The 72,089-nt window shown below is 40.4% G+C and overlaps 1 protein-coding gene across 2 annotated transcripts; it reads left to right on the top strand.

Moving 5' to 3' along the window:
• Positions 1-21,270: 21,270 nt before the first annotated feature.
• MORC4 (MORC family CW-type zinc finger 4) lies at positions 21,271-70,854 on the top strand. Of its 2 annotated transcripts, none has more exons than XM_065900718.1 (17): positions 21,271-21,372; positions 21,491-21,563; positions 27,571-27,703; positions 33,236-33,453; positions 34,207-34,354; positions 36,648-36,780; positions 37,115-37,243; positions 39,957-40,076; positions 41,485-41,585; positions 50,374-50,472; positions 54,165-54,293; positions 56,201-56,269; positions 56,670-56,721; positions 58,103-58,278; positions 69,089-69,782; positions 70,085-70,368; positions 70,701-70,854. In XM_065900718.1, the coding sequence occupies exons 1-17, from the start codon at positions 21,271-21,273 to the stop codon at positions 70,852-70,854; spliced, it is 2,814 nt and encodes a 937-aa protein (XP_065756790.1). The 2 variants fall into 2 exon arrangements, with proteins under 2 accessions (XP_065756790.1, XP_065756791.1); XM_065900719.1 differs by having other exon boundaries at positions 70,085-70,330; positions 70,701-70,781.
• The last annotated feature ends 1,235 nt before the right edge of the window (positions 70,855-72,089 follow it).

The following is a 72,089-nucleotide window of genomic DNA, read 5'->3' as shown; positions in this document are numbered from 1 at the left end:
TGAAACTATGTATTATAATATAAAGATTGGTTTACAACTAAAATGTATTATAATTTAAATAATTGTTTTTATAAATTGCTTCATATAAAAACTCATGCAGTAATGTAGAATTATATAGAGTTACTATTTCCATTTAAATTTTCTGAGTCATGTTTAAGAATGTAATTATTCTCTAATACTTTAAAAAATCAACATTAATATTTTGTGTTATGATCCTCAATGTGAATATATTTTCTGAATTTAAAAAATGATTTTAAGACTTAATAAAATAGAGAGGTAATAATACCTATATCTGTTTAAATAATTATGAATTGTAGGATGTAATACTAAAGATGCTTGGTGTAAAGTTGAAAGAAAAAGAATAAAAAGCCACCATACAAGCCCTGTGTGAATTCTATGTATTTTTGCCTAAATATAAACTACTTCAGCTTTTCTAAAGCTCAAAGTGAAATAATAAATAGCTAATGTATTTTGACTATTATCTTTTTTTTTTTTTTTTTTTTTTTTTTTTGCGGTATGCGGGCCTCTCACTGTTGTGGCCTCTCCCGTTGAGGAGCACAGGCTCCGGACGTGCAGGCTCAGCGGCCATGGCTCACAGGCCCAGCCGCTCCGCGGCATGTGGGATCCTCCCAGACCGGGGCACGAACCCGCGTCACCTGCATCGGCAGGCGGACTCCCAACCACTGTGCCACCAGGGAAGCCCTTGACTATTATCTTAATGATGTATTTTAATGACAGTAATGCTTTTCAAATTAATTTTTATACATTAAATAACATTACAATTTAAGTGTTGGATTAACTACATATATTGATAGTATAGTATATTGAAGTTAATAAAATAACATTACATATGAGAGAAAAAGCATAATAAATCAGGAGAAATTGAAAAGATTTCTTAAAAGAATAAGAAAAATACTACTATATTTCCCAATTCTGTTCACTCTTCAATGTCTTTGTTTCTTTCATACTGTTTTCTTCTCAAATCTTCAATACCTCCTCTCTCATCCTCAATCCCAGCTGGTGACCTTGCTTTCTACTTCATTAATAAAACAGAAACATTAAGAAGAGAACTGCTATTTAAAAGAATATTTATGAAGCTATCACCCATATAATGACCACCTTGGACAAGAAATAGAATCCCTTGGTAACCCCGACTCCCTCGCTTCTCCTGCCTCCCTGCCCCCCACCCCACTGGTGCCGTTCTTCCACCCATCCTAGAGGTAACTCCTATTCTGACCACCGTGATCATCATTTCTTTGCTTTTTTATACGTTTATCTTACATATAAGCATTTCTAAACAACACAGTTTTGTTTTACAGATGTTTGAACTTTATATACTTGCACTTGTCTGTATTATTTTGCGACTATCTTTTTTACTTCACATTGTTTGTGAGATTCATCCATGTTGTTTCAGATAGCTGCAGTTGGTACACTTTTATTGTTGTATAGTATATCATCATATGAATATATCACAATTTGTCCATTCTAACTTGATGGACATTCTGGCTGTTTCTAGTTTTTGGCTGTCACAAAACAGTGCTATCATGAATATTCTTATACATGTCTCCTAGTATACATGAGCACTTGAATTCTGTCTGATTGATTACAGGATTGTCAGATCAATGGTTTCCTGGGGCCAATGTAACTGTGAGTTTTAGTTTGTATACAGAAGGTGAGATAGTGAATTTTCCATCTGGCCTTAGGGATGGGAGTGGGCAGTGAGGACATCGGTGGGGAGGGGCAAGGTGAGGCTGCTATGATTCTTCCTTTCCCTCCACTCTGACCTACTCTTCACCATAGCACAGTCTTGATACCCTAAGGACCTTCTTAATGAACGAGAAGTAAAATGCATACTGGTTAAGAGCGTGGAACAGCTGAAGTTAGAAAACTTGAATACAATTCTCTCCTCCAACTTTTTCCAGCTGTGTGTGTGACCTCAAGCACAACTTAGTTAACTTAGGTCTCAGTTTTCTTATCTGTACATTGGAATAACATTAATTATTTAAAGAGAGTTGTTGTGGGATTGGATGTGTTGGGACCGGTAATATGCCCAGCACGGCCCCTGGTTAATGTACTATTTTTACCTCTAACTTGGACTAAACAGAATATAATGAACTCATCAAAAAGTATTTTTGAGATCTTTGACTTTTAAGAACTTGTCTTTGATTACTTTGAAGAGCGCAGATTGACTGAAAAGTCATTCTGTTTGCTGTCTGCACTAATTGAAAATGATTCCTCCTTTTTTCAAGGCTCGTCTGGCTAGCTGTGTTAACATGGGTGGACGTGCACCTATGGGCCATAGCTTGTAGGAGTCAGAGTAATGTTCAGTTGGTTGAATATGGATTCTTTGCACTATTGTTTCAGTTATCAATTGCTACATAACAAACAACCCCAAAATGTAGTGACAGAATGACCATTTATTTGCTCACCATGTTGAGGCTCAGAAATTCAGGCAGGGCTCAGGAGGCTGCCTCTACTCCACATGGTGTCAGCTGGGGCAGCTCAACTAAGGCTGGAGGACACAAGATGGCCCCACTCACATGCCTGGGATCTTGGTTCTGATTCTTGGGTGGCATGTCTTGGTTTTCTTTCATGTAGCTTCTCTTTCCAGTAGGATAGCTCCCCAAAGGGCAACAATGAAAATTACTACTGCCTTTTTAGGCCTAGTCTCAGAAATTCCGCATTCTATTTGTCAAATCCAGTCACAGAGCCAGCCTAGATTCAAGGACAAAGAAAATAGACTCTTGTTTGGTGGGAGGAGCAGCAAATTCAGAAATGTGCCTGCAGGACTGGAGGGATTATCATGGTCATCTTTGAAAACAATGTACCATAGATAGCTTGTGAGCCTTTGGACTCAGAATGCAATGGTCTTCATTAGAGCCGGATATGGCTATATCTGCATTTATTAGTCCCAGGTTACAAAGAAGCAGAATATCATCTTTTTTTTTTTTACATCTTTTTTGGAGTATAATTGCTTTACAATGGTGTGTTAGTTTCTGCTTTATAACAAAGTAAATCAGTTATACATATACATATGTTCCCATATCTCTTCCCTCTTGCGGCTCCCTCCCTCCCACCCTCCCTACCCCACCCCTCCAGGCAGTCACAAACCACCTAGCTGATCTCCCTCTGCTATGCGGCTGCTTTCCATTAGCTATCTACCTTACGTTTGGTAGTGTATATATGTCAATGCCTCTCTCTCGCTTTGTCACAGCTTACCCTTCCCCCTCCCCCTCCCCATATCCTCAAGTCCATTCTCTAGTAGGTCTGTGTCTTTATTCCTGTCTTACCCCTAGGTTCTTCATGACATTTTTTCCCTTAAATTCCATATATATTTGTTAGCATACGGTATTTGTCTTTCTCTTTCTGACTTACTTCACTCTGTATGACAGACTCTAGGTCTATCCACCTCATTACAAATAGCTCAATTTCGTTTCTTTCTATGGCTGAGTAATATTCCATTGTATATATGTGCCACATCTTCTTTATCCATTCATCCGATGATGGACACTTAGCAAGTTTGCTTTGGGCAAGGGTGTGTGGGAAAGATGAAAGAACCAACAAAAGAGACTGAAAAGGTGCCTGCCAGGAGGAAAGAAGAGAACAAAGGGGTGTGGAGGCCTGGAAGCTAAGTGAATAAACATTTTCGGGAGGAGGGGGCGATCAACTATAAGACAAACAGTGCTAAGGGGTTGAGTAAAATGAGTATTGTTTTTCTGGGAAGAACTATAAGAAACTGATAAAAAGTAGTCATCCTCAGGAAGAGGTGCTGGTGGAAGGGAAGGCTTCCAGTTTTCATAACCTACCTGGCTGTGTTTGAACTTTCTTACTATGTATATAAGTTACTTTTTTTTTCTGATACGAATTATCTGGGAGGTGACATTATGGACATTAAAAAAATCTTTTTAGGGCTTCCCTAAAAAGAGCTGGAAGGGCTCTTAAAGATCATCTAATCCAATTCCTTCATTTTACAAATGAGAAAATTCTGGCCAAGAGAGATTTAGTGTCTTGTTCAAATTTACACAGTTACTGGGGCTTCCCTGGTGGCGCAGTGGTTGAGAGTCTGCCTGCCGCTGCAGGGGACGGAAGTTCGTGCTCCGGTCCGGGCTGGGCCCGTGAGCCATTGCCACTGAGCCTGTGCATCCGGAGCCTGTGCTCCGCAACAGGAGAGGCCACAACAGTGAGAAGTCCATGTTTCGCAAAAAAAAAAAAAAAAATCTTTTTATAAAGGGCCCCTTATCACCAACAACTTTCCTCACCTTCCAACTAAAGTTAGAACTTAATGTTCCTTGAGTCCTTTGCTACTTTTTCTCTTGGGTGTCATATATAATCTAAAATGAGGCAGGCAGAAAATCTCTGACTTGGAAGTTCAATAATGTTTTCAGCTTTTAAATAAGGTTTTCAGGTCTCTGAAATAAAGTGAAACAGTAAAATCATCCACAGATGAACTGAGGGAAAGGGCTAATTGGGCTCTTCGAATGTATAGCTCTTGGAGCTACAATTATCCTCAGGTTGAAGTTGTTTTCCAGAGAGGGTGACTTTGCACCTCTGCTCAGCATCCCACTGAAGTGAAATGTGGTTTGAGCCCTCAGTGTCATATCCAGTTTCATTAGCATTAGGTTCCAATTCCCGGGGTGCTATTCTGTGAGAGCTCTGTAGACATTGGAAAGTGCTGCAGATGTGACTCTTGACCCTTCTGGGCCCTGGGCACTCTGCTATTTCTCCCCTTCTCCCCCATGTCCATCAGTGGAAGGTCCCAGGACAAGACCTGTTTCTGCACAAAAGGCTCTCACCAGCCTGTGACTTCCCCTTTTTCTATCCGCAGCTCCTGACCTCCAAATGTTCTGCTCCTTGGCTTCTGCCTCGCGCTCAGCACTGCCTCAGCTAGGCCTGCCTGCCACGCTGAGAATCCTCCCCCAGCCTCCACGCCAGTGCTTCCCCACCCACTCCGCAGCCCCGCTGACAGGGCTGCAGCCTAATCTAGCCCGGGATCCGCAGGGCCTGCAGCCCCTTGTCACCCTTCCACTCAGATCAGCCGAGGTGACCAGCTCTGATCAAGATACACATACATACACAAATATACACATTGACAAATACACACCATACAAACATATACACAAATACTAGCACACATGCATAGCACATGTATACATAGACACATACAGGCAAGCACATACAGGGGCACACACACAGGCAAACACAGAGACGTGCGCTTCATTTGGCGCTGTCCTCAGGCCCAGCACACATACATTCCTAAAAATACACATATATATACAGATGCACACACACAAACATATATACATATATATGCACACCTGTCCCCTGCATCGGCAGGCAGACTCTCAACCACTGCGCCACCAGCGAAGCCCTTTAAGTTGATTTTGAGTCTAGCAATAACACTGTGAAGTACGAAAGCTTGGCATTGTCATTCCCATTTTGCAGCTGAGACTCATATAGGTTAAGGAACTTTCTGAAGATTGTAACAACTAATATATGTAAGCTAGATCCTAATCCTCCATCTGTTCCAGTCGTTTTGTATATTTATTCCTTTGTTTATTTAGCATACATTTATGCTCCCTACCCATTTCCAGAGACTGTACCAGGTACTATGAAAACAAAAACTGAATAAGACACAGTCTTGACTTCGAAATAGCTGGCATTCTAGAGGGGAAGAAAAAGAGGGATATATACATAGAGAGAGAGGGGGATATATCATGATGTCAGATGCCAGATGCTGGGATAGATACTTGGACAAACTGGGTAGAATAACTGGTTCTACTAAGGGAGCCAGCATCGAAAGGAAGCCACGTGTCACAGACAACTCAAAGGCTATGCTTTGTCCATGCTTCTGGAACATCTGCTTTGTGTGTTCAGCAGATGATAGTGAGGCTAGTTGGCCTTTGAAAAATGAAGTCAGTCACATTCACCTACCTTTCCCTTCTGCAAGGTGTGAAAGGCAGTAGTAAGTAATCAAACTACACTTTCTAAGCCAATGTAATATCAATTCATCAATTATATAGGGACCAAAAGGATTCCTGTTTATCACAAATAGCTGAATTATTATAGGTGAGAAACTACATATTCAAAATGTGCCCCCTTCAAACTGCTTATGTCGTTTCCTAGCTATTGTAGAAAGTGAGTTACAGATGAGAAAATTCCAAATTAAACAAGATTAAATGTTACCTTTTGCATAGGGGTCTTATGGTTTTTCTTTTTGATTTTTACTTTTAATTATTAGATGTCTTTTAATATTCTCTATCTCTCCATTTCTCTCTTTCTGTATCTGTCTCTCTGTCTCTATCTCTGTCTTCTCTCCTTTATTATGGAAATTTTCAAACATACCCAAGAATAGAGAGAATAATATAACCCATACCTGTCATCTAGTTTCAAGAATTATCAACATTTCACTAATCCTGTTTCATCTATTTTTTCACACAGCCAAACTTCTTTTTCGGGAGTATTTTAAAGCAACTATAGTCTTATTTTTGAGAAGAGCTTGAAGAGGTGTGAAATTAGAATGAGAAAATCTATGTCCTTTCAAACCTCATGGGTCTTTAGTCCTAATTAAGTTGCCAGCATGATTTTTTAAAAACTGTTTTAGCGAAATCTCATTTATGGCATTAGCTTAGCTAGCAACACACGGCTCAACTGGACAAGGTGTCTTTTGGCCCTCCTCCCTTTGAAAGGGTTTTGCCAGAACAAACAGAATGGAAACGTTTGTTGTTGTTGTTGTTTTTGACTGAACACTTCAGATAAGAACAAAGCACAACGCAGAAACAGATACATAGGAGTTGTGGCTGAATACAAAGGATACCACTGTTGTCACTGTTAGGGAATTTCAGTATGTTTGGGTTTTAAGATAACACATTTGTCCTTTCTGTCATTGGAACTATGATTTCATTTATTTCCTTGTCCCCTATTTTCAGGAGAGCTGCCTCTCAGCTGATGGGCTTAAGATATCCTGGAAGTCTCTGTGATGACTACAAGGTGAAAAGTTCTAAGTACCTTACTGGAGTATAGCAGTTAGGCAACACCTTCATCAGCATTAGAAATGGGCAACGGTTTCAAATTCAGACATACCTAAAGGTAAAAGCTTCAATGTTACTTAAGCTAGCAAAATAATAAAAACAACTTAAATGTTGAATAAAAGGGGAATAGTAAAGTAGATCAGAACACATCTATATAAATGGAATCTTGTAAAAGTATGGTTTGTTGGAAATTGCTTATTTTATCACATTACATGATAAAAGCAGTATATGAAATTATATGCCCAGGATGGGCTCAAATACATGAAAAATTCACGGAATCAAAATTGGAAGGTAATATGCCAAAAGATTAACAGTGGTTACCTCTGGGTGGTAGGGTTATGAGTGATTCTTGTTTCTTTTTATACTTTTCTGTCTTTTTCAAATTTTCTACAGTAAGCATGTAATTACTTGTATAATCAGAAAAACATTTTTTCTGAATAAAAGGGACAAGCAAGTCTCAAAATCTCAGTGCCTAGAAGCAGATCAGCAATCTGTTTTGAATGTTTCCAAGGCAGTGAACCAGGCAAAAGTAAGAAGGATGATTTCAGAGTCCCTAGGGGGGAGACTTGTGTAGTTAGTTCCTTGGAAACCAGAAGTTTTAGCCACTCAAAACACATGTAAGTGTTTTTGGTGTGAATCAAAACCTTCCATTAGACATAATTGCAACAGCAGCTGTTACACAACCTGTATAAACTATTTTTGGTGTGAACCAAAATTTTAACAACATAGAAACTCTGTTAACCATTTCATGGTCACCTAGGTGTAAACCTCATCCACCACTGGCCAGGTTTAGCTGCCCTAATAGAAGGGAAATTCCTGATATTGTGGTGGAGCGTGAAGAGAACGCTTAGCTAAGAATTAAGACAACTCTTCTGAATGCTTCTTTTTCTTCTTCACAGTATTCTCTCAAAAGATAACAAGGTTGCGCTTCTCTGGTGGCGCAGTGGTTGGGAGTCCGCCTGCCAGTGCAGAGGACACGGGTTCGTGCCCCGCTCCGGGAGGATCCCGCATGCCGCGGAGCGGCTGGACCCGTGAGCCATGGCCGTTGAGCCTGCGCGTCCGGAGCCTGTGCTCGGCAACGGGAGAGGTCACAACGGTGAGAGGCCCGCGTACCACAAAAAAAAAAAAAAAAAAAAAAAAAAAAAGATAACAAGGCAATTTGAAATGGCTTTAATATTTACTGGATTTCTTAAAACGTTATAATTAGTTAATACCCATTGCAATAAGAATAAAAACGTATATAAAGACATAATTTCCTTATTTTTTCTAGTTCCTTCCACTTGGAAAAACGACATTAATCTGAGGTGTATCCTTATGCACTTTTCTCTATGCTCATATAGTATGTACACACACACAAATAGAGACTTACTTCTCCCCTTATTTTCTTTACAAACATGGAGTGATACTTTACATCCAAATGAATCTTTAAGGCAGGGAAAGTATGCTGTATAATATACTGCAAAGATGGTTACGTGTGAGAGTACAGAACCAAGAGTGAACCCTAATGTAAACCATGGACTTTGGGTGATGATGACGTATCAACATAGGTTCATCAACTATAACAAATGCACCACCCTGGTGGGGATGTTGATAATGGGGGAGATTGTGCATATGTGGGAAGAAGGCAGTATATGAGAAAAGTTTTTACCTTCTTCTCAATTTTCTGTGAAGTTAAAACCGCTCTAAAAAATAAAGTCTCAAAAATTAAAAAAAAAAATGAATCCAATCATAGACTCGCTTTGCTTGTCTTTAAAATACAGATTCCTGGGCCCCACCCTAAGCTTATTGAATGTGAGCTTTCAAAGAAGTTTAATGAGTTCTATAATCAGAAGAGTTTGATAAATGCTGCTCTATATATTATTCTGCAACTTGCTTTTATCTCTTAACAATACACCATGGTTACCCTTTCAGGTTAATAGCTATACATCAAAGTCATTATCTTTTGGTAGGTGTAGGGACAGATTAACAGATTCAGTTACAAAATGAAACTAAATTATTTGTTTTGCAAAAGACACTGTAAGCAAAGTTAAAAGGCAAAAGACAGACTAGGAGGAAATATCTGCAACACATGTAACAGAGAGTTAATATTCCTAATGTACGAAGAGGTCTTACAAACTGAGAAGTAAAGAAGTTTGAAAAGAAGGGCACTGTTGTAGTAGAAAGTGGACTCTGAGATGGTGTTAGTAAGCAGCACATTAATTAACCTTTGGATCAACACCTATGGAAGGGAGAAGAAGGAAGCAGGAGTGAGCAGAGCGAGTAGAGCTGTGTTGCAGGCCCAAAGATAGTCTCAACTAGAATGGCCCTTCAGAGTTATTCCTCAACACCTTCTTTCAAAGCCATCATGGGTGGGGCTGCAGTGTGGCCGTCATTCATTTTCGGCTTATACCCACACGCCATAGCAGTCCACCCATGAACCAAGTTCAGGCTTTATCCTTTTTTGTCAGCTGGTCAGCTGGTCACGAGGGATATTCCCATATGCCATAAGTGTGAGCGTAGGAAGAGATGCTAGTGAAATAGTGGTGGATGACATGGGAGTCTGGGCCACCTGCTGATATAGCTACTTGACTCCTCCGGTCCTACTTGTGCTGGATTTATCACTTCCTTATAAGAGCTTCCTGTTAGGCCCATTAGCCCTCAGGATTTGGTGGGTCAGACAGAACACAGCTCATGATGAGCAGCTGTGGCCACATGGTGTCCCATGGTGTCCCATGATCAGCTTGCTCTGCTCCTACCAGGACCCAGCAGCACACTGGGAGTTGTTTTTCAAAGGCATATAATTCTCTGAAGATGGCATGGCCTTTCTCCAAAACTCCAGGAGTCTGCACTGTGATTATCCCATGAGATTTGCCATCAATCCCACATGGCAGCTTTTCCCACCATTACGACCTTTAATACCATAGGGTACTCCGGTCACAGGGCCAAGTAAAAGGGCTGCTTGCACTCTAGTGTAGACTGCTGCAGAGCACTTCCTGCTTTGACCTCCACTCAAAGTTGCCAGTCTTCACATCATCCAGCATATGTGGCAGAGCAGTATTCCCAAGTGAGAAATATACTGCCTCCAGAACCTGAAGAGGCCAAGCAGATAGTACAGCTTTCTTCTTTGTGGTGAGAGGTGCAAAGTGTCATAATTTGTCCTTTACCTTGGATGGGATTACTCAGTGTGCCCCTAACCTTAGTGGACACCTAAGAAACGTATTGATGTGACAAGCCCCTGAATCATCATAACATTTATCTCCCGTGTTGTGACTGTCTATCACCAAGGCCACCAATGTGCAAGCCACTTTTTGCTCATCCAGACTGATTAACATGATTTCTTTATGCATCAGTGTGATGTTCTGTGAGGTATCCAGATCCCTTCGGGCTATATTACGACAAAGGGCAAGAGAGTCAACGTAGCCCTGTAACAAAATCACAGATGTACATTGTGGTCTGTCCCATGTGAATCTGAGCATTTTTTGATCCTCTTTTCTGAATAGTGTAGAAAAGAACACATTCAGAAAATTAATGGCAGCATACCATGTGACTGAGCCTGCGCTAATCTGCTTTAGCAAATATCCTACATCTAGCACAGTGGCAGAGGTTAGGACCACTGCTTGGTTGAATTTACCATAGCCTGTCATTTTCCAAGATCTATCTCTTTTTCCCTAAGGGTCAGATTGGTGAATTAAATATAGCTGTGACAGAGTCTAACACCTTTGCATGCTTGGATCATTAAGAATGACACTAACTTCCACACTTCCATGCCAAATACAACATTATTTTTCCCACTGTTCCATTATGGAAAATATTTCAAACTTACAAAAAGTTTAAAGTATGATACAGTTAACGCTCACGTAGACACCAACTAGATTCTAAATTTTACATTTTATTGTATTTGCTTTGTTGCATATTTATCCATTCTTCTATCCATGTATCAAGCCATTTAATTTTTGGATGCATTTCAACGTAAGCTGCAAACATCAGGACACATCTGCTGGAAAAATTCAGCATGCATAGCATTAGAGATCACTGTTTACAGTTCCTGTTTTAGGTAACATTTTCATACAGCGAAATGTACAAATCTTAAGTGTACCATTTGATGACTTTGACAAATGCATATAACCCTGTGTATCATACCATTTAAGTACCTCCCATCCGCAACACATACACACACACCTGGGACTAGCCCCACCTGAGTGAGCTAACAAGCTACTCATCTAGTCCTTTGCCCATAGGTTAGACAAGTGCCTTCTGCCCTCTGAACCCCACGTACTCAGGGACCACATCTCCTTGACTCACAGCTGACCAACTGGCACGCTGGCCAGCTGGCACCGTGAGCTCTCCATGGAGAGCCAGCTTCGGGTGCTAATGGCACACTCCTGCCTGGTCTGGAGAGCCGGCCCCCCGCCATAGGTGCCCCCTTCCTGCCCCTCCAGGTAGCTGCAGCTTCCCTCTCCTTTCCCCTGGGATGCTCTGGGATTCTTGTCGGGTTGGACCCAGGAGGCGTGAGGCCCAGGTTTGTCACGATGGGAAAATGGAAATCATGGAAATCACAATCACAGAGCACTCGTGTGCTCTGTGCTGATCGAGGTACCAGTCCTGGGGCAGGTCCGCTCAGGCCTCTGATAAGACCCTGGGAAGAGAAAGGAGGAGAAAGATTTCACTTAAAAGCCAACGAAGCCCAGAAAGGAGAGTGCCTTTCTGTAGGAAGGGCTTATGCCTGGCATTGAGCTGGAGGAAAGCGGCCACGCTCCCCATAACTGGGAAAAGGGATGGAGCTGCACAGACCTGGTGGGGGGGAGTCCTGGGGGCGCTGGGAGGGAGATCAGGAGGCCCATTTAGCACTTTGCTCCTGCCGCCTCCCTCGGACTGGCAGGTACAGTGGGGGAGTGCCGATTCCTCTCCCAGCAAGAACTCTGTGGAGCCATCACTGTGGGAAGGGAAGTCCTTTAGTCCTCTGTGCCACTTGCCCATAGGTCTGAGCCCCTGGCCCTAATTTGCCCTCTGGGCTTCTCCCTCAGAGCCCCTTCCCGTCCCTGGTCTCCTATCCAGGCCCTCAGTCAACCCTGCTGTCCTCCAGCCCCCTCCTTCCACGGTGAGGGCTCCACAGTTTAATTATGCTCCAGCACTGTGCCTGTTCCCCTGGCTATAAAATTGCCTAATTTAGCTCTCTAGATCTATTTAGATCTCTAATTGATATGACAGTTGGAGCGTATATCTCTCCCACCTCTGCCCTTTATTTTATTTATTTATTTTCTGAAATCTGTTTGCCTTTCTCAAGTCTTCACAACTGGAACTGAAATTAGAGCTGTAAAGCACATCATGCCAGTGGCTGCAATGAAACTAAATCTCTGTTCAAAAATGCTTATTCATATTGTATTCCAAATGTTCTATTTCATGTGCCAAAGCTTTTACCGCTAGCAACAAGCCATTGGAGAAATAAGTACTAAATGTAAATCGAGTTAGACCAGCCATGGGTCCTATTTGAAATGACTGGTCAGAACAGGTAAATTCAAAGAGTAAAGTGGAAAGGGAATTCCTTCTAATTAGGAAACAGGGTTTTGTATACCCTCTCTATCAATATGTTTTTGTCTCCCTTTTTATCTTCCGTGTAGTAAGGAAGAAAGAAGTAGCCAGAGAATGGGGCAGCTGAAAAAGCAAATGAAGTTAAACTAGTTTGCATTTGCAAAGTGTAGGCCAGTGGTTCTCAAACTTGAACCTGAATCAAAATCACCTATTGGTCTGGGGCAGGGCCTGAGAATTTCCATGCTAACATGTCCCCAGGTGGTACTAATGCTGTTGGTCTGGGGACCACACTTTGAGAACCACCACTGCTTTAGGGGCTATGCTGAGTAGGCTTAAAGGTCACGAGTCTCTGGTCCTGGGAAGACTTGCCCAGTGGCAGGGACTGCCCCGTGTGCCCTGGAGGAGGTTCTAGCTCAGCAGGCAGAGCTCAGCAACCCACTCCTGGGGAGCCTACAGTGGCCAAAGAGCACAGGTTACGCCCGGGACCTCCTGTCAAAGGCCTGGTCTCTTCTGGAGTCGTCTAACTCCTGCCAAGTCATGCCTCCCTCTTTCTGGGTGGCAGACAGATCTGTAGCACTGATAAGCCCGAGGGAACGTGGCCTCAGATGAGCCCCAGGCTGCAGAGCAGGCGTGGTTCTCAAACTGAGCGTGCATCAGAGTCTCCTGGGGCAGGGGTGCTTGGGAAAAGCCAGATTGCGGGGCCCACCCGCAGAGCTTCTGAATGTTAGGTCTAGGGTGGTGGTGGCTGAGAATGTGAGTTTCCAGCAAGTTCCCAGGTGATGCTGACTGATGCCTCTTGGCCAAGAGAATAAAAAGGCTTCTGTGTTCTTATGACTGAGGCAGAGAGGCTGCTGAGAAAGATGCAGACCAGGAGCAGCCTGAGCAGAGACTGGGTATTTACTTGGCACCAGACTAAAAATTCTGAGTGACTAGATTTTTCTTAAGGATTAGTGACAAAAGCACCAAATTATATACAGCATTTACTCATTCTAAATATATTTGAAACTAATCATTGGATGATGTTATTTACGTTCAGCTGTTTCAACAAAGGGACGAGGCTTTGCAGTAGGCCCTTTACATATGTTACCTCATTTGCTTCTCACAACAAACAAATGGAAAAAGACATCAAAACAAAAAGTCTTCATTTTTCCAGATGAAGAAACTGAGCCTCAAAGAGCTTGAGTGACCTGCCTAAGGTCACACAGCTGATAAGAGCGGGACCTGAGTTGAGGTCTGGCTCCAAAGCCCTTTCCGCTATACCCTGCTCACGAATGCATCCTTATTGAAAGAGCAGAGGAAGGAGGGAGAGTGTTTTCAGGGAAATCATGATAGAAACAAAATATCTGCCATGGAAAGTAAGCAATGAGGATGGAGGCTGAAGGGATAGGTCAGGACTAGATTGTGAAGGGCCTTGAAAGTCACCCAAGGAATTTGTACTTTATCATAGTCAATGAGGAGCTGCTGCAAACATTGTAGCAGGGGTGGGATGCTAAACTGGGTGTAGCCTAAGAGACCCGGTGAGGGGGAGTCCTGGGGGTAAGAGCAGAGGGGTGGAATCACAGAGCCCTGGAGCTGGAATGTGACAGATGAGAAAACTGGGCCCCAGAGCAGGGAAGTAACTTGCCGGAAGGATGCAGTGGGGCACCGCCCAGCTCCACCCCTACCCTTTCGTGCTGGAGCCCTCAGTCCCCAGCTGAAGGGCCTGTTGGTGATTGACAGCACACAGCCCAGCCCCTCACCGGGAATGACCCTCAGCTGAAGAGAGCCACCGTGCCCAAGGCTGTGCACCCATCCCAGGTGGCAGCCTGCATCTAGTGACTGGCCAACGCAGGGACATAAAGCCCTGGCTCCTTTACCACAACTTAGGACCTCTCTGAGGGGTCATGCCGGCTCCAGAGCTCCCCATGTTGTGTCTGCATCACAGTTCAACTTCCTCCTCTGCCCGCTCCTGCTTTCTTCACTCCCCACAGGTACTGAGCCTGACGGTGCTCCCCAAGAATCCTCCTGCCTGCGAAGCTCTGTGTCACACTCTATTTCCCTGGGAACACAGCCCGTGATGCTTTCCCAAGGCCACAGGCCAATTCAGTGGATTCGGGACAGGAGTCCATGTCTTCTGACTTTCGACATTTCTACCAAACCTGGCTGACCTCCCACACTGATTCCTCTTAGGCTCTCTCTCTATAACATCCATCCAGGGATTTGGGACAAGTGACCTTAGAGACTGGGTCAAAGGGTGCTAGGAGAAATGCCCCTCATGCGCCAGGAGTGCCCTGCACGGTAATGAGTACATGCGTGTGTCGAACAGTTAGAGCTGTTACAGGTTCATCCGCCAGGAGGAAATGCGAGGTGCCTTCCTGGCCCCTCCAGTCTCCTCCACTTGCCTGGGACAGTGGCTAGGGGAAGTCAGCCTGGACCAGGCTGAAATAGAAGAGATCATGTCAATGGCTCAGGGCTTGGAGCCCAAGGCCCTGGACCAGGTGAGGTTGGCCTTGAGGACTAAAGCTCTGCCCCAAGACACAGAGAGGCGTGCTAGGGATTTTCAGAGGGCCCACCACACCCTGCTAATGCATTTCCTGCTCTTCATTTTGCAGCAAGACCCAGGGGTTCACAACTGGCACCTATGCTGTGGCCACCGGCAGGATCTGCTCACTGGAGTCCTCCCTCACCATGTGTCAGCTGCCACTGCAGCCTGTTTGGTGGTGAAGTATGTGCAACCTCGCATTATGGCCTGTTTACAGCCCGGTGGAGCCACAGTGATGGAATTTGTACGGATTCCTTTGCTGCTTCTGCTTATCACTGTACAGTGGCAGCGAGGCCCAAAGGAGACCAAACCCTAGTCTTTCAACAGTTCCCTGGGCCCCTCCGGATCGCCCCTCTGTCTTGGGGAGCTGGAGAGGGGCTGAGAGGAGGCCTCTGACCCCAGTTAACAATCAGGAGGCCAAGTACTTGGGAAGACACAAAGCTTTTGTTTAAATATCAAATCGCCCAAGTAGTAAACAGGCCAATACTTAGCGCAGCGTTCACAATGCCCCACAGCAAGCGAGACAGATGGACCACAGGCCTTAAAAGAAGGCCAGGAAATGGGCATTTTTAGAAGTTCCAAGACTTGAGCCAAATAAGAGTGAGGGCCAAACAAGGCTTTCACAAGTGTTGTGCTGGGCTGAGAGGGAGAAATGGCAGTGGGTCACTGTGCAAGGAAGATTATGGATGCTCGGTCCAGACAGAAGGGTGCTGGTTAAAACCTCACCAGAAGGGACATTTATTTATTTATTTTTAACATCTTTATTGGAGTATAATTGCTTTACAATGGTGTGTTAGCTTCTGCTTTATAACAAAGTGAATCAGTTATACATATACATATGTCCCCATATCTCTTCCCTCTTGCGTCTCCCTCCCTCCCACCCTCCCTATCCCACCCCTGTAGGTGGTCACAAAGCACCGAGCTGATCTCCCTGTGCTGTGCGACTGCTTCTCACTAGCTCTCTGTTTTACATTTGGTAGTGTGTATATGTCCTTGCCACTCTCTCACTTTGTCCCAGCTTACCCTTCCCCCTCCCTGTGTCCTCAAGTCCATTCTCTAGTAGGTATGCATCTTTATTCCTGTCCTGCCCCTAGGTTCTTCATGACCATTATTTTTTTCGATTCCATATATATGTGTTAGCATACAGTACTTGTTTTTCTCTTTCTGACTTACTTCACTCTGTATGACAGACTCTAGGTCTATCCACCTGACTACAAATAACTCAATTTCGTTTCTTTTTATGGCTGAGTAATATTCCATTGTATATATGTGCCACATCTTCTTTATCCATTCGTCTGTCGATGGACACTTCGGTTGCTTCCATGTCCTGGCTACTGTAAATAGAGCTGCAGTGAACATTTTGGTACATGACTCTTTTTCAGTTATGGTTTTCGCAGGATATATACCCAGTAGTGGGATTGCTGGGTCGTATGGTAGTTCTCTCTGTAGTTTTTTAAGGAACTTCCATACTGTTCTCCATAGTGGCTGTATCAATTCACATTCCCACCAGCAGTGCAAGAGGGTTCCCTTTTCTCCACACCCTCTCCAGCATTTATTGTTTGTAGATTTTTTGATGAAGGCCACAGAATGGACACTTATTGTCCCTGCTCATTTATCCTTCCCCTATGATGCCACGTCCTATTTATGGTTTCCATAACTGCACTTCAGGCTCCTTGGGCTTCTCCACCAACCTCTCTGCCGACCTTGCACTCATTATGATAATTGCACCCACCTGACTTCTGATGGTTACACTCAGCCGTAGGGTCTCTGTCTTTTCAGAGCTCTACAATGACCACTGCCATAGTGAGCCTACTGTCATGGCCTCTCCTCTGGACAGGCCGAACCTACAGAGGAGAACCACCACTGAATTTCTTAGTGGTGCCGGTAGCCCTCTCAGCAGCATGCTTCTCAGAGCCGTGGTAAATGGTGTATCCTGTGCCTTTCTGTTTGCGTTTTGCAGTCTTTTCAGTATGTCCACTCCAATATGCTCACTTCGGAATCCTTTCATCCCTTATTCCACTATTTCCATAGCAATGCTGGCATTTCGACCTCACTTAGTGTGGACCATCATGTTTTCTATACGTGTAGGAGCTGTCCTAGTAGTGAGTTTGCACCAGCTCTTGTGGTCCTTGCCAGGGTATTAAATCCTATTTTCCGGGGGAGTGTTCCTACATTGATAAACTCTCCTCTTCCAACTTTATAGTCTAGCTCCCTTGATCAAGCGATCTCAGAATCCAATGTTATGTGTACTTTTCTAGGTCCTGCCGATCTATGCAGGCTAGGCCATGCAGCTCCTGGGGGCATAGTTACTTTCCTCCCCTATCAAGCCTAGCATGTTCATGCTATGCCTTAACCCTTGTTATAAGCCTAGTGGCCAAGAGGGGAAGTGAAGGTACATTTTGTCTTGTGGTGGAGAAGCTCTGCATCATCTCCAAGTAAGGGGTGGGGAGACTATTAGTAGGGAAGTCAGGCCAATTCTACAGGCTCAGAGGGTTCAGGGAAATCTGGGGATTCAAGATTTTGGTGGCCTCCATCTAGATATCCCCAAACTGTATGTCAGGGTCCTATGCTTTCCCAAGAAGCATCCTGACTTTGGCATAGCAAACCTGTCTCCATTGGGAATTTAATCTTCTTTGGAGCTCAATAACCACCAAATTCTATTGGTCTTATAGCTACTCTTTCACCCTGTTTCTCAAATACTTGATATATCACACCAGAGCATATGTTCCCCTTCTACCAGTATACCAACCCAATTCACCACCCGGTGAAAGTCTTAACAATAATAGGACTGCCACCTTGTGGCAGGGGGCTATCTGTGATCCACCTACCCCTCTGTGATGCGGTCCTCCTTGCCAACTGGGCAGTGAACGATCTAGCTCCCAAATCCCATCTAAGTGCTGACTTTCCCGGATAACACTCAGTTTCAAGTGTCGTAATCTGAGTTCCCCAGGAAGGCAACTCTATGACAGAATGTAGCATGCAAGAAGCCTATTAAGAGATGTCTTTTGGAATAACACCTGTGGAAGGAGCAGTCCTGGGCAGAGGGGAAAGTTGAGCTACACTGTAGGCCTAACCCCACAGAGAGATCTGGAGTTACAATGACCCTTCCGAATTATCCCAAGTTGAGCTGAGATGGTCAAGCCTCTGTAGCCTTTCTTTGGTCAGTCACTGCTGTGCGCTGCCCCAGAAAACTTTGTGACCTTGAGTGAGGCAACTCTCTGTACCTGCGGCAATCCCTGAAGGGGCTAACAGAGGCAGCTTTCCAACAGTGCTCTCTGCACCTCAGGCAAAAAGTCCTTTATTGAAATGGGAGATGGGCTGGCACATCACAGTATCCAACACAGGCACCAACTCTTTAAGAATTGTCAATTAAAAGTAAAGAATTAAGCATTTATCCTGCCCTTCCTATGTGAATTGTATTTCAGAGTAACCAAATAGCCATGGTTGATGAGGAGAAATTCTGTACAGAGGGATACAGTTAATAAATTACAAGAAATGATGAGATTAGTTTATCATTGTTTTGCAGCCCTAATAAAATATTTTTTTCAGGCAATGAACATCAATTGATGAAACTACAAAGTAAAAGATCGATGGGAAACTTTATAATGGACCGTTCAAGCTGCCTCTGCTTGAACCCACTCATCAATCTGAACACCACTGACTGTTAGACAGTCTGTACTTTCTGATGTGTTGCAATAGGAAGTACATAACACCATCTCTGAGCATTCCTGTTTTAAAAAACTTTGTACTGGAATCTACTGAAGGCTTTAGAGCCAACTTCTGGTTTATAGTTATGTCAACTTTATTCCTCTAATGAGAGGAGCAACCTAAGTAACAACAAAAATAAGTAAACAGACAAATGATTATGTAGGACATTCAACAGTACAAGGGACTTGATTTCTTCAACAACTCAATAGAATGAAGGAAAAAAAAGAGGGGAGACTGTTTTAGATTAAAGTAGATTTAAGACACATAACCAAGTACAATGTGTACCTCTTGTTTGGATCTAGATTTAAACAAACCAAATGTAAAAAGACATTTTTTGAGATAATTGAGGAAATCAGACTATGGCTGGGTATTAGAGAACATCAAAGAACTGTTATGAATTTTGTTTAGTGCAAAAGTGGCATTGTGGCTGAATATCTTAGAAATGTCCATATTTTTAGAGGACAATGAAGTATATAGGGTAAAATGACATGCTGTTTGAAATTTGCTCTAAAATACAGAAATAAAAAAATAAAAGAATCTATAAAGCAGATACAGAAAAGCTCTGATAGTTTTTTTTAATTTTTTAATTGAAATATAGTTGATTTACAATGTTGTGTTAGTTTCAGGTGTACAGCAAAGTGATTCAGTTTTTGAATTTGAGTAATAAGTACCTGGGAATTCATTTTATCATTCTTTGTACTTTTGGGTATTTAAAAAAATATTTAAGACGCCAAAAAAAAAAAGACAAATTCAAAGGACCCAATGGGGGAAATAATGCTCAAAGGATATAAATATACAATAAACATTTGAGAAAGTATTCAACTACACTGAAAGGGAAATGCAAATTAGAACAATAAGGAGATAGTATTTTTTTATATTTATTTATTTTTTGCTGTAGGCGGGCCTCTCACTGCTGTGGCCTCTCCCGTTGTGGAGCACAGGCTCTGGACGCGCAGGCTCAGCAGCCATGGCTCACGGGCCCAGCCGCTCCGCGGCATGTGGGATCTTCCCGGACCGGGGCACGAACCCGTGTCCCCTGCATTGGCAGGCAGACTCTCAACCACTGCGCCACCAGGGAAGCCCGAGATAGTATTTTTTATTCAAAAGATTGACAGAAAGTTGAAAGATCAAAGCCATGTAGTGCTATGAATGTGGCAAAATCGCTAACTGCTTCTGGGAGGGCGAGTTGCCTCCATCTTACAGTATTCGTTAAGAGTAAATCACACACATGCTATTAGACACAACAATATTCTGTAGAAATAATTGCACCAGAAATTCATGATCTGTACATGAGGATGTCTGAGGCAGCACTTTTTTCATTGGCCAAAAATAAATAAATGGAAAACAATATGAAATATCACAGAGGAATGGTCAAATAATGGTTCATCTGTACCAGGGAACATTATATTTAAAAAAAAATAAAAATCTCTTCTCTGTAATCAAAGTGTATGTTTAATAGTACAGAAACTAGAAAATACAAACAAGAAAAAAAAAAAGGGAAAATATTCATAATTCCAGACCTGGAGATATCATCTTGAAATGTATCATTTCAGGTGTTTCTCATTGTAGGGTGTGTGTGTGTGTGTGTGTGTGTGTGTGTGTGCGCGCGCGCACGCGCACATATGTATGTATAAATGTACTTGTTTTTCCAATAAAAAAGGTATCACGTTACACAATATGTGGTGACCTCCTGTTTCCTTAATTCCCTCATGAATATTTTCCACATGAATAAATTTTCATCCACAAATACGGCCTTTAAGAACTGCATAGTATTCCATTTTATGGAAACTGCATAACCTAACCCATTCCCTACTTTGGGGTATTTAAGTGCATTCCAATTTCTCCTTTATAAACAGCCTCCCTGCGCGCTTGCAAAGCTTTGAAGTTGATTTGCCAATTGCCTTCTGGAAAGTTCTGGCTGTTTCTGGAGGCATTTGAGGCAAAATAGTCCGAATGCTTGCCCATCACGCGAGCCTGCTATCTCCCCAGATAGCAAAACTATAGTCTTTAGAACTTGTAAGACTTGTCTTATCCTGCCCGTTAGTCATACCGCCGAACTGGGACTCTGTTCCAGAAATCCCTGCACCCTCTCCCTCCCCTCGCCTCATTCCCGCCCCTCCCCACGCGTCCGCCCCCTCCCCCCGCGCTTTCCCGCTCGGCGGCCTGGCCTATGGCAAACGCCAAGAATTAATTAGGGGCGGGGATCAAGGAGCGGCTGTCAGGAGGTCGCCATATTTCTGTACGGCCCCGCGGCCGGCCCAGCAGTCGCGGGTCGGGAGAGGTGCTGACAGGGCGGGGCCACCGCGCGGCGCTGCCGGCCTCACCCCTCCCGTCCCGGACAGGTGGCTGGAGCGTGCCCCGCCTCCGCCAGCTGCGGGTGGGAGCGAGCGAGGGCCAGTCCCGGACGGCCGCCGCCAGCTGCGAGCGGGAGCGAGCGAGGGCCAGTCCGGGACGGCCGGGCGAGGAGTCCGGCGGCGGCAAACGAGTATCGTGGCGGCCAAAAAAATGCTCCTGTACCGAGGGGCCCCCGCGGGCCCTGGCGCGCTGGGCAGCGCGCTGGCCCGGCCGGGCGGCGGCCCGCAGGCCTTTGGGATCCGCCTGAGTACGGTAGGTCGGGGGCCCGAGGGGGCGGACGCGCGCGCGGGTCCCGGGGCTGCGGGGGGCGCGTGGGGAGGGCCCGGCGGGCCGAGGCCTCACGCGGGACTGGACCTTCTCTCGCCCCCAGATGAGCCCCCGCTACCTACAGAGCAACTCCAGCAGCCACACGCGACCCTTCAGTGCCATCGCGGAGCTGCTAGGTGAGTGGCGAGGGCGGGCCTGGCCGGGTTCGCCCGAGGCAGCGGTGCCAACGTGGTGCCGCGGACGCGAGAGGAATGTGCGGAGCCGCGCGGGGCGGGCGGGGGCTGGGGTGGGGGCGTCGGGACCGGCCCCGGCTCCGTCGCCAGGGACGAGGTTCCGCGGATTAAGCTGAAGAAACAAGGTGTGTCCTAAGAGTTAGGACTCCAGTGTGGTTTTTCTCTCTGGCTCGTGATGTTCCGGGCACTTTAGGATAGCGTAGTTAATAATCAAAAGGAGATGCATAAAAATATCGGGCCCTGAGGCAGCTGGGCTCCACGGGGGCCGGCGACAGACGGAGGACGCCAAGCTAGCAAAGGGGCATGAAGAAAGGTCTGGAAGACGGAGTTATTTAACTTTTGGGACCAGAGAGTCTGGGAATGATGGGACATCTCTTAGGAGATGACACGAGTGCATTTGGCTCCCTGCGACTGCGGAGGGCTGGGTCCGCGGTCCACGAGCGCCCTCACACCGCTGGAATGAATACTGAGCACTTAACCTCTCGCTCCACCAATGTTTGCTTTTAAAGCGTTTTCAGTTGATCCCTTGAAGCCAAGTACACCAGCTTTTGCAGCAGTGTGCTAAATACTGTGTGGAAAGCAAAGAAGAAAAACATTCCTGGACAAAATGCAGCACATTGCAAATGTTTCAAAAGCTGAAATTAGGGAGAGATGTTTATGGGGCAAGATAGCACAGAACAAAATCTTGAAAATGGTTTCAAAGCTCCCCAGATGAGCCCCAGTTACAACTTAAGCAATCGCTGTGGCCATGCAGTGTGGATTGCCTTGGGCGAGAAGTCAGTGGGCAGCAGGAGGAGATGGTCAGGAGAGTTATTTGGAAGGGTGATGGGGAGCTTTGATGATTAGTTTGACCATAACACAGAATGCTCACAATATGTATGTTCATTAGAAGGGGAAAGGGGAAAAGTGACATTGGCACGTTTTGAATCCTGGAGAACAGGGACTATATTTTTAAGGTTTTGCACCATGCCTTGAGGGAAACTCATAGTGGAATGCGATATAAGTGCATGCAACTTACAAAAAAGAAAAAAAGAGAGGAAAAAGTAACAAAAAGTAACAATTTGCTTAGTGGGAAATGAGAGCCAGAAATGTGTTGTTCCCTCACAGTGGCACTGTGCAAAACCATATGCACTTATGCTGTACTGCGTACTGAACTTTATGGGTGATTTAAAAAGTGTTCCATTTGTAATTTTGAATATATATGATTTTTGCCTTAAGTATTAACCTAATTCTAGCCTAAGCTGACCCGTATAAGTGCAAGTATACATGTGTATTATATATCAATACATACGCACACATCCCTGCACACATACATACAAACACAGAGATATTAAAACCAAATCACAACTATTTGTGGTCATATTAATAATAGGGAAAAGGGAGAGCAAAGTGTTAACAGGTAATCTGAAGCTTTCATTTTAGGTTTTCCTTCATAGTTTTCTCCTCCACTTATGCATTAATTTTCTGGTGAACCGTTCATTCGATAAATATGTATTGAGCACTCACTGTGGGCAAGGCCACTGTGGTGGGTACAAAAATGAATACAACATAGGTTCATCTTCTAGTAGGGGAGACAAAACATGTACAGAAGGTTTATTCTTTGTATAACTGCAAGATAGAAAGTGATATATCAGCAAAGATAGACACATTGGGTGCTGTGGGAGTTCAGAGGAAGGAGGGATGACTTCCAGCTTACCAGGAAGAGGAGGTTTAGGAAAGGCTTTGGAGAAGAGGTGACATTTGAGCTGAGATTTGAAGGATTGGGACATGTGGATATGGGTGTGGGGAGGGGAGGGCATTCCAGGCAAAAGGAACAACTGCATGAACAAAGGCATGAAGAATACTGAGTAGTTGAGTTTAATTGGAGCATGGAGTTCATGAATAGTCAAAGCTATAGGTCCTTAGAGAGTTTACATAGAGCTTTCATAAATACATTTTTAACTATACCTTTTGGGGTAGACGGCATCATCATTATTATTATTATCATCCTGCAGATAAGAATACAGAGGCTCAGAGAATTTAATTGACTTTTCCAAGATTATGTGTTTAGTAAGTGGCAGACCCAGGACTCAAACACAGACATTTTTACTCCAAGTACCAAGCGGGGAATGAAGTTAGGAAGGTGGGCTGGGACCAAAATGTGACTGGGAGGCTTGGGTATTTGAGCTTTTAATCTGAAGTTTTCTGAGCAAGGGAATGTCATGATCAGAGCTGTGCTTCAGGAAAGTTAATCTTGCAGCGTTGTATAAGATGAATTGGAGAAAAGAGCGACGTGGCTTTGAAAGACGAGGTAGGAGGTTATCAAAATAATCCAGATGAGAGGGAAGAAACTCTGTAAACTAAGAAAGTGTCAATGGGAATAGTAATATTCAATAGCAAGGTGTAAGAGAGCCTAAGGATGTATAGGGTAAGAGAGAGGGAGGACAAAAAATGACTGAAATTTCAAACTTGTGGTCATTTGAATGCTGACACTGTGTGTGTGTGTGTGTGTGTGTGTGTGTGTGTGTGTGTGAGAGAGAGAGAGAGAGAGAGAGAGAGAGAGAGAGAGAGAGAGAAAACAGAGGAAGAAGAATAGCCTTGTATCAGAAGATGATGACTTTAATTTTAGACAAGAACAGTTTTAGATACTTGCAGGATGTCTGTAGGGCTGCAGCTTGGCCCTGACAACCTTACAGGATCCTCATAGGCTATTCCGCTGCAACAGGAGGGCATGGGAGGAAGCGCTGCGTCAAAGCCATCTCCCACTCGCCATCCTGTCTCTCCAAGGATTCTGTCATGGGACACTTTCTCATTGCTTCCTGGGTTATGATGAGCTATGAAGCTTCAGTTACAATGCTCTTTTAGAAGATCAGGGGTCAGATGGTTAGGGGATAAGATAGAGTCCCTGGGGTCTGGTTTCTCATGCTCTTGCCTAAGTGGTGGGTGAGGGAAGTTAGAGTCCTCCCACTGAGGGTAGCATGGGCCAGGTTACGAGAGATAAGACTACTGGGATCTGGTAGCACATGAGGTTGTGTGGGCCAGGTTAGGGAATAAAGACATCCCAGGACCTGGTAGTGTAGCTCTTGTTACCAAGTCCAAGCTCGCTCTGCTCGCCGCACAACAGGCCAGTGAATCAGGAGACGAGGTGTTGAGACAAGGAATGTGACTTTATTTGGAAAGCCGGCCGACTGAGAAGATGGCGGACTAGGGTGTCAAAAGAACCATCTTATCAGGGTTTGGATGCCAGTATCTTTTATAGAACAGAAGGGGGGAGGAGATGAGGAGGTAAAGTGAAAAGGCCATAGGTTTTGCAGATATCCTCTGGAATGGCCAGTCTCGGGCAAGGGATGTGTTAATTTCTTCTTTCTTGCAGCCATCCACAGGTGGACTGGGTCAGGATGCTTCCCTGAACAAAGGCACGTTGGTTTAACATTCAGGCAGAGAGGCAGGATTCCCCAGGCAGCCCATTGTGTATAGACAGTATCCTTTTAGTGAACAAAAGCAGTGGAAAGCAAAGGTTAAAGTAAAAGAAACAGATCCAACATGTAGTCAGATTTGGGTCTTCCCTGTTACCCTCTCACCTAAGTGGTGGGCCAAGGGAGAGGAATAGGGGTTCTCTCACTGCCCTGCCTGTTCACAGGCTAGATGGGCTGGGCCATGGGAGAAGATAGATTCCCTAGGATTTGATAGCATATGCTACGTGTTGATAAATTTTTGGAAGGTTAAAAGAGGTAAGATTGAAGCCAGCCACCGGATTGGTGCCTTATTATTATAAGTTCATTTATTGAGGCCAATCTGTTATTATTACAATTTCATTTGTTGAGGCCAAGTGAAAGGCCACTTAAAACTGAAAGTAAGTGCAAAGCTGTGCTTACTGCTGCTGGCCTGTCTGCTGATCTCTCTTTCCCTGCTGCTTCAGCTGACCCTGGCCTCTGGCATGCCACCCCCATACTCCACCCGCTTCCAGCCAAGGAGATAAAAGGTCTAGCTGCTCCTGGCCGTTACCTTGTAACTCCTGAAATGCCTGTATTAAAACTCTTTGGTATGTTTCTGTAAAAAAGTACCTAGTAAAGTTTGGGTGAAATTTACAGTAAAAAGGGAAAAAATAAAAGTGATTTTTTGGTGAGAGGCCTGCAAGCTGGTTCATTGAATGTACAGTTTTATAAATGCAGAATTGGAATTGATATGTATTATATGTTTGAATTGTGAATGTTCATAGAGTGTTAGAAAAAGATTCCTCTATGTCCAAAGTTTCCAAAGTAGAAATGATGTCCTGTTGGTTGACAAGTTAAAGGTATCAGTCTCAATGGCCTTGGCTTTCTTCCAGTAGGAGTGATTGATAGGTTCTAAAACAATTCAGGGCCTGCTTGCCAAGTAGTTTCTTGGAACAATGTAGGCAGCTTCACAATGCTGAATCCTCCTGTCAGTTAAAGAAAAAAACCTGCCGCCTCTTATTACAAAGTAAAACACTGTATTTCTGATAAAGCCACTATCGCATGTCAGACTTAAAATTCCTGCCAAAAGTTGACCCACTCGATTTACCACGTGCCACAAGGCTTGGCACCACCTAGTCCTTAAAGATTGACTATATCAGACCTTTTAACCCCCTTCTGGGGCTATCGGTGATGCCTTTCTGCTGTTAAGACTTTTTGGTGACAGCTTTATCAGTGACTCTGGCAACACCATTGTGGCCCTTGAAATTAATCTGTCTTATTTGATGGACATTCCACACATTTAAGTGGTTGTAACTGATACTGTTAATCGTGTTATAAAAACTGATATTTTGAATATGTGCGATACTTCTCTTGCTTGTAAGGGATGTTCCCAGTAGAGAAATGCCGTGATCTGAACATTGGTAGTGGGACGAGTACACAACCAGAACCCTACCCGGATCTCTCAGCCCAGCCACATGGTATTAGTAAATCAGTGTAGGATCCCAGGGAAAGGGGAACAGGTTGAAGGGAAGGTCTTTGTCTTGATTAAACAGCTAGTAAAGACAGGAGTGCTTAAGGAACCCTATCCAACAGATTGCACAAACTGCCCTCCCACTTGGGCCAGTGAGCCCTAATGAGACTTTTGTACCACATGTGTTAGTGACTGACAATTATGTAAACTGGCACCTGTGGCAAAAAGATGCGGCTATTAGACAATGGCACCCCCTGGGGTTGTAGACATGGCACATATGTTAGAATATGGCTCTATTGGATGTCTTTGGAGTCTTAAATAATTAACCTATTGTGAAGACCTAACTCAGAAAGAATCATGAAACTTTCTGTATTTATATTTCCTACTTTAATTCTATGTTCTCCATTTAATGAGGGTAAACAGCCTCACCTTCAAGACTATTACAGAATGCCTAAGCAGAATCACTCCTCTAAGCATGCTTACTACGATCATTGGGATTTAGGCAGGCAGTTAGTGTTTTGGTTTTTAACCTGTAGCTCTTTCATTGCCTCTTAGGCTATAAACAAGGATGGTGATAATATCTGTGTTCTTCAATGGAGGAGGTGATGTAAAAAGAAAGTAAAAAATAAAATCTTCACAATAAACTCTAACGCGTGTGGTATGTATCTATTTGTACCAAAGTTGCAGATTCAACTCTTCTCCATAATCACCCCTTATTGTATACGTTTGTGAGCAGTAAAGTGGCTGAAAAGACAAGAAGTGATAAGACGAAAATGGAGCAAAATGCTTGGTATATGGAGGAGTTATTTTTCCCACAGTCTCTGAAGTTTGAAGAGAGAAAGCAGATTGCACATCAGTCATCATATGAAATCTAGAAATCAGCTTCATAAATCCATCTGCCATCATACCTATTTTTCCCTATACCATTAATGCTCCCTGCTCCCTTCTGGGACATTCACATGAAGGGAATAAAGGACAGTTTCTATGCCTTAGGGGCACTGAACTAGAGATTTTAATAGAATATTAGAAAAAGAGATCTAATATCACAGATTTCTACCTTTTGCAGATAATGCTGTAGATCCAGATGTATCCGCCAGGACGGTCTTCATAGATGTTGAGGAGGTCAAGAATAAATCTTGTTTGACCTTTACTGATGATGGATGTGGGATGACACCTCATAAACTACACCGAATGCTCAGGTAAAGATGTCTTCATTCTTTTTCTCTTGTCTTGAGTTCATGAACTCTATTTAAGGCTTAATAATTTTCCTTTCCCTTTATTCATTCAACAAATATTTATTGAGCTGCTGTTATGTGCCAGGACACAGGTTATGAAATAGTCACTCTTCTTGCCCTCACAGAACTTAGAGTCTAGCTGGCAATTCAGACAGTCAAGCAATAATCATAACAAAAAATGATAGAAAATTATAGGATGCAATGAGATAACTCATCAGGGGAGCCCAATCTGATCCAGGAGGTCAGGCAAACCTCTTAGATTAAGTGATATTTAAGCTGAGATCTAAGGGGTGAGTAGTAGAATTCAATGAGGTAAAGAAGCAGGGGGACAAGGGATGAGAGTCCCCGCAAAAAGAACAGCATGGGTAAAAACCTGGAGGTCTTCACTGGTCTAAGACCTTCGCAAACTTATATTAACTTAAATTCACTCTTAGGTCAGGAGTATTGGCGTTGGAACAATTTATGGATTGAACCATGAACATGCCTGGGTATAATCAAGCCCCACGAAAGATAAATAGACATAGTCTTTGAAAGTTTTGCAGTAGAATTACAAGGTTAGAAATTCTCTTTTCTAACTGCTGAAGCTGGTGATAACAGATTTCTCTTGCCACTGTCAGTTCATTTAATTACTTTAAAAAGTTTGTAGTTAAGAATGTAAGTTTGTACTTTATCATCTTCACATATCACTCAGTAAAAGATGAGTGTTTCCTCAACTCCTTCCTTCTCTCTTCCTTTTTTTAGCAGATGAGGTTGATTACTCTCCATGAGGCTTCCTGAACTAGCGTGTGAAGCATGAGTACCAGTGGAGGGGTTCTGTGGAGGAGGGAAAGGGCTCTGAACTATAAAAACGGAAAAAAATCATTTGGTTGTAGTTCTCTTTGAAGGTATTCTAATTCTATAACCCTGTTTGTAGGGAAATCCCTTTGATCCACCAAAGAAAAGAAGTGAAATTTGGACATAACCAATTATAAATTTGGTTATGTTTTACCACTCAGCAATCTGTGTACCTTACGTCTCAGATCCTTATAATTAGAAGAATATCTGAGGAAAGCTTCTAGAAGTGAGATAAGAATGCGGCCAGTATGTTGATGAAGGTATGGAGTTGGCCCTATGTTTAAACTTATAGCCTCACTTTTATCTCCTAAAATTAATATTTTATATAAAGAAAAAGAGGATTTTAGATGGGATGGAACCAAAATATTTATGTGTCTAATTCTGTATATACTAGTTTTTTTTCTAAAATCACTTATCCTCTTATTGGTTCCTTCCCCCCACACCTTATCCCGGTGACATGGGTGTCAAATACTGGGCCCGACAAATCTTACTACCTTCTATTTTGTCTGTAGAACTACATCTGTGAGACTTGGTGCTTACAATTACAAGGCAAGAGGAAGGAGGAGGATGGTTTCGAAATAATTGCAGCAACTTTTGTTCCAGATTCTTTCAACAAATTTTTACTGAGCACTTTTGTGAGAGTCACTGGAGATAAATGGTGAACCAGACAGACATGATCCTTATTGCCAAGGGGCTGGTAGTTTAATGAGAAAGATATAAAATAATTGACTAGTAATACAACTGCATAGGTTATTCCACTAGTGGTAAGTGCTATGAAGGAAGAGTATAGTTTCTATGAGGGTATATAGCCGAGGGATCTAATCTAGTCTGTGGAATCATAAAAGGCTACCATGCAGCTCGGACCTCTGTGACCACCTAGAGGCGTGGGATAGGGAGGGTGGGAGGGAGACGCAAGAGGGAGGCGATATGGGGATATAGGTATATGTATAGCTGATCCACTTCGTTATAAAGCAGAAACTAACACACCACTGTAAAGCAATTATACTCCAATAAAGATGTTTAAAAAAAAAAGGCTATCATGAAGAAATGACATTTGAGTTCAGATATGAAGGATGTTTTGGTCCCAAAACTCAGGCAGGAACTACAGTAGCCATAGGGTTTTTTGGCATTATCATGCCAAATATGTTTCCCACTAATTTAAGCTGGGCCGTTGTTCCTTATATTTGAAAATTAATTTCAGAGAATTTTTAAAAACTTTGTTGAAGTATAGTTGATTTATAATGTGTTAATTTCTGCTGTACAGCAAAGTGACTCAGTTATACATATATATATATATTCTTTTTCATATTCTTTTCCATGATGGTTTATCACAGGGTATTGATATAGTTCCCTGTGCTATACAGTAGGACCTTGTCCATCCGTTCTATATATAATAGTTTGCATCTGCTAATCCCAAACTCCCAATACTTCCCTACCCCTCACTCCCTTGGCAGCGACAAGTCTGTTCAATTTTAGAGAATTTTTTAAATGAGTCCTGGATTATGTATGGTTATATGTGTTGGATTTTATTTCTGATCATATCTTAAAATAAACTTGAAGCTGTTAGAAGGTCCCATTTATTTCAAAAAGATTATTTAGTCCAATTCTAACTTCCAGCCAGGGATTCCACTTACCACAATTTGTTTTAAAATAGTTGAACTTTAGAGGTAACTTTGAAAATTATTATTAAATATATTAATTTTTCTGTTTGTGGTTTGGAGGCATATTATTTTTGTATTTGGAAAAAAATAATAGGTAACTATGCAAAATTATTAAGCCTACAGAAATTCCATTTGACCTGTAACATTTGTTATAAGCTTATTCACATTTTCCAACTTTTTATGCTCCTCTTATATTTTCAGGCTAATAAAATAGTTATGTAACTGAAACAGCAGTTTCTCCCATAAATGCAGAATCCCATGAAAATCAAGTTAAAAAGAAAAAGCCTATCATTAAATTCCTGTAAGGTCCATAATTAATTCTCTTTAGCTTATGGGGATAGTGTGTGAACCAACTAGTCTATATATTCAGCTGCCTTTTTCAGCAAGTTGGAAAACCTCTCTTAAAGGTCAAGGATTAAAAGCAGCCACAGATCCATGGATTGAAGGTATTTGCTACCTCTGATCAGAAGTGCATTTCCTAGTAGGTCTGTTCTTCTAAAACAACAGCCAGAGAATAACAGTGTGCTTAGCATTCTTTCATTATTTTATACGACATATTACATCACTAGTATATTTAGGGAGCAGCAGTACCTGCCCTTGTATGTCCATGAATTTGCTAAGGTTTTTTTTTTTCATGGGTCAGAGTCCCAATTTAAATTTACCCCTCTAGATTCTAGAATCATGACATTTTAAGGAACTTGGGAGCAAGCTGCTATTTTCCTGGATTCCACTCAAAGAGCCCCCTTGGTGTGTAAACACCGTTATCTATTACACGAGAGGATAGAATAGGACTTACTTAATGAAGAGAAGCCACCTGTCTAACCAAATTATATAAGATATGTTCCTACCATTCTGTTATTTATTGTGAAGGCTTTTATATTAGGTAGTTATTTGATTGGTATCTGGCATCTATTCTGCGATTTTCAGTTAAATAGAATACCTAATATGGGAATGCAAGTGGAATAAGAGAACACACGGGAAGAGTTAAGGGTAACATAACAACACCAACATACTGAGCTTCCAGCTCCTCTCATCTCATTATTCTCATCCTTTTCCATTTCTGGTTCTGGCCCTGCCCCACTACTTATCTTCTCAACCTTGTATAGTCATTTAGTCTCCCCAAACCATAACACAATGAAAGTTTATAGTTACAAAGGAAAAAAGAGACGCTAGATGGCAGAACAGGCCGGAAAGGTAAGGAAATTCAGGGAGTAATATAGTCTCCCTATTTTCACCACTTCTCCTTGAGCACCTAATTGAAGCTTTGGTGGCATTAGAGTAGGTTTAAGTCCAAATAACCTTATAGATCCATTTCACATGGTAGGTAACATTACTGTTTATGAAGAGCCCTGAGTTTTAGATATGACATTAGATCTCAAGTAGAGGTAGAGGATAGCACATGACAATTCTCAGAATGACTTCTAGAGTTAGTTTAAAATTAAAGTTTGAATGCTACTTTATAAGTTGTAATATATTGTACATACAGTGTATCATTTAACCCTCCTAACGACCCTATCGTTTTTAGGTAATTCTTCCACAGGAGGGAAAGGAATGCCTGAATCTTACCAACTTCTTTAAGTTTACTTCCTGGAATGCTAAGACCCATAGACTGCAGAAGCTCAATGCTCTTTTGGTATTTTCAAAGGAACTACTCTCCTAGAAATTACCTTTTTATGTGGTAGGATTTATTTGTTGGATACACAAAGCTCCTATAAAGTGTCTACTCTAGAGGGACACAATGATGTTATCGTTTAACACTCTGAAATAGAAAATTAAAAGGTGGTCCCCCTTCCTCAGGAAGTGAACACAAACCCTGGCCTCCAGGAAGTTGAAATCAGGCACCTCAACCCAATTAAAAGAATAAGAGCCAAGGCCAAGCTGCTCAGCCATGGCAGGTAGAACATCTATTTTATTGATGTTGGAGAAGCATCTAATCTGTAATATACGAAATCCTTCCTTAGACTGTAAACCATGAGGGCAAGAACCATGTCTCTTACTAACAGTTGTGTCTCCAGTGCTTAGCATGATGCACAGCACATAGTAGGTACTCAGTAAATATTTATTGAATGAATGGTAGTGTACAACATTGTAAACTTAGTCCATCTAGAGAGAACTAATCCTTTAAAAATTAGTTTCATTTGTAATGAGAGAAGATACATGAAGAAAATAATCATTTTCTAGATTTCATATCTTTAATTTTTTTTTTTGGTTCCGTCATTTTGTTGTGTGTTTGAATGGAAAATATAAGAAAGGGAAAGGATCTGGCTCCCAGATTAAGCTGATCATAAGGGGCTACAGAGATTGTTGAGGTGGCTCGGTGAAAGGCCCTTAATAAAACAAGGGAGACTTTATACTGCAGCTGTTTGCTGATATTCACAGGCAGAACTACCTATTTTTATCCCTTGGCCACATTCCAATGAACTGTCCCAGCAGATGGAGCAGAGGGTAAGAACTGGAAGTGTTATCCTTTGAGTGAATAGTTGAAATTGTCAAGATATATAACCTCTGACTTTCAGATTTCTAGAGAGTGATATGACCAGGTTAGGGATGCCTAGCCTAGTACCTCTAACTAGTGCTAGTGCCAGTTATCTGGTACTCTTGTTACCCTCTCTAGGGTGTACTCTGAGATAACCACCCTTTTCATCTTCCCCTAACTTTATTAGCAATCACAGCTATTTTATCTAGACAAGAAAGGCAGCTGCCCCATGGCCTTCTCCCGCTCTCTCTGTGAGCGAAAAGAGGCCGCCTTTACATTTTATAAAGTGTGACTCTAATGTAGCAGAAGCGTTTATGTACACACAGACCACACAGGAAAATCAGTCCCATTACCCTGTAGTTATTTCCTATGTTTTTAACTTAATAATTTTGCCCAGAAATACCGAAAGGAAGAAAAAAGGAAGGACTTTTTATAAGTGTTCTTCATTTGAAAGCCAGACATTCTGCCTACCTATCTTAGGATGCTTTTTACCTTTCTGATTTCTTTTTTCTTGTGTAATTACAGCTTTGGCTTTACAGACAAAGTAATAAAGAAGAGCCAGTGTCCCATCGGGGTCTTTGGTAATGGTTTCAAGTCAGGCTCCATGCGACTAGGAAAGGACGCTCTCGTCTTCACCAAGAATGGGGGTACTCTCACTGTTGGACTCCTATCACAGACCTATCTGGAATGTGTCCAGGCCCAAGCAGTTATTGTACCAATTGTTCCATTCAACCAGCAAAACAATATCCTTTCTGGAAATGGAAAATATTAGTTAAAAATTAGTCCTATCTGACTATTCTGATAGAAACCTCTTTCTACAGGTCGAATCCAGCTATCAAAAGTTTTCATATTTAAAGAGGTATTCAGGTGTCTTAAATTTAACTGGAATTTTACCCTATTAAATATTTTTAAAATAAATGGATCATTGACAGAATCTTAGAATTATATTGCAGTTTTCACTGTTAGGCGATTTGATCTATATACTATCTCCCCACTCCCACCACTCCTGTGGTAGAGTTCCCTAGGGCCTTCTCTTTTTTTTTTCCCCTAAGGGTAGTTACATTTGCGTCACTCTCCTAGAAACATACTATTTATCAGCTTATCTGACAGCTGAATAGCTCACTTTTCTATACCTGGACAAGCTATTATTTCTGTTAGACACCAGGTGTCTTTACGCAGGCAGTATAGCAATAAAGTTTGAACTCATTGCTTCCAAAGAGTTGAAAAATTCAGCCTTTGAACTATTTCTTAAGTATAGGATGTCTTAATTTACATTATATCTTTGAAGCTATATTCTGCAGGCGTAACTGATTTTGGTTTTTGTCTCTACAACCTTTCTGCGTTTCCCCCCTTTCCTTTCTTCTGTAGCAGTAACACCCATGCTTTATATCTATATGTCTATATTTTGTCTAAACTGGCAACCCAAAAGGCAGATCTTCCTGACTGATAGCATCCTCTTAAGATATTAATTTTTCTTTGACTGTACTTGGTTTTACAAAAAATGATTATTACTGAGGATTCCTTGCCCAGCCTAGAAGCCATCTTGAACTATTCAATTTTCAACAGTGAAAATGACCTGCTGTCCCAGTTTGATGCCATCCCAGGCAAAAAAGGCACTCGTGTTCTCATTTGGAACATCCGCAGGTATAGTATTCCAAGAGTGATAGATTCTAATAAGCAAAAGCAGTATGATGAAGCATATTTTAATAAATCGCTCTAGAGAAGCAGAGTAGATAAATTTTGATACATGTTTCTGTATCATTGCACACCTATCCTTAACTTTCTTAGAACCACAGCTCTGTTTGAGACAGTGCTTCTTATTGGTAAAACGTGGAGCTTGATAAGGTGGAGACCTACATACATATCCTGAAGCTATTACCATCAAGATAGTTCAACATTATCCTAAAATCTTCAGAATCCATTATAAATATCTATTTTATATTCACGGACACTGTTTTGAGATAGGTCAATGATAGTTATTTTACCTATTTGCAGTGAAAATGAAGTAAGAGAAGGAGAAATTAGGGTAACAAAGCACAACACAATCTTTAACTAATAAGGACCTCTGTATAAATAATAAGGACCTCTGTATTACTGTTTTCAGAGTAGCTGGATTAGAAGTGGAAAAATCTTCAAAGCAGATACATTTGAACTATAATGAAGCTGGCTTCAGGTTATGTATTTAGAGCTAATAAAATAACCTAGAAATACTTTGGGGTATGTCATTTGTTTAACTTTGTCATGTTAAGTGGAACACAGTGTCCACTGAAACCTAAAAATCTTTAATATAAAATAGAGGTGTTACTCTTATGTTTAATAGAACAGAGGAGCAGATATATTCATTCTTCTTTTTTCTCCATAGGTCAAGTATTTTGCCTCATTTCTTAGTTGGGTAAAACTTAGATAAAAACCATGCTGGTTTTTATAGAAAGTACTTTCCATTAAAAAGAAAAAAAAGTAAGGTAATTTACATCTCTCTGTGTCCTACTGCGAAAACCTCGAGTAATATAATTTATATTATAAAGGATCATTTTCATGAGCCATTTCCAGTGATTTAAACACAATAAGCAGACTTTTTCTTTGTATGTTGTTTCTCAGTTATATGGTACTAGGTGTTATATAAATAAAGGATTCTGTGGTCCAGGAACTTTGGAAAAAGCTGGCTTAAACAAAGCTTACCATGTTGCTTTATTGCAGGACTTCTCCGAGGCTTTAATATGCTAATGTTATTTCAAAATACATTGAAAACGTTTAAGAGAGCAATGTAGAATGCAGTGTTTCCCAATTTCAGAAAAAATGTTTCTCCAGACCTCCTTTCCTTGGATGGTGAATGGTGAGCACCAGAGAGGACAGGGAATCTCCTCAGAGTACATGCGTTAGAGTGGGGTGGGGTAGCAAGAGTCAGGATTATCCTGCAAAATACAGGATATACTATTATAGTGACATGAGCTTTAGACAGGATACGTATCATAGTGGCTCTGGTTCAGCCCTGAAGAAGGAGCTACATTTTCAACACAGCAGCTCTGAGCTTCTGAAACCTCCAGTATGTGGGAGGTATCCCTAGAGCTTGAGGTGGCTCTGGCCGCCAGGAATTGTTTCTCAATTTTATTTGATTATACAGGCTTTATTTATCTCTTTATTTCTTATTTAAGAGTATCTTGGGGGACTGCTGTCCCACAGAACAAATTTGGGGGACCATTGTTCTGATATGTATTTTTTCTCTGTAACGCATCATTTGTTTTGCATTTTTTCCAGTAACAAAGATAGGTCTTGCCTTTTTTTCCCTGTCAGTTTTTAGTGATGTAGCCCAGGGTCTTGGAATGGACCATATTTAGGTGACCCAAAGGGATTATGAGAAGAAGAAATGGTCCTAAGGAAAACAATATGAGTACTATTATATTTAAATGATAATTCTAGAAGACTAACAAGTATATGCTGTTCCTGTCGCAACCTTTTTTTGTCCTTCTAAGAAATAGAATTAGTTCTGGGGAAATCTTAGTAGTCCTTATACTATTGCTAAAGTTAGAAAGAGTAGGTTTTGATTCATCTATCTATTCATTTGGGGGAAATGATGTTGAATGACCTACCGAACAATACCCAGAAAGTTGGGATCTGTTTTCAGATCCTGCCTCGAGGATAGCTGGCATCCATTTGATTTATCGGATCACAGACATTCCCACCTTCCTTTGTTTTCTTTCCTTCTGTGCTTTGTATCACGTCTCTATGAAACTTAGTAGATTTGTTTAGGCTGGAAAGGCCCTTAAATACTGTGTGATCTTCAAAGCAAGTAGTGTGTAGTTCCTTTGAATTGGTAGTCAGGGAAAGAAATAGGTATCTGAGTTTTGGCTCATGTTGTTTCTTTTCTCTTGGGTTCCTAGTGCATTTTTGTCCTTTGGAGCCAGTTTTTGTTAGATTGGTACTTGTCTCTTTTACCCAGAAATAAAGATGGAAAGTCTGAGTTGGACTTTGATACAGATCAGTATGATATCCTGGTATCAGACTTTGGCACAGAAGAAAAAGAGACTGGTGGCATTACTTCTGAGCTGCCAGAAACAGAGTATTCTTTACGGGTGAGTAAGAGTGGTTTTTCTTCAACAATGAGAGGTAAGATATCCTGTAACATGAAAATATTATAATACAAGATCTCACTTTAGTTATATAAAGATGACAACCTTTTGACCCTATGCTAGGATTCCTTTTCACTGTCTCCACTGAAACAATGTAGCTAATATAGTCAGCAGCACTTAGTGTGGTAGTTGATTTAGAATAACGAGGTATAGAAACTGAGTCAAGTATTTGTCCAGATTAGATCTCAGTTGCTAGCAGAGTCAGTAGATGGTAGCAACAGGGATGTCAGTAGAATTGGCAATATTGTGTAATAACTTTCCCTTCACTGTTCCATAGGCATTTTGTGGCATTCTATATATGAAGCCACGAATGAAAATTTTTCTGCGTCAAAAGAAGGTGACTACCCAGATGATTGCCAAGAGCCTGGCCAATGTAGGATATGATATATATAAACCTACCTTCACAGTATCCTTACAACGACATGAAGCTGACCTCTTTGTTTCAGGATTAGATTTCCAAGTTGGCACAGAAAAACAGAAACCTTTCCTTTTCCAATTCAAAAATACGTGTTATAGTACAAACCCTATTTTAGGTATATCTAAGGAGGTATTTCTTGAATGCCAATCTGTGTGCCAATTTTATCAGAAATCAACAGGAAATTATTAAAATAATACAGTATCCTGAGACTAGAGATTCTGGTTCAGTAGAATCTGAAATCTCTTTTTTTAATAAGAAATATTTATTTATTTAAATGAATAGCTAGGTTTGAGAATCTCTGCTATAAGGAATGATTCACACTGTTTGGTTTGTACTGGAATTTTGTTATATATATATTACATTGATTGAAATAAGCAAAATGTTGACTAGAACTTGTTCATTTTTTGGACATACTATGATTTTTGCTGTAACAAGTCCAGACTTATGTTGATAAAAGTTAGGAGATTGGAAATTAAAAGTTGATTTTCTAGGGTGAGATAAATCTTCAACAGATTTGACATGGATTTCTTGGTACTTCTCATATTGGCAGCCACTCAGAGAAGTAATTACTCATTTTCACTTCTACCCTCCACCCCACCCCATTGCCCTGGGAATGGATTTCAGACACTTGAGGAAATCTTAAGATGAGCTTTGGAAATTAGGTCCATCTTTGTTGATGGATTTTGGGGTCAAAAACGTCTTTGAAAGGGTGAGAGCTCATAAGCAGTTATGAAGAATTGCTCTTGTAATTTATTTTCTAGTAATAAGCTCAGCTCTTGGCCCAAGAAACATGTTCACACTCTGTTTGCTTTATCAAAGTCATTATCTAGCTTACTTTGTCTTTATTCCCCTGACCAAAAATTAGAAAATGCCGTTCCCTTTTTAAATAGCCATATGGTTGTTACTCATAAGCAGATTGATTTTCTCCTTTTGAAGAACACAACCCTTGGCTACTGTGAAAGGTTTTTTTAAAGCCCTAAACAAACCCAACTTAACAAAGCCAGAGCTAACATTGTTAGCATCTGTAGGTAAATGAGTTATAATATCACTGTATGTAGCTAGGATCTTAGTGCCATAGTTTTAACAGAGCCAGTCTAAAGTGCCTTTCAACTACATACTGTCTCAGGATATACCACATTTCTACCTCCAGCTTCTTTCTTCTGTGGGTTTCTACCAGGGTACCTCCTATGCATGCATTTTGTATGTACCTGAGCTCTTCTCAACTTCCCTTCCCATTAAACTGGTTACCTTTCCCTATTAGAATTTGGGCTAAACGAATTCACTCTAGGCATGAGTAAAATGAAACTTCTAATAAAATTTCCCCTAAAGTCACTGAGGGAAAAGATTACTGATGCTGACTTATTTATTCCTCAGTTCAGTTAGCAAAGGCTTCTTCTCTCCTCTTGTCCTTTCTCCTTATTCTAATTTGGGGAATCTCCTACCCCAGTGTACTTCCACCCCATAATTTAGAATTTAAAAGTATACACCAGAAAGAATTTGACTATCTTTATCTTTAAAATGTTAATTTTATGGTATAGAATTTTGGGTTTTTGTTTGGGGCAGTTTTGCCCTGTTTTGTTTTTTCATTGGAATAGGGTCTTATTTGAGATCTGATTTGAGCTTCTGGAGCCCAGAACATTATATGTTCTGAGCCAAACATTACTGTGTTATGTACCCACGCGTATCATGTCTTCATATCATACCTGACCCACTTGTCACATGGATTTGATGCAAGTAGCTTGTTACTTAGAGGGGGTAATGGAGATCAGTTTTTGAAAAAGTAACAAAAATAAGTTTTCATTTAACTCATTTGGGCATGAAGACTTCTTAGTATTTGTTTTAATGAAAATCTCAGTTTCTCTATCTCCTTTATGTTTCTCACTCTATTGGTTTTTAAATCAAATAGGAGTTGCTAAAAACTCATAAATTATTCATGTTTTATATATAATACTTAGTTCTCTTTGTTTCATTTATCCAAGCTTGTTAACTTCTTCCCATGAAATATATTACAACGGGACTATTTATTGTCCTTTACCTTTAAAAGTGGTTTTGTTCTTCATGGTTTTGCTTTCACTGTGTTTTGTATGATTAGCCGGACTTACCTTATTGCATGTAATTGTGTGAATCTGTGTTGTACCATGTATTTTACCTAGCAGCAAATTAAGCAGTTAGCAAGTTTAAGAAACGTTTTGTGATTTATGAATTTTTAGATCACTGATGGTATTTTGATATATTTTCTTATAGTCTTTTCTATGTATACATTTATAGTATGTATTTTTAGATGAAACTTGTTGTTCTGAACATTTCCTAATGTTCCCAAATACTTTTCAAAGACATAATTTTAAGAGCTGCACAACAGACCGTGTGGATACACCAACATTTATTTAGTCATTCCCTTATTGTCAAACATCTAAATTATTTACGTTTTTTTAGCCATTATAAATCACTGATAAATTTCTGTAACTGATAAACCTTTATGGTCTTCTCTGACTGTTTCTGTAGGATAAATTCCTGAAAGAGAATTACTTGTTCAAAGGTTAAGAATATTTTTAAAGCTATTGCTACCGATTTTTAAAATGCCTTCTAGAAAGGTTATACCGGTTTACATACAATGGTGTTTGATGTGTTTTGCTGTAATATAGCGCAAAATTTTGTGTGCTAAAGCTCCTGGTGTTTGTCTCCTTAATGATTTTCTTCTCAGAATAAGCAGGTGAAAATAACTTTTGGGTTCTCTTGCAAGAATAATAACCAGTTTGGAGTAATGATGTATCATAACAACCGCCTCATAAAGTCTTTTGAGAAGGTGGGATGCCAGGTGAAGGTGAGTAGTTAATGCTTCTCTGTCATAGAAGGCTGAAAAGAGTAGGAAGAGGATTTAAATTTTGCAAAAGGGATAGACTAATGAATGGCTTTTTACTCATCTTGAGATAGTTGTTAAATCTGATCCTGGAATTCTATGTTACCAGTGAGCTGTCTTATGTTCAAAAGCTCTTTCTACTTCTCATTCTTCATAGATGTCAATCAACCCAGGAGTTTTACTGAATGCATTTTCTAGGTAGCTGTTAATAAGAGGTAGAATTAGAGCACCAGCAACTCTGCCATGCATATAAGTTTATTAATGTTTGAGGTAGCTCTTTCCATTTTCTTGGGGAGACAGTAAGGCATCGTGGAAGATGTATAAAATGTAGTGGTTTATGACCAGGATTTGAGGCCTGGCTTTTCCACCTAAAAGCCATGTAATCTTGGCTACATTGTTTAATTTCTCTGAGGCTCAATTTCCTTACCTGTAAAATGGAAACAACGATAGTAATTTTACTTGCTCTGCCTACCTTACAATTTGCAGGGTTGAAGGATTTAAATGGGATAAATTATGCAAAAGTACTTTATAACTGAACTATACAAATATTACCGTCATCTTAAAATTTTGATGACAACTTAAAGTAGTAATATCTGCAAGTATCCCATTCATTCCTATTTTACAGATAAGATTGCTAAAGCACAAAGAATGATAAACTGCTTTATATTACACAGTAGGACAAAGTTACATACGACCCAGGAGAGCTAGTTTTCAGCCTATATTGCTTTTCATTGTTATATCATCTTTATACAACTTGTTTGTTTGCCAGTCTAATTACACTCCGACTCAGCTCCTTCCATTAAAGTATACAAAACTGATTTTAAATCCAAAAATCTCTTGTATCAACTTGTAATTAATAATACTGCAAGTCTGACTCTCTTTAGCAGTTGTTTGGTGGCATACGTATATAAAAATGGTTTATTTTAATGGAGTGTGATTTATATAGCATCCTTAATTTTTTTTCAGATGGAGTTTGGTTTTAGTTCCCTAGAACAGAAGTATATAACCTTGATTTTTTTTTAGCATTGTCATTCTTTGTTTGAGTGAAATCTTCTGGCAGTCCCATAATATAAAACAGATGAAAGTGGAGGTAGTGTGGGTGAAGTAGAGATGGCTATTAATCCCTGGAAAATCCTAGGAAATCTATGGATCACAGTTTGAAAATCTCTGCCCTGTAATTTGCCAGAGGTTCCAGCTCATTGTAATACTTGCAGTCTATTGGAGTACATTCTCAGTGTTTCTCTAGATATTACTGGCCTCTCCTTTCCCGTGAACGTTATGTAACCTTTCTATTATTGTTTAGAATCAAAAGGAAGTGCCTCCAGGCAGTCAACAGTAATGTAAGTGTTGAAATTAATATTTTTCTTGTAAGCCAACTCATGGAGAAGGTGTGGGAGTAATTGGAGTCATTGAGTGCAATTTCTTAAAACCTGCCTACAACAAACAAGACTTTGAGTACACCAAGGAGTACCGGTGAGTCACTCCCAACCTGAGGTGTTTCTGATGGTTTGTTCAGATATGATTCTATTCTCTGAAACCTCTAAAATCATCTCTAAAAACCAGCCACATAAGTTAACTGAGAATCCTTTCAAATCTATTTTCCAAGATTAGAGATAAAAGGATTTGATTTTTAAATTAAAAGCTTACTGATACATGATGTATGGAGCCCAACTGAAGTAAACCTTAACTTTAAAAATTAGGGAAAGAGCATAGGGGTTATTTAGTAAAATACTTTGGTGACACAAAGAGCCTTGGAATTGATCTTAATGAAAAGAGATGAGTGGATCTGAAGTTATTGAATATGTTGTGGGGAAAGCAGCAGTTTGAAGTTTGTTCCGAAAGATTTCCTTGAAGCCAGTGAACAGATTGAGAGGAAAGTATTGGAGCAGCAGGAAAAACGTGTGTTTTCCCAGAAGCATCTAGATTTAATAGGTAAGACCAATAAAGAATCAGAAAGGAACTTGACATTGAGGCTGAACCAGCAAGGATATTTTTAGGAGGCAAAGAAGGGAGTTGTTAAAGCCAGGATATAATAGTTTGTTTTAAAACTTGTGGGGAGGGATGGATCATACATTCCTTCTTTCATCAAGTATTGTGAGATATCTCCTCTGTGCCAGGTATTAGGGACATAAGAATGAAAGTTAAGAATCCTTGATGCCTATGAACAAATGGGATGAGATATATGTAAATAAGAAACTTAAATACCTATAGAATAATTGCTTTAATGGGGGATGTATGCCAAATGGGAAGAAGCTTTAAATATGCCTAAAGGGATTCACAGAGCAGAATATGTTTGAGCTTAAACTTCAAGGAAAAATTGGAGTTTGCTAGGTGGATGAAGAGGGGCAGGACATTCTAAGCACAGGGAAGTATTTGAAATGGCAAAGGGTGTTCTGGGAGGATGGAGAAAGAAGGCATGAGGACATTTGGTGTCATTTTTCTAGAAATCTCAGTAGCAAATCTTTCCTTAGAGTAGGGGAAAAGTATTTCCCCATATCTCTTTTGTTTTGTGTCCAAAACTGTAATAAAATTAGTTAAATGTTGTGCCTTAATTTATATGAAACCATAAGAATTTTAGGTTTAGTATTTGACAGAGAACTATTTGGATGACAACCCCAGATTAATTTCAAGGTAATTGGTTCTTGGTCACTCGGGCTACTCAATGATTATAATAACTACCTGCCCTTAGTTTAAGTAAAATGGTCTTTTAAATATGAGTCTGGCACATATTGGAGATCTTTGACTAGGACTTGACTCACAAGAGTGAAAGTTTAGAAATGACATCGGTTTGGCAAAAGTCTCAGAGCCAAGTCATTCTATTTCTCTTGAGTGAAAGGAATAGAGAATTTCTGGTGATTAACCAAATAGTTAAGATTTGTGAAATACAAATGTTAGATATTAAAAATTATGTAACATCCTCTTAAGCCGTCTCCGCCACCCCCCAATCTAGCTTTTAAAGTTTAGAGGTATTAGACGCTTGGTTTGTGATGTTTCGTTTCAGTATGATGGATTTGAGGTGATGGCAGGGGAACCAAATGGAGGTATTCTATAGAGAGTAGGTTTATTCAGCTAAACATATGAGACTTCTGGCTTAAGTAGCTTAATATCTGCTACACATTTATTAAAAACAGAAAACTAGTATACTATCCTGCATACAGAGTCTTCTGAGGGTAATAAATGTGCATAACTCATCCCAATTCTGGCAGCATTTCCCTTTTTACTCAATTTATTTTATGTTAAATGAAAAAAGTCTTTAGTTAAAATATAAGGGAATTTGAGAGGGCGATTAGAGAAGGTTGTCTGCTATCACAAACTCATCCTAAGAGTATTTATTATACATTTCAAAACCGCTATAAGAGATACCAGCCATCCTACTGCTGGAATGTCTACAAATAAATCATTTGTAATATCACTTTTAATAGTTGTAGATATCAGATTTCAGCTACAACTATCAGGGCTCAAACTTATAACATTTTTAGAGTGAATTTCAGCTGAAGAAATGCAGTCAACGCATACTAAGTGAACACCTCACTGGTACATGGCACAGTGGCTAGATTTTGTGGAGTTTTCCAGAGAAATTCGAGACATGGTTGCTGTCTTTGAGGAGCTCACAGTGTAATTGTAATGACGGATTGTCACAGACACGAAACAGTTTAGAGAGCAATAAACTTGCTCTTTGATCAATCAAAACTAAGTGGTATGGTATAGGAAGCATTCCCTGGTAGAACAGATAGGGAAGGTTTTAGGTAGAAGGTATGACTTGAGATTTGCCTAAAGGATACAGGTTTAGAAAAGGGAGGGAAGGGAATTCCAGGATGGAATTATAGCGTGAGCTAAGTGACAGCAACTCAGAGTGGGAAGAATATGGGGAGTGGGGATAAGGGGATGTAAGTAGAGTGAAGGGGAGTGAAGTCAGATGGATAGAGTATGGCCCTGTCCTAGGGCAGGGGTTGGCAAATTTTTCTGTGAAGGGGCAGGAAATAAATATTTTAAGCTTTGTGGGCTGTATGGTCTCTGTCACTACTACTCAATTCTGCTGTAGTAGGAAAGCAGCCGTAGACAATAAGTAAAGGAATGAACGGTGTCTGTGTCCAATACAATTTTGTTTACAAAAACAGGCAGTGGCCCGGATTTGCCCTACAGGCTGTAGTTTGCTGACCCCTGTCCTGGAGCCACAGTTCCCAAACTGTGTGCCAAGGTGCACATAATGAACTCACAGAGGAGCCACAGGATGTTTAAAATTTTCGAGGGGAATACAGTGATATTGACTCTTGCCTATAAGCAATAGAAATTGTTTTCTGTTGCTGTTGTAACAAATTACCACAAACTTAGTGCCTTAAGACAACACTGGTATATTGTCTTCGAGTTCTGTAGGTTAGAAGTCCATCATAGATCTCACTGGGTTAAGATCAAGGTGTTGGCAAGGCTGCATTTATTTCTGGAGGCTCTAAGGGAGAATCTGTTTCCTTGGCTTTTCCAACTTTTAGAGGCTGCCAGTACTCCTTGGCCCATGGCCCTCTTCCTCCATCCATATTCAAAGCCATCAGTGGTGGGTTGGGTCATCACATCATAACACTCTGATGACCTTGCTTCGGTCATCACTCTCCTTCTCTGATTCTGACTCTTCTGCCTCACTCTTCCACTTTTAAGGACCCTTCATGACTATGTTGGTAATTCAAGGTAATCTCCCTATCTTAAGGTCAACTGATGAGTAACCTTAATTCCATCTGCAACCTGATTTCCCCCTTGACATGTAGTCTAATATATTCATAGGTTTCAGGGATTAGGACATAGACATCTTTGGAGGACCATTTTTCTGCTACTACAGTCTGCCCTCTGGCCCCTTAAGATCCACTTACATCACACATGCAGAATACATTTACCCCATCCCAACATCCCCAAAAGTCTCAACTCTTACAGCAGCTCAGTCTAAACTCTTAATGTCATCAGCTCAAAATTCCCAAATCTTCTCATCTAAATCAGGTATGGATGATACTCTGAGTCTGATGCATCTTGGGATAAAATTCCTCTCCATCTGCAGATGTGTGTCTTTTTTTTTTTTGTATTTACTCCCAAAATATAATGGTGGGACAGGCATAGGATACCAGTTATAGATGTTCCAGGTCAAACAGGGAGAAAAAATGAAGGAAAAAGGAATCACAGATTCCAAGCAATTTCCATGCTAACTCCATTAAATTTCAAGGCCTGGGAATACTCTTCTGGGGCTTTCAGCTCCACCCTCTGGATTTAAGGCTCTGTTCTCTGTCCTCATGGCTCCACCCACAGACTCATTTTTCCTTTTTCTTGAAAGGTAGCATGTATTTGTAGCGGAGTAGTTTCATCAGCCTGTTTCTTAACTCTAGAGTTTTGGGGGTCTAAATGCCTTCTTTCATTTATACTCTCTCTGTCCCTTGTCCAGTCTAGCAGTTTTGTCCTTGTATACCATTCTCAAGAACCTTGTGGGTCTCAAGTATGTATCATGGATATTCACTCCATCAGACAAGAGACTCTTGACATGTCTTTCCTAGATAATCCTATTTCTATTCTTGGCTTCTGCTGAGATGGTGGTGGAGATCTGATTCACGTGTTTAATCTTTTCAGAGAGCTTTTTGTGTGACTGAATACTTTGACCTTTTGATCTTCCTGAGATATTAGCAAAAGGTTGTCCAGCCACTGCCTTGGTTTTTTCTCTAGAGCATCTTTCTAAATTTTAGCATCTTTTGCAGTCTGGATAAACTGAGAATTTCCAGAATCATTGAGTCCTGGTTCCTTTTTGTTCAACAGTTCTTCCCTTAATTTATTTCTTTCCTCTCACATTTTATATAAGCAGCAAGCAGCCACCAGGCCACACTTTCAACAGCCTGCTTGGAAGTCTCCAAAGCTAAATGTCCAATTTTATCATTTACAAGTTCTGCTTTCCACCTAACTGTGGGACACAATTCTGCTAAGCTTTCTGCCAGTATGTAACGGGGATCCCCTTCCCTCAAGTTTTCCAATAACATGTTCCTCATTTCCTTCTGAGCCTTAACCAGCCACAATTTTAACATCCATAATTCTACTAACAGTCTGTTCACAATGATTTAGATATACTCTGAGGAAATTTGTGTTTTCTCGACCATGCTCTGCCCTTCTGAGCCCTCACCAGTGGGGTGTTTAACATCCATATTTGTACTAACAACAGTCTATTCAAGGCAATCCAGGCAATTTCTGTAATGCTCCTCCAATTCTTCCACCCTCTGCCCACTGTCCAATTCTAAAGCCACTTCCACATTTTTAGGTATTTGTTATGGTAGCACCCCACTTTCAGGTAAAAAATGTTTACATTCCTCTTGCTTATATCATATCTTTGTGAATCTGGGTTTTTTGTGATTGCTGTGATAAAAAGCAAGTAATACCAAAAATCAATGTTGAATAAGAAATGAGGGAAGTTGTGTCCAGTTTGACTCCAAGGTTTGAGTAGTTGTACAATATCCAACAGGCATACCCATTCCATTATAAGTAATTGTGGCTATTTAAGATTGAAACAGAAATATTTTTAAAATATATATTTTTCAAATGGACCCTAAATTTCAGTACATAAATAGTTATTAAGTTGTTTCGACATAACCGTTTAATGGTAATTGGAACCAGTACATATTTCTTTAGACCTAAGGGTGCCATGAAAAACTTGGGACACTAAAGGTACCATGAACCGAGATAGTTTGAGAACTTCTGTCTTAGAGGGACATTGGATAGAGTAGTTGATGCTTTAGGCAATGAGAATTCATTGTGTATTCTTAAGTAGAGGGGTGACTTGAAACAATTCTATCTTAAGAATATAGTACATTACACTTATATACTGCTTTATGGCTTATAAAGTGCTCTACATGAATTATATCAGTTGATAAATCTGGAAAGAGGGTGCAGGATAGATTGAAAGAAGGATTATATGCTATTTGAGTAATCTAGGTGTGGGGTGAAGGTGTGAAATAAGAGTAGCTGTGAGAAAGGAAGTATGTGACAGATACTGAAAAAAAAGATCAAAAAGTTTGGTGAGGGCTTCCCTGGTGGTGCAGTGGTTGAGAATCTGCCTGCCAATGCAGGGGACACGGGTTCGAGCCCTGGTCTGGGAAGATCCCACATGCCGTGGAGCAACTAAGCCCGTGCGCCACAGCTACTGAGCCTGCGCTCTGGAGCCTGTGCTCCGCAACAAGAGAAGGACGCGACAGTGAGAGGCCCGCGCACCGCGATGAAGAGTGGACCCCGCTCACCGCAACTAGAGAAAGCCCTCGCACAGAAACGAAGACCCAACACAGCCAAAAATAAATAAATAAATTTATTTTAAAAATTGATGATAAATTAATAACGGGATAAGGGAAATAAAAGAGAGGAAAGAATCAAAGATCACTTCAAAGCCTCAAATTTAGTAGACTGGCATATTGACAGGATCGTTGATAGAATAATGAGGTTGGGGAAAGGAACAGTTTTGTGTAGTGGCAATGGTGGAAATTAGATTGTACAGGATTAAGACAGGAGAATGAAGAGGAGATAGTGGGTATAGACCACATACCAGGATTGGGGAAGTAAAAGGAAAGAGATTACTGGAGCAGTGGAGTCAAGCCAGGCTTTTGCAAGAAGGAATGGGGTTTCAAAATACATGAGAACGGTGTCTTGATTGAGGTGGTGGTTACATGACTGTATGCATTTGTTAAAACCGATAGAACTACATGTTAAAAAGATGAATTTTATTCTATGTAAATTTCACCTCAATATTTTTTGCCCGAGTACATGAGAACAGAGGTTTATTTTTATTTTTTAAATTGAGATATAATTCACATGCCATAAATGTCACCATTTAAAAATGTATACTTTAGTGATTTTAGTATATTCACAAAGTTGTACAACCATCACCACTATCTAATTCCAAAACATTTTCTTCACCTCAGAAAGAAGCACCTTGTCCATTAGAAGTCACTCCCCATTTCCCCTCATCTCCAACCCCTGGTAACCACATAATCTGCTTCCTTTATTTTTCAATTTTTTTGTGGTAAAATACACATAACATAAAATTTACCATCTTAACCATTTTTAAGTGTACAGTTCGGTGGTATTAAGTACATACATATTGTTATGCAACCATCACCACCATCCAACTCCAGAACTCTTTTCATCTAGCAAAACTGAAATTCTATACCTATTAAACAATAACTCCTCATTCCCACCTCCTCCTAGCCCCTGGCAACCACCATTCTACTTTCTGTCTCTATGAATTGGACTACTCTAAGTACCTCATAAAAGTGAAATTATACAGTATCTGTCTTTTTGTGACTGGCTTATTTCACTTAATGTAATGTCCTCAAGTTTCATTTATGATGTACATATGTCAGAATATCCTTCCTTTTTTAAGGCTGAATAATATTCTATTGTATGTATATACTACAGTTTGCTTATCCATTCATTTATCATCGAACACTTGGATTGCTTCACCATTTTAGCTCTTGTGATTTATAGTCTATTTTGTCTGATATTTGTATAGCTACCCTTGCTCTCTTTTGGTTACTATTTACATGGAATATCCTTTTCCATCCTTTCACTTTCACCCTATTTGTGTCTTTGTATCTAAAGTTAGTCTCCTGTAGACAGCACATATTTAGGTCATTTTTTTTTTTTATTTTACCCATCACTCTGTGTCTTTTGATTGGAGAGTTTAATCCACTTACATTTAAAGCAATTACTGATAAGAAAGAACTACTGTCGTTTTGCTATTTGTTTTCTATATGCCTTATAGATATTTTGTCCTTCATTTGCTGTATTACTATCTTCTTTTATGTTTAGCTGATTTTTTTGTAGTGAAACATTTAAATTCTTCTCATTTCCTTTTGTGTATATTTTATAGCTATTTCCCTTGTGGTTACCATGGGATTACATTATCCTGTGATCAGGAGCAGCAAACAGAGATCAGAGCACAGATCCCCAATATTTGGAGGACAAGGTCTTTTTTGCCTACCCTGGCTCCTGCAAGCTGGTCTTGAAATGTGTGCACAGCTGCCTGTCACAGGGCTGGGATAGGAGATGGGTAGCTAAGAGCTGAAATTTGCCAATCTATCATCCAAGCATTCCCCTGGAAATTACAAGTCTTCAGTAGACTCTTGAGTTCCAAATAGTTACATTAGACAGATTCTGCCAGTGTAATTGTTGTCTAGATGGGAAGGCAGATTCCTGGTGCTTCCTACTCCATCACCTTTCCAGAATCCCATGTAATCTTTTTTAAAAAGTAGATTTAAAGTAAAATTTTAAGAGAAAACAAGAAATAGTTCTTCATCTGTGACTTTAGGGAAGGATATAAACATAGAGGTAGGAACATTGGTAGGTTGGAGGGGACTAAGAGTTTATAGGGGAACTCATATATGATTTAATCTTCTCTGTGTAGTCAGAATCTAATTTAATATGAGTAAGGTGGAGTTAAGGAAGAATTCCTCTTAAGGAGAGAAGAGGTCTACAAAACCTTTGGGGAATTATCCGGGGAGTCAAGAGATCTAAACACTAAATTTGTAGTGTTTCAGGTGTGTACAGCTCTACATTAAGTTGTAATCCTGGGTTGTAGAATTAGATAGGAATTAGTCACTAGAAATGGACAGTTTTTAAAAGTAAAATTCAGGTTTTCTACACATTATATTGTTTAACCCTGGGTCTGCTGTTGTTCATTTGGGAAAAGAGATAAAGGAGAAAGGGCAAGAGCCATAATTGGGGCATAGCCTCCACTAACAGCTGTAGAGTAGAAGGTTGAAGGGGACTTTGTTGCCTGTTGTTGCTGTAACTGCTGTGATCCACATTTAGATAAAGAAGAACCATATAGACATTTTTAAGTTAGTGTTTGATTTGTAATAGATAGGGTGCAGTATTTGATCCTCTGCCTTTCAACTTGGTCCTCAATTGTTTACCTGTAGTCATCTAACAATTGAATAACTCCCCAACAACTTATCTGCAATTTAGTCTTCTATCGTTGTCTCTAATGTCAGCTCCCCTCGCCATGATTCTAAAATTTGGAGAACACAATACTTTTTAGGACTTGTGACCATCTTACCTTTTCAGCTGACTTTGTCATTTTGACATGTAATTTACAAAGGCAGTACATTCCCATCCTAGTTTCTGAAAGTGTAGATGTTCAGACCTATGCTGAATATTCTAAATTGCTGGTTTCTGTTAAATGGGAGCATCTTAAAGACTGCAAAATTATTCAACAGATTCTCAACATTGACATGTTTCTTTCTTTTTCTTTCAGGTTGACAATAAATGCCCTTGCCCAGAAGCTCAATGCTTATTGGAAGGAAAAGACCTCCCAAGAGAATTTTGAGACCTCAGCCATAGTCAGGCCAATACTGTGAGTAGTAAATTTAGAATATAAAAGTATTAGGGGTAATGTCTATGGAGCAAATGGAAGGAATGGGATAAGATGGTGCTTTTCACACAAGGAAGTTTAATTAACTAAAAATAGGAAATCACAGGTACTAATTTCATCATTCTCTAGACCTCTTCATTCTGGTTTGACACTTCTGTGATTTGGATCATAAATATGAAGAGTTTAGTACTGTCAGTTTATCCTGCAGGCAGCATGATATAGTAGAAGATGATGACCATTTAAATCAGCCACTCCTGGGTTGAAAATCTAGGTCTTTTTCTTCTTTATTTTTTAATGAACAACTTGAAACTTTTATTGTATCAATATAATATCTAATGTATTACAATTGCTTTAAGGTCATAAGTTCTATAAATATTATGAATATTACTTAAAACCCTAAATAAATCACTAGTGTATTCTCTACTTTCAAATAATTAGACAAAAATCATGAAATTAAATCACGGATAAATGTCTATTAGTCTTTGTTTTTAGATTTTATTGAAGTATAGTTGATTTAAAATGTTGTGTTAATCTCTTCTGTACGGCAAAGTGACTGAGTTATACATATGTATATTCTTTTTCATATTCTTTTCCATTATGGTTTGTCACAAGACATTGAATATAGTTCCCTGTGCTATACAGTAGGACCTTGTTGTTTATCCATCCTGTATATAGTAGTTTGCCTCTGGTAATCCCAAACTCCCATTCTTTCCCTCCCCTACTCACTCCCCCTTGGCAACCACAAGTCTATTAGATCTGCTTCTTAATAGTTGGTTGAGCTTAGGTTAAGTAAGTCACTTCACCTCTCTGAGTATATTAAGCTAGATGACATAACCTTTTTTGCACAGTACCTGGCATATAATAGGCATTCAGGCGTTCAGAAATATTAGCCAATTTCCCTTCTCTTTATTACTAGCGAACATTGTTGGAACTGTACCAAGAAATTTGAGACTAGAAGTAGAGAACCCAGCATGTCAGAAAAAGATGTAGAATTTATTGAATCTAAGAGAGGAGATTACACACAGAATGGTGGATCAGGATGAAATGCCTTAGTAGGCCAGGAAAGGAACATAATATAGAGGATAGGATGTGTAACAACATGTATACAGTCAATTATACCATCAAGACAAAGATTAGAGGTTCATTTTGGGGTAGGCACCCATGTTTTTTTAAAAATGGAGATAATCAGGGCTTCCCTGGTGGCGCAGTGGTTGAGAGTCCGCCTGCCGATGCAGGGGACACGGGCTCGTGCCCCAGTCCAGGAAGATCCCACATGCCGCGGAGCGGCTGGGCCCGTGAGCCATGGCCGCTGAGCCTGCGCATCCGGAGCCTGTGCTCCGCAACGGGAGAGGCCACAGCAGTGAGAGGCCCGCGTACCACCAAAAAAAAAAAAAGGAAATAATCAGACAAATGTTTGATATAAAATTTTGTTTTAAATGCAGCATGATTGCTGTATGAATATCACTATATCTTATTCTAAAGATCTCTACTCCTGTCCAACATCCATGGTTTTCAAAGAAATGCAAATTGAGATGCCTTTTTTTGCCTTTTAAATAAGCAGTGATTAATGCAATGAAACAGATGTTCATATATTGCTGGAGTGTGTTTATGTATGTTATACAACCTTTTCTGTAGGCAGAAAGATGATTATCTGTTGAGTACTTACATGCCGGACACTGGTCTAAGTTCTTTACATGTATTTATTTAATCATCACAACAACCCTATGAGATAGACAGATGATAATTATTACTTCTTTACAAATGTAGACACTGACACACTGAGAGCTTAAGTAACTTGTTCAAGATTGGATAAGTAAAAAGTGGTAGATCCACTTATGTTCAAATATAAGCAGTCAGGCCCCCAAACCTAGGTTCTCAACCACGACACTCTTCTGGAAGGATGCAATGAGAATATGGCATAGCCCCTTCAACTACCTATTTATTGCAAGCACAAGCTAAAAGTCTCTCCTATCTGCCTGGATGGGAGGATCTACCATGGTCTGCATGTAACCTGAGGGAGGGATTTACCGTCTCTAATGCTTGTCCCCAAGAGAGTAATATTGGCACGCTTCTGCGTGAGACTCTTCTGTGTGTGTGCACGTAAAACCAAAGCTAATATGACCTTTCCTCTCCCCTTCCACTACAGCTGAAACTCCTTTCTCTGGCTCTAAATGAAACAGTGACTGTACAGAAATATTTAGACACCAGAGGTCAGGCCTGAGCTTAGAGTTTAGAGGTTGCAAGGCTGGAGCAGCCTGTAGCTAGGAGATAGGAAGCTATATATCCAAGAGTGTGTATGAATTCTCTTTGTTAAAAGAGAGTTTTGAACAAGAAGAGGGCATTGTATTTGAGTAGTAGACTTATGGGCACCTTTTACTTCTTTTTTATATCTTTCTGTATTTTCTATATGAGCTTATATTGCTTTTATAACTAGAAAAAAGCACCATTTAAAAAGATAAGAAAAATATTGAACTAAGACATAAAAGAATCATACCACTCTATTGAAATGTCTAGTATACTAAAGAGCAGTGTAAATGTAACATACACACAATCTTTTAGTCTAAATTACATGTTTTTCAAATTGGCCCTAGGTGTCCCTCTACCCTCTTTCTGTCTTTTCTCCAGCCTTCCCCCTTCCCACTCTGGTCTGCCTTTCACATATTAGATGCTGACTACTTCTATTATATAATGATCATCTCCTCTTGCAGAGAAACAAATTTACTCTAAGGTGTGGGTGACTGGGTTACACTTCCTAGAGGAGATGGGAATGGGCATGTGTTTTAAGAGTAGAACTCTGGAAGAATTTTCTCTTCATAACTTAACCCAGTTGTTGAACTGGAGCCACCATTTCTAGTTACGAAATTTAATCAAATTTATGTTACTTTTTTTTTTTTTTTGTGGTACGTGGGCCTCTCACTGTTGTGGCCTCTCCCGTTGCGGAGCACAGGCTCCGGACGCGCAGGCTCAGCGGCCATGGCTCACGGGCCCAGCCGCTCCGCGGCATGTGGGATCCTCCCGGACCGGGGCACGAGTCCGTGTCCCCTGCATCGGCAGACGGACTCTCAACCACTGCGCCACCAGGGAAGCCCAAATTTATGTTACTTTTTAAGGTTAACTTTGGGAATATCAACCTAATATTGATTTTGATTTAAGTATGAACAAAGACTTCTTGAAAGGAAAAAAAAAAGGGAGGACTAGGGAGCCTGCAGGGAAAAGGGGGAGTCATTTTAATGACGGTGCTTCAATGACTCTCACAAATGCATTTCAAATCTATCACGGGATTGGATGGAAGCAAATAAAATGATTCTATCGGTCTTATTTTTTAGTAATATTGTAATATATATAAAACTTTTTGCTGATTAATAAATTTTAAAGTTATCCTTTTGTTTGCTTAAGGATAAGATTCCAAGGTAAGTACTGTGGACCTCTGTAATATGGTAGCTCACCATGTTAAAACTTGCTACTATTTTTCATATCCATATCTGGTCTAGTCCTATCATTATTTTATCTGTGAAGTTTAAGACATATACATTTTAGACACCTGGATGATAACATTTGTAACACATTTCACATATAAAATCATGTACTTTCATTTTTAGGTTATGCTTTTCTAATGTAAGACAGAGTACAGAACTAGGATATACACAGTCATACTTCTGTTTTCCTTCATTCAGGAAGATTCCTGACCAGACATGGGTACAGTGTGATGAGTGTCTTAAATGGAGGAAGCTTCCTGGCAAGGTTGATCCATCTACATTACCTGCAAGATGGTTTTGTTACTATAATTCCCATCCAAAGTACAGGTAAGGTTAAGACTCAGTATTATGTCAGAGAGAACTCCTGACTTGTCTCTGTATCCTAAAGCACTTTTCATCTCAAGTCCACACTCTTCACCCTGGCATTCAAGCCCCTATGCTAACTGGTCCCACTCTACCTATTCATTGTATCTTAACACGAACCTTCTGCTTTAGCAGGCCTGTGGCTTCACTCTTCCCCACACATGCCATACGTATTCCCATCTCCATGACTTGATACTGTCATTCCACTTGCTTACAGTGACTTTCTGTATTCCATCTGCCTATCTAAATCATATCCGTCTGGTAAGCTTAAGTATTTTGTGTGATACTTCTCCAGTTGACAGTAGTTTACAGTTATTTTACTCTGGCTTCCTGTGGTATTTAATTCTTCACATTTGTTCACGCACTGTTTGAATTTTTTGGATATATATACTTGGGCCCTTCAAGAGATTATAAATTATTTGAGAACAAGGGATTTACATTTCAGGTTGAGTTGACAGTTTTCTTCATATGCTTCCTATACTTGCATCTGTTGTAGTACCTATTGTACATTCAATGCAGGTTGTTTACATGTTTGTCTTTCTAATATACCATGTGTTTCTTGAAGCAGCTAACATCTAGATAGTGCCTGTCATATCCATGGGTGTTCATTTCAACTTAACAAATATTTTTTATATGACTTAGTCACATAGGTTGATAATAACTCAGTTTGCTTCAATTCAGCTGTGACTTTCTTAACATTTTTCTGCAGAATAAATGCTGATAGAAAAAAGGTACTAAACCAGAGTATGCTTTTTAGAAAAAAATGTTTAAAATGGAGGAAATTAAATAAACGAAGTCCAGGTCTGTAATGAGCAAGCATTTCCCCGTAGTCTCCAGATGTGCCTAAGTATCTCTTAGGGTTGTGTGATTAAAATGTAGGACTGAGGGCTTCCCTGGTGGCGCAGTGGTTGAGAGTCCGCCTGCCGATGCAGGGGACACAGGTTCGTGCCCCGGTCCGGGAAGATCCCACATGCCGCGGAGCAGCTGGGCCCGTGAGCCATGGCCACTGGGCCTGTGCGTCCGGAGCCTGTGCTCCGCAACAGGAGAGGCCACAACAATGAGAGGCCCGCATACCGCAAAAAAAAAAAAGTAGGACTGAGTGCTTAGAAGTCTCATTTTTGAATCCTGTATATGCTATCAGTCTATACTTAGTCCAGGAGACATAGCCTTCCAGGACACTTTGTGCCCTAATAAAATGGGTATAACATAGGGTTTCCAATTATTATTAATTTTTGTTTATTTCTAGGATTGCTTTTGTCCATTGAGTACATTTTCTAGTACTCCTTTCAGCTTTTACTCCTAAAATTCTCTTCCTCGTGCTTTACATCTAGTTTTTTCATTTATAGAATTCTCTTTTTCATCTCTTTGCTAGTCTCTGTTCTGTTCCTTTTACAATGTCAGCTCCTAGTCTCTTCTTGCTGCTCTCTATCATAACCTCTGATTTTCCTCTTCAGGTATCATCACATAGTCTAGGGATGCTCCTGCTTCTAGACGGCACCTTGGGAATTACTTTCTTAGTACACGAGGCAAAAGACCTCAGTTCTAGTCTCAGCAATATTCTCTTTGTATGGAACCTCAAGCAAGTCTCTCTTGTGCTTGAACTTCACTGTGTAGAACTAGAGATTATGCTTTGGTACTTTGAGTGTCTTGGGAGAATGGTGATATATACACCAAAAATAATGATATGATCTGCCTTGAAAAGAGAATTGCTACATGTTATCCTGCACACAGGTTTTGTAATGTGGGTGGAATCTGAACTCTGTAATGTTAGAGGGGTGTTAACCTGCCTTGTCATAGTCATGAGGAAAGTTAAGGGTAACAGTGAAGGGCACATTTTGTTTCTGAAAGATGATTTCTTCTCTGTACTGCAGGAGGTGCTCTGTTCCAGAGGAACAAGAACTCGTTGATGAAGACCTGTACTTGAGCAAAGCTAAGAAACAGTTGAGTATACCCGAGGTGGTGCTCTATATCGTACGGTAGAGGAGCCTGACCCTTCCTAATAGGACAGGAGAATTTTGAGAAGAGAGATGATTTTTTTAAAATGATTTCCCTATTCACCTCTCTGGTCTTCCAGTTCTTTATTCTTTCTAGTCATCTCCTGAATGTCTCAACTAGTGATTGACTTTACCCTCTCTCCCTCTTCCCCCCACCTTTTGATAGGGCATTTGAAATCTCTCTTCAGGAAGGAGCAGAGTTCAGGAAGGAGCACTTAGTTACTCAACAAGGCTCACACTATTTCTAGTTTAGAAGGAACATTATAACCTAAGTCTATAATTGGTAATCCATTTCAGACTGAGAAATTTCATGAGTGAACTAAATATCCCTTTTATCTTCTCCTAGAGATCAAACTGTTGAGAAGAAGAAGGTACCAGTGGAAAGTGAGAGCCACCAGGTGAGAGACAGTCCACCCTCTTGCTTTTCTTACACAAAATTTTCCCCAACAGAGGACATAGGTTGAAGGAAGCAGCACTCTTGAAAGCTGCATAGCAATAACAAACCAGTTGTTCTGGTGGTCTTTTTTTTCACTGGATCTTTTGATTTTGCTTTGATCTGCTGTTACTGATGTTCAGATCACCAAAAATAGAAAAGCCAAATCATTTATTGTCCAGATTTGGATTCAGTACTGATTCTGGACAGTGTGAATATCACATTCGGTGTCACAGAATATTCAGGGTTATGTTCCATCCTCATACAGGCTGCTCCTGTTGAGTGTCTGGTTTTCCTCAGTCTCCTTTCTTCCAGGATTCAGGGGTGATTCCTTTCTCCTTCCTCTTGGGAAGAAGGGGTGGTTCTTTGTGCCCCTCCCCATCCCTGCTTTCAGGCTGGCTGGCTTTATAAAGACTCTGCTGTTTTGAATTTTCAGGAGCACTGTCTCTCGGACATGGTTGCCCAGCTCCGGACGCTGAAGGGTGCAATAAGGTTGGCCGTCCTTTCAGGGACACTCCTTTCCTGACAGCCACCATAGCACCCATATATCTTCCCCACCCAACCTTGCCTTTCTGCATGATTTTCCTCTTGACCCTCTTTCCCAGAGATACCTGCTAGTAGCATGTTAGATTCACCTTCCACCCACTCAGTCAGGGTAGGTCAGACTGGTGAGGATAGAGGCAATTAAATACTAATTCTTCCTCTGATATCCTTCCAAGACCCAGGTGTATTAATAAACAGGTTGCATACCCTCATGTCTTGGCTTAATAGTCTGATCTAGAGATTGGGAGATTTCCTGGGACCGCCCTGTCCTCATTCAGTTTACCTCCCCTTTATACTCCTTCACCTTCATCATTCATACTATCTTCATAAGCTGGCTCTCCCACAAGATCCCAGATGCATGTCTCTGTGTGTGTGCAATACGAATATATATTAGTCTCTCGCATGCATTTCTCCAAGACCAGCACAGACCCTTGCTGCAGTGCTTATTCCCTTCATCCCTTCCCTCATCACAGAGCTCAGAGGAGTGAAAACCCAGCCTTAAACTGGGTCACAAGAGAGAATTAGACAGTGACTAGGGGGCCTGGGTTTGTTGCGGGTGGGATGACTCTGGGAGCCAATAAGTGACTTGGGGAGGTCTGTTGGTGTCCAGTTGATAAGGTTATAACTGAACGTGCCTGGGGTCAGTGTTCTAGTGTACATTATTGCGCGCTGTTTGTTTTGTGTAGGAAACAGTTCGTTTTTATTTGGCCAAGTGTTCTTTCCTAGCATCAGAAGGATTGACTCATCCTTTGGTATTTAGTTTGAAATTGGGATTTTTTATGAGTTCTTTCTTTCTTTGCTAGGTATTCACTAATCCACTCAAGATCCCTTCTATTCAAGATATGGATGACTTGAATAATAAGACGATTGAATATGAGGGAATTGATAGCCCTAGCCGGCTTTCATCTGTTGGAGAAGAAAGCAGAACACCTTCTCTTCAACTTAAGCCTCTGGATTCCAGTGTTTTTCAGTTTTCCAGGTGGGTAAAAAAACATAGACTCTCTTCAGTAATAAGCCTCAGGGTTTGTTTTCCTGTAAAATAAATTGGTATGGTTATAATGTTTATGTTTTTCCTAAGGCCTGGCATGGAATTCAGAAGGAGAAACACCATTTTGGGTTGATAGAATTGCATGTTGCATGTATCCCCCATTTTTCAGCATTATAACTGTCATGTCAAGTCTGTCGATCTTTTTTTTTTTTTTTTTACTTTTTGGAGGTGATCATCGTCTGACAAATGCTCTTTTATGGATTATGTATTCACATTATGTTGGGAATTGTGTAAGTGAAATAATGGACATGAAAACCCTTTGAAAAGCGTAATGTACTATACAAATGTAAGGTAACATTACATAGATAAGCATTATTTCTTTCCTTAAGTTTAGGAATATTGAAATCCTGTGCAGCCCCGTAGGCCTAGCACATGTTGGCCATATATAAAAATAAGTATTAGAAGTTTGTGCCATTAGGTAAGCCTTCTAGTTCATTGTTTCCTAGGGTAAATTTTTAGTATAAGTTTAGTCTTGGGATTTACTTGTTCATCTTCTAGCACCTTATCAATATTATTTTGTTAGCCTTTACAACAGAAATTTTCTTAAACATCAGGAATATTTGAAGCACTAAAAGGTATGACTGCCCCTATGCTGCCATGAGACTGGAACTCAGGACTGCTATTTATGACTTGCTTTCTCCTCGCCACTGTGCTTCTCACTTCGGGCAGGGCCAAGCCATAGGGAAGGTACAGAGTTGTTCTCTAACAGTAGAAACTTCTATAGTCCTCAATAATATGACTGTTAAATAGTAGGTTGTGAAGTTTTCATTAACCCTTTTCCGTTTGGATATTTTCCTAACATACTGTAGGAAAAAAGCAGTGGAATATATAATAGGGTAAAAATGATTCCTGCCCCCGCCCCTGCCAAAGTTACTGATTCCTTTCCTTCTTTCTTCTTAGGTGGGTCTTTTCAGCTTCTTATACCTAGACAAACATCTCTTTATGTGTGCAAGTCCCCTCTTCAGTGATTCTTCCACAATTAAGCTCTGTAGATACTGAAGGAACCCCATGTCACCCCGAGCATGAACAAAAAGTCTCAAGAAGAAGTAAACTGTTAGGAGAAAAACTAGTAGAACTCTAAAGGAATTAAGTGAGAATCTGTATGAAAGCATCAAGAATAGTGCCTTGGAAGAGAGTAGGTACTCAGTAACTAATGGTTGAATCGAGTCATATTGAAGGAGCTATTTCTGAGATAGAACTATGCAGCAAGGGAGTAAGAAATATAGCCTAGTCGGTCTCAGGGATTTGAGTCTAATTCTACTGTTTCCATCCACAGTTTTCCAACTCCCCTTTTTGGTTGGGAGGGGTGTACAGTAAAGTGCTGTGTTTTTTCGAAGCACATTGTTACCTCTCTACCTCGATCTCCTTGAGATGGTCATGTATCAGAATTGCCACTGGAGTATCAGGGTGTCATTGCTCTTGAAGGCTGTCCTTTTCCTACTGTGACCACTTTTCCTTTCTCTTCAGTGTTTCTTTTGGTACTGTCTAGTGAATTTTGGTAACCTGGAGGAGATAACAAATGCTAACCTATGTATGTGTGTATTTTATGAGTGCAGTATGGCAGTACATCCATTGGGTGGCATACTTCATCAGTCTTAATTAGGATTTCTATATGAGTCTTTATAGAACTGCTGTATCCAGAGTTGGGTTTTGGCTCTGGAGGACAGGCAAAGTACTGTGACTATTTACGTGTAATTTTAATTCGAGAATAGTGTTCTTTCAAGAGATATGTGATAATCGATGCTGCTAATGTCATATGTTTTATGTAAGGTCAGTAAATGATATGTCGTTTCAAGCTACACATATAGGGGGATTCAAATTTTATAGAGGAAAATTAAGGTGCCCAAGAGTTTAATAAAATATACAAGGTTTCCTGTTAAAACCATGTTAAGGGAATAATAAGTTTAGTCCAGGGTTGCAAAAGTCTCCTTCGTTATCAAAACCTGAAGCTGATAAGGGTCCTTGGGTCATGTAGTACAGCTCTTTAACTCTAGATAAAATAAAGCCTACACCATCCAAGCATGTTTTAAAAATTTCTAGTGGAGTAGGTTATAAGACCTAGAAAGTGTTCCAGAGGTGTCATTGGAAACGGCTCTGTGAGTCTCACGAATCTAGCAAGGGGAGGGGAAGACCTGCAATAAAGAGTACGTTTAGCTAGTATGTAAGCAAGCATAACCTTTGAGGGGAAGACAGCTTATATCTTTTAAAGGAAATAGTCCCCTTTCTGTTCATTCATTCTACATACATTTGAGTGCTTACTATATGAAAGCAGTGCTCTAAGGCAGTGATGGAATCAAAGATGAAGGAGCTTATGGTACTCAGAGTTATATATGTAAGCATCCCTGGTACATGCTAGGTTTCATATGAGTGGTATAAACTAAGGTCTAAAGTAGCCATAAGCATACAGACAAAGGTGAGAATTAGTGGCTGTAATTTATTTAGATATTTAGAGAACCTTTGAGTAAGCTATATGTCAAAGGCTAATTATTTCATGTTTTAAAAGGATAACCAAAAAAAATCCAAATTACATCGTAATGGTGGAAGGAGAGGAGGGAGACATTCTAATATAGTTAATGGAATATTTGAAACAACAAACATGAGGTAGAAATAGAAAAACAGTTTTGAAAATGAATAAGATTGATTCAAGAGCCAGTATTAACATTTTAAAATATGATCTTTGAGAAAGACTTCCAGAATGGCAAAATGAGTAGTGTGATGAACTCTTTCACCAACAAGTACCCATTTAACTGGAAAAAAATATTAAACAAAACAAAACAATCATTCCTAGTTCCTAGAAATTGTCCTAGGGGCATACAGCAAGTACAGAAACATTCATTCAAGAAAATCTATTAAATCTCAGAAAGAACAGCAAGAGTCTTTGGCATTCGCCTGCTCTCATCCCCCTCCAAGCTATGTAACTACTCAAGAAGCTCTAATCCAGGTAGGTGTGGTCAAGAAACTGGGGGCTCCCTCTCTTCCTAGCTCCTAGTCTAGAGCTATGGTTTCACCTGAGGGGTTAGGCCTCTGACATTTCTCATATCCCCCAGGTCTGTCTTGCGGGAGCTCTATTCCAAGCAGAATCAAGAGGACTGGGTCTCTCTTCCCCCACCCAGCCCCCATTCAAAGCGTGGAAGCACTCACCTAGGGACAGCATGCTGACAATCCTGGACTCCTATTGCTCCAGCCCTAGCTTACTTATAGGGCAGAGGTTCATGCCAGAAGGAGCAAGCCAAAAACCATCCCAGCACCCATTTGTAAAGAAAAGGTTTCCCTCTTAGAGAGTGGACCACTCACTGTCCCTGCCATCGGCTCTTGCACAGTGGCACAGAGGTTCTGCTTAGGGAGAACTGACTTTGTGTGGAACAGATCATGAAGAATTCCATTCCTAAGGGCATTGTCACAAACAATGGAAACCTTAGTGGCAAACAATTAAAAGGGCACTCATAGCTCCTTGATGCAAGTTACAACAAGCAAAATGGCTGCATAACCATAAGTTTGGTAACAGAGAGAACCAAGCAAAAAGATAGCCAAGAAGAGCACTCCTGGGATCATAGTCAACCCTGGCGGTTAGGAAGGCTGTGCATAAGCACGAGACCGCACTCATTCAGGACACAAGGTGGACTTGAATGCAGTCCCCAAGCCTCACACAGATCAAACAACAGAGAGCAGGAGCCTCACTGGTACTAGGGACTTAAGCACAACCTCTAATCAACCACTGGATGAACAGTAAGCTACTCTGACCCAGGGGTCAGAGGTGATTGGAGAGGGAAAATCCAAGCTACTACTACCTGGCTGAATGTGGGGTAGAAACATGAATTCCTTGAACTGTGATAGCAGCCTCCAAGCCACACATATATCCAGTGGTACAGGGTAAAAATCTAACTGGCTAAGAGGGCTTAATTATAACCTTTGGCCTATGCTGACTCAGGGTAACTCCTAGATTGCCAGGTAAAAGATAAAAATCAAGAATAAATCTGAGCAGAATACTCAGCATACTACAGGGGAAACAAATTTCATAGAGTCACTTCAGCCAAGTCACTGAGAAAACAACCCAGCAAACAGTGGCAACAACCACTCAGGGAAGTGGGAGTTGCTATACTGTTATTATCTAAAATATCAATTGTCAACAAAAAATTATGAGACATGCAAAGAAACAGGAAAGTGTGACCTGTACATAGGGGTAGGGGGAAAGCAGGTAATAGAAACTGCTCCTAAAGAGACCCAGATGTTGGATTTAGCAAACAAAGACTTCAAAGCAGCCATTATAAATATGTTCAGAGAACTAAAGGAGACCATGTTTCATCAAGTGCAGAATATTAATAAAGGGACAAAATTTATTTTTTGAAAGAACCAAATGGAAATTCTTGAGGTGAAACGTGTAATAACTAATGTGAACATTTCACTAAAGGGACTCAGCAGCACATTAGGGTTGGCAGGAGAATCAGCAAACTTGAAGATACAGCAATTACAGATTATGCTGTCTGAAGAATAGAGAGAAAAAAGAATGAAGAAAAATGAAAAGAGCCTCAGAAAAATGTAGGACACCATTAAGTGCACCAACATATGCAAATTAGGAGTACAAGAAGAAGAGGAGAGGGAGGAAAAGAGGTATAAAAAATATTCAAAGAAATAATGGCTGAAAACTTTCCAAATTTGATGAAAAACATTAATTTACACATCCAAGAAGCTCAAGTAACTCAAAATAGGATAAATGCAAAGGGATTTACAGCTATGCAGTGAAAATATTGAAAGCCAAAGGCAAAGAGAATATCTTGAAAGCAGCAAGAGAAAAATATTCATCATGTAAAAGAGAACCCCAGTAAGATTAACATCTGGCTTCTCATCAGAAACAATGGAAACCAGGAGGCAGTGGGATGACATATTCATAGTACTTAAAGAAAGACTTAACCGGGAATCATAAATCCAGTAAAACTATTTTTAGAAAATGAAGGTGAAATAAGTATATTCTTATGTAAACAAAAGCTGATGGAATGTGTTTGTAGCAAAGCTGCATACGAGAAATACTAAAAAGAGTTCTTCACCTTGAAAGCAAGTGACACCAGATAGTAATTCAAATTTGCATGAAAAAACAGAGTACTGGCAGTGGTAACTGTAATTAATTGTAAAAGACAATACAGTGGCATATTTCTTCCTCTTTCTATTCTTAACTGATTTAAAGAATAATTGCATAAACAATGTGTATATATTTGTATATAATTTTATATATGAATATAATTTTATTGTTGGGCTTGTGTATAGATGTAAAATATTTGCTGATAACAGCATAAAAGAAGTGGGTGGGAGCAAAGCTGTATTAGAGTGAGGAATTAACACCAGATGGTAACTCAGATCCACAGTAAGAAGTGAAGAAAATTAAAAATGGAAAAAGAAGGTTGATTTAACAAACTCTATAAATATTATAAATATGTCCTTGCTCCACTTACTTCTCTTAGCTTCCTCAAAAGGCATAACATTATATAAAGTAGTAATTGTAGTAATGTATTGTTAGATTCATAAATGTTAAACTAGAAAATATCCACAAAACATGAAAAGAGGAAAAGTAGAGGAAGAAAGAAACAAAGAAGGCATGACACATAGAGAAAACAGAAAGCTAAATAGCGGACGTCAATTCTGACATAACAGTAAAAACATTAAATGTGACCAGATTAAACAATCCAATCAAAAGATGGAGATTATCCAATTGGATTTTTTTAACATACACAAATTTAATATCTATACACTTTAATTCAGAGATACAAATAGGTTGAAAATAAAAAGATGAAAAAAGACGTACCATATAAATAGCAACCATAAGAGAGCTAGAGTGGCTATACTAATATCAGAAAGAATAATAGACTTTCAACAGAAAATGTTACTAGATATAAAGAGGGACATTTCATATTGATAAAGTCCATTAGGAAGATATAAAAATTATACCCATATATGGACCTAACAACAGAACCCCCAAAATGCATGAAGCAAAAGCAGACAGAATTGAAGGGAGAAACAGATAATTTAACAATAATAGTTGGAAACTTTAATATCCCACTTTCACCATAATTCGAAAAGAGACACGTACCACAATGTTCATTGCAGCACTGTTTACAATAGCCAGGACATGGAAGCAACCTAAGTGTCCATCGACAGATGAATGGGTAAAGAAGATGCGGCACATATATACAATGGAATATTACTCAGCCATAAAAAGAAATGAAATTGAGCTATTTGTAGTGAGGTGGATGGACCTAGAGTCTGTCATACAGAGTGAAGTAAGTCAGAAAGAGAAAAACAAATACCATATGCTAACACATATGTATGGAATCTAAAAAAAAAAAGGGGGTTCTGATGAACTGAGGGGTAGGACAGGAATAAAGATGCAGATGTAGAGAATGGACTTGAGGACACGGGGAAAGGGGAAGGGGAAGGGGAAGCTGGGACGAAGTGAGAGTAGCATTGACATATATACACTACCAAATGTAAAATAGATAGCTAGTGGGAAGCAGCCGCATAGCACAGGGAGATCAGCTCGGTGCTTTGTGACCACCTTAGAGGGGTGGGATAGGGAGGGTGGGAGGGAGACGCAAGAGGGAGGAGATATGGGGATATATGTATACGTATAGCTGATTCACTTTGTTATACAGCAGAAACTAACACACCATTGTAAAGCAATTATACTCCAATAAAGGTGTAAAAAGATATATCTCACTTTCAGTAATGGGTAGAAGATCAACAAGGAAGTAAAACAGTTGAAGAATGCTATAAACCAACTGGACCTGACAGATATGTGCAGAACACTTCACCCCCAAACAGCATAATACATATTCTTCTCAAGTGCATATGGAATATTCTCCAGGATAGACCATAAAACAAGCCTCAACAGATTTAAAAGGATTGACATCATACAAAGGCTGTTCTCCAACCACAGTGGAATTAAATTAGAAACCAACAACAGAAGGAAATTTGGGAAATTCACAAATATGTAGAAATTAAATAACGCTCCAAAATAACAAATGAGTAAAAGAAGAAGTCACGAGGGAAATTAGAAAACATCTTAAGATGAAAATGAAAATAAAATATACAAAAAATTATGGATTGAAGCTAATAAGATATTCAGAGGGAAAATTATATTTGTAAATGCTTATATTAAAATTGAAGAAATATCTCAAATTGGTAACAAACTTCTGCCTTAAGAAACTACAAAAATGAGAGCAAGCTAAACCCAAATCAAGGAGAAAGAAGGAAATAAAAGATCAGAATGGAAATGAAATAGAGAATAGAAAAACAATAGGGAAAATCAGTGAAACCAAAAGTTGACTCTTTGAAAGGAACAATAAAAATTAAAACAATTAATAAAATAATTCTATTTATAGTAGATTCAAAAATAGAATCTTTGGGAACAAAGTTAACAGAAATTAAAGCTAGACTTGTACACTGAAAACTACAAAATACTGTTAAACGAGATTAAAGAAGACCTAAACCAATGGAAAGACATTTCATGTTTGTGTATCAGCAGATTTAATGTTGTTAAGATGACAGTACTCCCGAAATTGAGTACTCAATGCAATCCCTATCAAAATATCAGCTGACTTCTCTGCAGACAGCCAATGGAGGAATATGACTAAAAGAAAAAAGAAAATAAGAAACTATGTAGTTGGAAAATAATTCCTGCTATGTAAACTCTAAATTAATCTCTACTGAATCAGTGAATACAGGTCTGGAATAAGATTTGATTCCTAGAGGGAAGAACCAGGAGTATTTACAGAACCAGTAAGTGAAATCCACTCACTGTCTCTCATTAACATAATAGTTCCTTTTTTGATTGCCTCTTATTTGCAAAATTTTGTTCCCTCATCTCCATGTAGCAAGTTAGTTAAACTACCTTCTGTTAAGGAGTTTATACTTTAGTGGGAAACCTGCAATACACACACACACACACACACACACACACACACACACACAGTAGAAAGTAATATATATTATAGAGAGAGTGCTAAAGTGTTATAGGAATTCAGAAGTGGCATTTGAACTGGACTTAAGACCTGCAGTGTTGAGGAGGAGAAGTGTATTCCTTTCAAAAGAAGCAGCCCGAGAATTTGTGAGGCATTCTGTTTGGCTGGTATCTTTGAAGGGAAGTAGTGAGAAATAAAGCTAGGGCCAAATTACATCCCAGCTCTGCCACTCACTAGCTACATGACCTTCGGAAAGTTATTTAATCTCTCTAGGCCTGAGCATCCTCTTTTTAAAATGAAGATAAAAATACCTCCTCCCTCAGGGTTATTGGGAGAATTGGGTGAGACCATACACATTAAGAGCTGTCTGGCACAAAGTGCTCAGTAAATGGTTCCTGTGTTTTGGAAGGGAAAAGCTTGAATACCAAGCTAAGACATCTGAGCTTTTATGTTGTGGGGAACAATAACTAAAGATTGCAAATAGGGAGGCAACATAATCAGAGCAATGCCTTAGGAAGATTAACTTGGCAGTGGGTGATCTGGAGGTGTGACAAGGGGAGACTGGAGGAGGCCATTGCAAGAGTCCAAGAGAGGTAATGAGAACTTGAACTTGGGTATTGATAGTGGTAGAACTATATAAAATTACTGAGAGTTTGTTGGTGTCATAACACAAATAGGAAACGTGGGAGAGGGAGCAGGTTTGAAGGTGAAGGTGAAGGGTCAGTTTTATACATACTGAGTGAGATATCAGTGAGACCTCCAGAAAGAAATGTGTAACAGGCAGTTTGAAATTCAGTACTGGAGATCAAGGCTGGGAAAATGACTTGGAAGTTATCTTCCAGAAGTTAGAGCCAAAAGATTGTATGAGATTACCAAAGAAAAGAAATGTAGGGGGACTTCCCTGGTGGTCCAGCGGTTAAGACTCCGCGCTCCCAATGCAGGGGGCCCGGGTTCAATCCCTGGTCAGGGAACTAGATCCCACATGCATGCCACAACTAAGAGTTCGCATGCCACAACGAAGACCCAGCACAGCCAAATGAATGAATGATTAAATAATTAAATAGTTAAATAATTAAATAAATAAAAAGAAAAATGCAGGGAGAGAAGAGAGGATAATTAAAGACAGAATCCTTAGAGATGGGAAAATGAAGAGAAGGCAGATAATTTGACTTTAATTGCCTTTCATAAAACTTTGTTGTTGCTATCTAGTATCATGTACCCTTCCTTTATACCTGCAAACTGCTTGTTTTACTATCATCCTCATTACCACCACTAAATGGACCACCTAGAGTGGCCCTACGCATGTTTAAAGATGGATACATTCGTTCTTACATAGCCCCTAAGTCCTTTTGCTTTCCCCCTAAGGCCGACACAACAAGATCTATTAAGATGACAGACCAGTTTTATTTCTGGGTGAACACTAGTTTTGAAGAACATTCAGGGCATTCTAAGAAGCTAAGGTTTGAGATGTCTTAACAGATATTCTCAGAAATTACAGAGAAATACAAGCAGCCTTGAGATATGGTGGCCAGTAATGTGCCTGGCTCTTTTCTCATTGGAAAAAAAATTTTTTAATTAATTAATTTATTTATTTTTGGCTGTGTTGGGTCTTTGTTGCTGCGTGCGGGCTTTCTCTAGTCGTGAGCAGGGGCTACTCTTATTGTGGTATGCGGGCTTCTCATTGCGGTGGCTTCTCTTGTTGCGGAGCACGGGCTCTAGGTGAGCGGGCTTCAGTAGTTGTTGCTCGTGGGCTCAGTAGTTGTGGCTCGCGGGCTTAGTTGCTCCGCAGCACGTGGGATCTTCCCGGACCAGGGCTTGAACCCGTGTCCCCTGCATTGGCGGGCGGATTCTCAACCACTGCGCCACCTGGGAAGCCCTCTCACTGAGAATTTGAAAGTTAATTTTCACCTTGAAATTTCTTGGTTTTCTGGAGAGAGAGCACAAGAGTTATAAGGATAAAAATGGGGGTCCCATGGTGCTGCATGATATAAACTTGCATATGGATTTCGTTGGCTTCAGTTTTCTTGTTAGTTCCTTCAACCGTTAGTATAATATAGCAGCTACAAATAGAAGGTGATTTGAGGTCACTGTCCTGGGCTTTCCTGAAGAACTGAGGGAGTGCCTGTTTGCCCTGACAAAGGGGAATTCTTTTGCCCTAAGTGGGGAATGACTTGAATTGGCCGATTCAGTTTCTTTGTTTCTGACTAGGGCCCTGTGTTTTAATTAACTTTTACAAGTGGATAATGGGCAATAGCCACAACCCAGTTGGCTGGCAAAGGCATTGTGTATTGTTCCATAGCAGTATAAAAAATGTGCATAAGTCATTGATACTGGAAGGTCTTTGTGACACTTTAACGATCTGGCTCGGTCTCCTCTGCTTACTCCACTAGGCTTTTTATGACCTTTTTTTCCATTCTCGTGTTGGGTGATTTTGAATGTGTATTTTTTTGGTTTTCTTCCTTTACTTGCCGTTTGGAAGCTTCTAAGTCAGGCTAGCTTCAATCCTATTTTCAGAAATCTTACCAAGGTCAGCCTGGTCCTGTTATATCCAGATGCTGACTCTTCTTACCTTTCAATCTACTCTGTTTCTTAAGACACATTGCTGTCTCAGCAAATTGCATAAGTGAAGGGTTTGGGGTTTGGAGGTAAAGACGTATTCCTAATCTGAAATGATCTGTGAATAACAGCTAGAGTCAGTTTTAATAGGGGAAATTTGAAGAGGGGCTCCATAGGATAAGAATATACTTAGCTTATATTGTGACAGCTTAAAATTTAATTTTCTCTTCTTGCAGTAAGTACAAATGGATCCTAGGTGAGGAACCTGTGGAGAAACGAAGAAGGCTCCAGAATGAGATGACAACACCTCCTCTAGATTATTCCATGCCTGGCCCTTACAGGAGGGTAGAGGCAGCAGTTGCCTACCCAGAAGGGGAGAACAGCCATGATAAATCGAGTTCTGAGAGAAGCACACCACCATACCTTTCCCCAGAATACCCAGAAGCAATCAAGAATACCAGTCAGAGTAGGGAGGTCTCAGTTCTGTATGCAGGGGCCCAAGACCAACACCAGGGCTCCCTGCTCCCTGAAGAATTAGAAGATCAGATGCCAAGATTGGTGGCAGAAGAATCTAACAGAGGCAGCACACACCTAAACAAGGAGGAAGTAAGCAAGGGACCTTTTGTAGCTGTTGTCGGTGTTGCAAAAGGTGTTAGAGATTCAGGAGCTCCCATTCAGCTGATCCCTTTTAACAGAGAGGAGCTTGCTGAGAGGAGGAAAGCAGTTGAATCCTGGAACCCGGTGCCTTACTCTTCTGTGGCCTCTGCTGCAACTCCTGCTGCAGCTGTTGTGGAGAAAGGAAGAGGCTCTGAGGAGAGCGGAGGTCGTCATACACCAAAGATGAAGAACCAAAGAGAGCTAGAGGAACTGAAGAGAACCACAGAAAAGTTGGAACGTGTTTTGGCAGAAAGGAATATGTTCCAGCAAAAGGTTAGAGTAACACCTTACTCTACAACGAGAGGCCGTTGTAACCAAGGAACCAGAGAGATGGAACTCCAATGATCTCATGTTCTGTGGCCTTTAAACAGAATAAGCCATTGAATGATCCTGTGGTATATCTCAGATTGAGTGAACCCTAATGGGCTTCCCTCTTATATTTGGGGTTTGAAAAGGTCCATAGTAGAATATGTTTAGAGAAATCACAGGGTGAATATATTCAGGAAAATTTGGGGCACTCTCTTTAGCTTTCACTAGTATGTGGGGTCATTGAATTTCTGTTTCTTGGACTGCAGGTGGAGGAGCTGGAACAGGAGAGGAATCACTGGCATTCTGAATTCAAGAAAGTCCAACATGAATTGGTGACCTATAGTACCCAGGAGACAGAAGGCTTGTACTGGAGCAAGAAACACATGGGCTATCGCCAAGCTGAGTTCCAGATTCTGAAAGCTGAGCTGGAAAGAACCAAAGAGGAAAAGCAGGAACTAAAAGAGAAACTGAAGGAGACAGAGACACACCTGGAAGTGCTGCAGAAGGCTCAGGTCTCCTACCGGACCCCAGAGGGAGATGACCTAGAAAGGTTAATTACTAGGGTTTAGTAATCAGCTTGTGAGTGCTAATGGGAAGCCTCCCTTAGGACCCTTCCCCGCCCCCCCCCCCGCCCCGTTACTGGTCATAGATAAGGGAAGAAGCCTTAATTAATTCCTAGGCCACCAAGGATTGAGCAATCGCTTCTTAGAGAGCTGCAGCCAACCTCCCAGTGCTTGGTGGCATTGTGCTTTCTTCTTTCTTTCTAGCTAATGGAAACGTAATTGTTGAGAAATGTAGGCCTGTTTTGAAGGAGCTTCATTTTGTTCTGTTGGCTAACGACTTCATGTCATCTCTTCTCCTGTCCCTCACTCCATCATACAGGGCTTTGGCAAAGCTTACGCGGCTGCGTATCCACGTCAGCTATCTCCTTACCTCTGTCCTCCCTCACTTGGAGCTTCGTGAGATCGGGTTTGACTCAGAACAAGTGGATGGGATCCTGTATACGGTGCTGGAGGCAAATCACATACTGGATTGAGCACCAGATACTCTATATCCCCTTTTCTACCCTATTCTTTCCTCCCTCCCTCTCAACACCTCTCTCTCTCTCTCTCTTTCTCTCTCTCTCTCTCTCTCTCTCTCTCTCTCACCCTTATGCCTTACGTGGAGAATCTTTGAGTAAATCCTGGCTCTTAATCAGTCTGCTTCTTATTCAGTCTTGGTGTGGAGAAAGAGGCTAGTTAAATAGGCTTTCAAGAGTTCCAGGAATGGAAAAGCAGTAGTCACCAAACCAGGTGACCAGAAAGCTTTAACTTTCATGACTCAGATACTTGGCCAATTTCATATCCTTTCTGAAATGGTTTGTATTCATTTAGGTTAAATCAGCAGATATTGGGTCCAATGTACCAGGTGTTTGGGTTCAAGTGAAGAAGTATAACTCATGGTTTCAGCCTTCAAGGATCTAACAATCTGGCTGGAAACACAAGACATACACCAGGTTAACTGACTTGTACAGTGAGTGGTACAAACATGATAGAGAAGTTCTGGGGGAGGAAGGTCAAGGAAGGCATCACATCAGAAATGGGAGCTAAACTAAGGTTTGTTTAAAGAATGGGCATAACAGCACAGTTAACAACGGTTGTTCTTTACATGGTAGGACTATGGTTGATATTTTTTTCTTCTTCCTATCTTCCTGCCTTTCCAAATTTTCTATAATAAACCTGTTATTCTTCTTACATTGGAAAAATAAATCGTTTTTTTAAAAAAATGAGTAGGCTTGGATTTAGATATCAAATGAAAGACTGTGTGAAAATATAAGGTAATTTTTATATTTATAATTTATGTTGTATTTAGCATTACCTCTGGAAGAGTAACATGAAAGAAAGCATGGAAAAAGCTGGAATGTAAAAAATGTGTCTGGTAGGAGTGATGGGTTAATGTAAAGGGAACTAAGGTTAAATCATGACCCACCTACCCACCCGCCTCTGTGGTATTTGCATTTTAATGAGGAATTCTTGAAAAAGAAATCTTCAAGGCTCAAATTTTTTAAATGTGTATCAGCACAACTATGGGATTTAAGGTAGTGGTGGGGGAGGTATTTTAGAGCAGCGAGATCTATTTGATATCCCTCAGAATACACCTCCTACCTACTCTTCAGGCTAGTGCTGATGAGGGGTAGATCTTACATTATCAGAAATAGTAAAACTTACACTCTTTTAAAAGTAGACATTTTATTTATTCATTTCTTTATAGTATTTATATAGTGCATACTCT

Source organism: Phocoena phocoena, chromosome X (assembly GCF_963924675.1).
Source record: "Phocoena phocoena chromosome X, mPhoPho1.1, whole genome shotgun sequence".
In the NCBI taxonomy this organism is placed as follows: domain Eukaryota; kingdom Metazoa; phylum Chordata; class Mammalia; order Artiodactyla; family Phocoenidae; genus Phocoena; species Phocoena phocoena.
Note: the sequence above shows the minus strand (reverse complement) of the source record. Positions and strands in the feature narration are given on the sequence as shown.

Excerpts from the sequence above, each read along its gene's own strand:
- MORC4 (XM_065900718.1), top strand. The coding sequence starts at position 21,271 with ATGCTCCTGTACCGAGGGGCCCCCGCGGGCCCTGGCGCGCTGGGCAGC. Across the intron at positions 41,586-50,373 it reads GAGTACACCAAGGAGTACCG|GTTGACAATAAATGCCCTTG; the intron begins GTGAGTCACTCC and ends TTTTTCTTTCAG. Across the intron at positions 54,294-56,200 it reads AATTCCCATCCAAAGTACAG|GAGGTGCTCTGTTCCAGAGG; the intron begins GTAAGGTTAAGA and ends TCTGTACTGCAG.